The 72,089-nt window shown below is 38.5% G+C and overlaps 1 protein-coding gene across 1 annotated transcript; it reads left to right on the top strand.

Moving 5' to 3' along the window:
• The first annotated feature begins 46,425 nt into the window (after positions 1-46,425).
• LOC136218613 (ubiquitin carboxyl-terminal hydrolase 25) lies at positions 46,426-60,491 on the top strand. The gene is made up of 9 exons (XM_066005601.1): positions 46,426-47,061; positions 47,149-47,614; positions 47,699-47,774; positions 47,960-48,052; positions 54,156-54,242; positions 54,344-55,245; positions 55,892-56,008; positions 59,837-59,964; positions 60,064-60,491. The coding sequence occupies exons 1-8, from the start codon at positions 46,881-46,883 to the stop codon at positions 59,940-59,942; spliced, it is 2,028 nt and encodes a 675-aa protein (XP_065861673.1). The 5' UTR covers positions 46,426-46,880; the 3' UTR covers positions 59,943-59,964; positions 60,064-60,491.
• The last annotated feature ends 11,598 nt before the right edge of the window (positions 60,492-72,089 follow it).

Below are 72,089 nucleotides of genomic sequence, written 5' to 3'. Positions count from 1 at the left end.
TGTGCCTTTTGTAAAGCAAGTCGTTATGGATGACGAACTGACGAGCTAGCCTTCTAATCACAGCTTGATCCCTAGGTTCTGACTCTGCCGAATATGTTCCATCTTTCATGAAGTTCACGATATCGAAATACCACGGTTTTTCATCTGCCCCTAACAGCATTACGTCTTCGTAGCACGGTTTGTGAGATCTTCTCAATACCAATGGTTTCGAAGCAAGGTTTCGGGGGTTGTCCCAAACTGACACCAAAGTGGCCAAGGCATCCGCAACCTGATTCTGAGCTCGAGGAATGTGATAGAAGCGACATTCTTTGAATCTCAATGCCAACCCTTCTAGCTGATCTAGATACGGACGTAGCCTTTCTTCTCTCACTTCCCAGTTTCCTTGTGCCTGTTCGATGATCAACTTGGAGTCACCCCAAATTTCGACATATGATGCTCCCAGTGCCGCTAATGACTCTAGACCATAAATGCACGCTTCATATTCGGCCATATTATTGGTAAGAGGGAAGGATAACTTCTTCGCCATCGGGATTCTTTCTCCTTCTGGTGAGGTAAGCAGTACTCCTACTCCGGCTCCACTCGAATTAACCGCTCCGTCGAAGAACATTTTCCATGGTATAACTTCGATTGCATTCAAATGTTCATCGGGAAAATCATAGCTTATCTCTTCTTCTTCTGTATTCAGGGGTTGATTAGCCAAAAATTCTGCCACGGCTCTTCCTTTGATAACCTTCTTCGTCACATATTCAATGTCAAACTCGGACAAAAGCAACAACCATCTGGCTAACTTCCCCGTCAAGGATGGAGTTCGGTATAGATACTTCACGGGGTCCATCCGAGAAATAATGATCACTTTATACGATTGGAAATAGTGCCACAGTTTCTTCGTCAACCACACCACTGCCACACATGTCTTTTCGATCATGTTGTACTTGAGCTCATACTCTAGGAACTTCTTACTCAAATAATACACCGCGTGCTCCACACCGGTGTCTCCCTCTTGAGCCAACATTGCTCCAATAGATCGCTCCTCCATTGCTATATAGAGGAGAAGTGGCTTTCCCAGTTTAGGCGGTCTCAACACTGGCGGATTAGACAAGTAACTTCGGACACTCTCCAACGCTTGTTGACAATTATCATTCCAAACGACGGGTTGGTCTTTCCTTAACAACTTAAAGATTGGCTCGCAGATTGTGGTTAGTCTCGCTATGAACCGACTGATATACTGAACTTGCCCCAGAAACCCCCTCACTTCCTTCTCATTTCTCGGCGCTGGCATTTCCTTTATAGCCTTCACTTTATCGGGATCCACCTCAATTCCCTTATTTCCGATTACATAGCCTAATATTTTCCCCGACGAAACGCCGAAAAAGCACTTCTTCGGGTTTAACCTTAGCTTGAATTCTGCAATTCGGGCCAAAAACTTCTCGAGTGCGGCAAAATGCCCTTCTCTTGTCTCTGATTTGACCATCATGTCATCCATGTAGACTTCTACCTCCTTGTGTATCATGTCATGGAACAGGGCTGTGGCCATTCGCTGGTAGGTTGCCCCAGCATTTTTCAAACCAAATGGCATCACTCTGTAACAGTATATTCCCCACTCAGTTGTGAACGAGGTTTTCGCTTTGTGCTTTTCGGCCATCTGAACTTGCATGTAGCCCATGAAACCATCCACATTTGTGTGTAAGACGCTTGATGCTGCACTGTCGATCAATACATCGATATGAGGCAAGGCGAACTCATCCTTGGGGCATGCCTTGTTAAGATCTCTGTAATCCACGCACATCCTCACTTTGCCATCCTTTTTCGCAATGGGCACTACATTTGCGACCCAAGGGGGATAGTCGATCACTTCGATGAATCCTGCTTCTAACTGCTTCTTCACCTCCTCTCTGATCTTATCTGCCCATTCGGGTCTCATACGTCGGAGCTTCTGCTTTATGGGCCTCGCCTCGGGATATGTTGGAATACGGTGAGTTACGATTGATTGATCAATTCCAGGCATGTCTTCGTATGTCCAAGCGAATACAATTTCATATTTTTTAATTATTCTCTCAAATTCTTTTCTCTCTTCAATAGTTAATGCTTGAGCAATTTGTATAAGTTTAGGATTTTCATCCGTACCAAGATTGAAAGTTGACATTTCTATCGTATTGATTTCAAATGTAGGCATGTTATATGAATGAGAATGCATGGAATGATCATGATCAACATCAAGCAAGTAAGCAAAATCAGAATTCATTTCATTGATATCGTGGGTGATTACATCATCGGACTCAAACAAAGCAGTAATACAATTTTCATCTTCAATATCTTCGGACTTCTCATATACTCTCGAGGTACTAGGCTCAATTTCAGCTCCTGTAGTCGCTTCAATGGTAATGACCTGCTCCTCGGTATTTGAATCCAGCATCATGATCTCCTCGACAAAGCAGGTCGCCTTTCCTTTGCCCCAGTCGGCGACATCATTGAAGATTTCAAACCCTGGCAGAATCTTTCCTTCCGTGCTAGTCCACGACTCGGAGGTTCCTGAATATGGCTTTCCATGCCCCTCGTTTACAAAATGCTTCCTCAAGCCTATTTTTCCTTCTGCACTCATGTTGGATGGACTCCCCTGCTCATATCCCAAACCCCTCCGGGTTTTCTGACTTTTAAAATCCGGAAACTCCGACAACCCTTGATGGTGTGCTCCTAATCCCATTCCCGGGATGAAACCTCCTTTCATCATCTTCACCACATCGGTGGTCATGCTCGATTCGTAAATCCCGGAGACTTGGAATCCGGAGAAAAGTTGAGGCTCAATTCCCAATGCTGCCACCGAGCTCAGTTTCTCAGCTCTAATTGTTACTATCTCCTCCCCGAAAGGGAACTTGATCATTTGGTGGAGCGTGGAGGGTACACCTCCCAGCTTGTGGAACCAAGGGCGTCCCAACAACACAGCAAAAGTTACCGGGATGTCCAATACTGTGAACTCAGTCTCTTCTTCATGCGGCCCTACTTTCAATTTAGCCTTGAAAACTCCTTCACTATGCCTACGGCTGTCATCGTATGCTCTGATCACTGTTTCAAAAGCTGTCAAATCTCCTCTCTCCACTCCTAACTTGGACAAGAGCTTCAAAGGACAAACATTAATGGCCGATCCATCATCGACCATAACACAGCTAGTATTCTTCCCGTTAATTTCCGCTCGGATATACAATGGCTTGTTGTGAGCCTTCCCCTCTTCTGGGAGATCCTCGTCGGTAAATGTGATCTCAGTCCTCTTTCGGGCCATAATTGCCCCTACTAGCGCTGCCGGCTCAGTGTCAGTGGAAATAACCAAATTCTGCAACTCCTTCATCAGGTTCTCACGATGGTACTTAGAATGGCATAAAACTTCCCAAACCGTAGACTTAGCTTACGTCTTCTTCAACTGTTCAAGAACTTGGTCGTCGGGCTTAGGAGCCGAACCTTCTCCAATCTCAGTCTCTACCATTGGTGCCTTTCCCTCGGCCACACGACCTGATCTCGTCATGAGCACCTCGTTGTATGCACATGAGCTGCACCTTATCGCTCATTGTCTCATTACACTGCTCATAACGGTGCCTCCACCTTCTAGCATAATCCACAAAGTGTTCCTCGGGGAATTGCCTAATCCTGTCCAGATCATCCAGAGATCCCGTCCATGGAATGTACATTTCATATCTCGCCACAAAGGCATTTCAGAGCGGTATCCAATGACACATCTCTTCCTCTGACAGACCCTGATGCCACAATAAGGCTTCACCCATCAAGGTTTCCGGAAAATGTTCATGCAACTCACACTGTGGAAATCCAGCGTTATACATATGATCGCGGAATATCCTTGCGTGCTCCACAGGATCCCGGTATCCACCATACCTAGGCATCGCTAACACCGCATCGGGTGTTTGGTAAGACGGGGAATCAGGGGTTTGCTCTGCTAGCATCCATACTGTATACTCCTTGATAAATCTCTTTGTCATAGCTGCCCAATCGGTCTTAACATACATTGGCAGCGACATATACCACATCAGCGGTTCACCCGTCAATGAATTACAAAACAAGCTAGTGATCTCTTCCTCTTTGAAACTCAAGGCTGTCATAGCCGACAAATAGAAGTGAAGGTGCTCCATAGGGTCCTTATTGCCGTTATATTTGCTCACCCTCGGCAATGGACGCTTGATGGGTCCAATCTGCATCGCAAAGCGCTCCGCAGTTTTATCTTCAGCTCTCTGATACTTTTCTTGAAACAAATCCGACAACTGATCGCAATCGTGCTTGCAAGAGTCGGGTAATGAATGGAACCATTCCAAAGGCTCACCTACCAGCGAATGGTGGAACCACTAAGCAATCTCATCTACTCCGAAGGATTCAATGAACATGTCGTGCATATACTCATGCAAGTGCACTTCGGGATCCCTTCCTCCACTGAACAAACCCAAATTTGGCACGATAGTCCGAGACGACCCTTCACCGGTCTCTTCGGCACTATCCTCGTCATATGGTGCTCCACCATCTGATCCTTCCTCCATTGGTTCGTCCTCTTGTTCCTCACCCAAGAAGGACACATACAAACCATTTCCCACATTGCTTCTTTCGACGGAGTCCAACAACTCCTCTACATCTTCCTCAAAAGATTCCATCACTACAGTTTCCGTCAAACCAACTCCGATCACGCTCACCCTATGATTAGGCAATGGATTGCGCCTAACGGAAGGGTTTGCTGACGAAGGATCAGCTATCTTCTTCTCCTCAATCAAATCTTGGATTTCGTGTTTCAGCCTCTCGCAATTCTCAATCGTATGTCCATAACTGCTGTGGAATTCACAATACCCTCTAGCCTGAATCTACGGAGTAGGTTGAGCTTTGTTATACGGGGTAAGGGCTTTCAACAACCCCTTCTTCTGCAGACGTTCAAAAACTTTCGCATAGGTCTGATCGAACTTGGCGAACCGCCTCTTTTCGATAGCATTAAGATCAACCACTTTCACTGTCGCAGATTCCGTACTCGCGCTAGGCCCTCCGGCACTATATCCAGACTTCGTCCACTTGGTATAAGCTTTCTTCGGCTCCCCATCGCCTTCGACAGTCAAGGCACAACTATACATCTGATTGAAATCTGTGAACGGCATATATCTCAACTCATTCTTAATATACGACAACGTATTGCCAATCACCATTCGGATCTGATCTTGCTCAAGCGGCTTCTGTTTCATGACCGCGGCCTTAGCCCTCCATCTCTTCACGAAGTCTGAAAGGGATTCCCCAGTCTGCTGCTTAGTGCTCTCTAACTCTTTCAAAGTGACTTCCAACATGGTGTTAAAACTATACTGAGCGATGAATGACTTCGCTAACTCCTTCCAATCCTTCTTTGTCACCATTGGTAACGCATGGAACCATGTGAGGGCAGCCCCCTCCAGGTAAGTGTTAAACAGCCCCAAGACTTGATCCTCGGTCAGGATCGTGTGCTTCATTACCGCAACGTACTGATTCATGTGAGCGGTGGGATCTCCAGTTCCATCGAAATTTTTCATGTCAGGGAGCCGGAATTTCAGAGGCAAAGCTGTTGCTGTCAAGCAATTCTTCAAGTTATAGAAATCTTGACTCCCGGAGCTTCCTCCGCGCAAGTCCTGCACTTCCTATGTGATGTGTTGCCTCCACTCCTCTTCCTTAGCTTTCTCCTTCTCTAACTGTTTTCGGACATAATCCTGATAATCCCCCTCATTCCCAAAGTGAGGGCCATCGTTCACCTCATTCTCAGCACGCTTACTACCACTCTTGTTGTCCTTCAGTGCTAACTCAGCTAGCTGGGCCAAGATCGCGGCCAGCTGGTCATTGATATTATTCACAGAATTCTCTAATTCAGCCACCTTCTCGTCGGTTGCAGACATACTGACGGAAGACTGAGTATACTCGGATGAAGATGATTCAGAAGCCACAACTACTGATTCGGGACTGTCTACTCGCAACTGATCAAACTGTCTGACAAGACGATTACTCTCGCGAAACCACAACCGCTTAATGATGACGTCTGCGCGAACGGTATCCATTAGTATGTATGCATGGTTTTATATGCATGATTCGTGGTGTGTGCGTTTATTTATTTACGATTATAAGATAAGAAGAACAAACGTTAGTCCTATTTACATGTATCACAACATCTCTCTTCCACCCTTATTCCTCCACACACTCGTTGGTCCAGGTCTCTTTCCTAGGATTTTGGTTTGGGGCTCACATTGCGGTCCAGGGGACGCGTGATGCCGTCGATTGTTGCGGGAAAGTAAATCAACCATCAGACAATACAATTCGTTTTGACGTATCAACGTTTAGTGACTAAGAAATCGACCAAGTTGGATTGTTCTTTCAGAATAACTCGTCTTTTGTCCTTTCGTGAGACGCATTAGTTCGGGTTTTGATTCCCTTTGAGCGCATCTCAGTTTTTAGACGTGGTACGAGTTATTCTTCTAGTTCAATCGTTTGTTATTGTCAATAACTCATTCCCTTTTGTTCGCGTGGGTTCGTGTCTCGATTTTTGGATTACAACGGGATCTTTTGGATCTATCGAGAGACGTAACCACGTGTTTATTTAGTGATGGAATCACTTTTGGATTTTATTTTAGGGAACGGACTCATCGCGTAACGCGTTTGTTCTTAGCGTCGAGGATCCGTTTGCTCATTTTAGCTACGTGAAAAGACGGCGAGTCTTATTTTGAGCGCACGATAATCTTTCGGCTAGCAACAATTCATTGTTCTTCCCAATCCACGGGATATATCATCTTAGTGTGGTTATAGAAAATCAACGTTTCGTTGAATCGCGTGTTTGTTCGAAGCGAGGATATCACCGTTTTCTTTCCTTTAGGCACGAATTAAGCAAACACGTACATCGGGCCATATTTCTTACAGTTTTGGTAACGGTCGAAATGATCGAGTCGTTAGTCAAAACCCGCAGTCTCGTCCATATGGCGCAATTATGCGGTTTGGCTTAATTCGACTTCGAGATTTTAAACGGGGTATACACTCGTTCGAGGCACGTATTCAACGGTATTGGTTTATTTTCTTTAACTACTCTCGGGATTGACATATATCGTAGATTCGGAATGATTTTGGTCGATTAGTTCATTTTTCTTTTCTTAGTCACCTTTTGCGGACACGTCCATTTCTCTTAAGAATGACACAAGGCATAACGTAAAAGCTCGTCTTTCATTCGGAAGGGACGGGCTACTTGTGCGAAACTTTTCACGTTACAACAAGGTCGTTCGAAACAGAAATTTTCTTCATTTTCGTTTCGTCTTGATCTCGTTTTATCCTAATTTATTTAAAGAATGTGAATAACGACTATTGTTAATATAGTCTTTTGTATCGAAATGTAATTATCCTTAACATCGAATCGATTCATACTAATACGTGCTTACGTCATAACGTATTTCCTGAACACGTGCCTTCGTCGGGACACCGAAAGGGACAAGGCGGGTCTCACATGTTCATTCATATGAGATGACTAAGTCGTCTTTAGTTTAAATCGTTTCGATGTTTTAGGGTAATTAGTAGGTCGATTCATGAGTATATATTAACGCATCGTCTCATTTTCTTTACATAATTTAGGATTAGACACGTATCATGGCGGTTTGAAAACACGAACTGATTCATTTATCACATCAAAAATAGTAATGGGTAATCCTATGGAAACTTCTAAGGCTACTATATGCTGACACGGCTGACCGCGGGACCTCACAGGACCGCACAGATTCGCCCCTAACGAATGGATGGGGACCCTCTGGCGCCTTACTGTAAGGGGGAACTTACGCTAGCCTCTTTCGAGCGACGAATGGACTCTCGCTAGAGGTTTCGCGGAAATTACCCAAAGGGTTTGCAATAATGCTCGTGAATGCATACAAAAAGAAGTAAAACGATCTGTCCCCGTTAAGGGCTTAGTGCATGCCTTCCGGAATCAAATTTCTCGCTTCCCCAGCAGAGTCGCCACTTGTTAGACGAGGTGCCGCGGCCTAAGCTCCCGGGCGGACCGGGGGGTGGACAACCTCATGGCGACGTAAGCGGTGATTGGCGCCGAAAGCAACCAATCGCGAAATCAAGCTGCTCGGCAGGACCGGAGCTCGGAGATATGGAAGAGTCGCCACCCACGAATGGGAAAATGAACACCGATCCCTTGCGGGAGACCGGTGTGGGTTTGGGAAACTTAGGTACGAGCCGAGAAGGCTAGCTCCTTTCCGGAGAAAGGCTACTAGGCACCCCGACATCGCCCGGTTATGAACCACCGGCCTCCTACTCAGCATGTTAGGCGATAACGGACTAATCGTATACTTCTTTAAGTTTAAAATTCATTTGAAACCCTTTTCTTTCTCTTTTTGGAAACCGTTTTGAGCATATGATATTGAAAAGCCACATCAGTAAAGAATCACCCATTTATGTTTATACATACACAGAGAGGGGGAAGAAAGAAGTGATTTATTTACAACCGTATTTAAATGTTATGTTGTGTGTCTATTCTACGTTAACTTATTTTCCCCAAAACGATGTTTATTACATGGTTCGCGCCTTAATCGCCGTTGGAACGATTGAGGTGCGTTTTAAAGCCCTGTTGGATGAAGTTTACCCGAATCGCCGTTGGAACGACTCGAGTATTTGAAGACGTTTGAGATAAAAACCTTTTAACGAGAAAACGTGGTTAAACATACAAGTCAATTTTATTTTGTACAAATTCTTTAAGAAAGTGATTCGAAAATTCTATTATTCACAACAAAAACGATTTTAATTACAATAATCCTTTAATCCGCCTTTGGAACGGACTAAGGTTTTAAAACGTGGTGTTTTGAAGACGGTTTGAAATGCTAACAAAAACGACTCTATTTATTCACATTAGGAAACTCCAAAAATTCATTAGTTTAAATAATTCAATTGAAAATTCTTTTTTTTGTGATTTATTTTCCCCACTTATTTAATGGACTCTCTAATTGTTATACTTACAACAATAAACTTATTTAAACTAATATTCACACTCAAATAAAGCCTTCTTGGAACATGGACCCATGAATGGGCCAAAAGAATAAAGAAAATAGTTTAGACATATATATATATATACATTTAAATCAAAAAGGAGAAGATAAGAAAATAAGAGTTAATAAAAGGAAACTATATAATACATATATGAAAATGCTAGATAAAATACATTTATACTTTAAAAATGCTAAAACAATAAGTAAATCTTATGGATAAGAAAATAATATTTACCCAAAAATAACTTCATGTAATAATCAACAAAATAACCCAAATGTTCCTAAAACTATACATATATATACATAATTAATATAGTTTAAATACCAAAACTGACATATACTAATATCCATCCATTGTTTCTCAAAATATCAAATAACTAATATTTAAACATAGCCTAAGTTAATAAAAAGGAAATACTTATATATATATATATTTATACTTATATTGTAAAATAAAATAAAAATGATATACCAATATTCTAAAATAATACATACATATATACAAATAAAATGGAACACCACTCTTCTAAAATAATCATATGTGTTAAAATTCTAAAACAATTTGAAAATCATATATTACATAATTATATATATATATATATACTAAGGATTAAAAGTCTAAAAGTTAAGAAAAGGGGACCGAAATGGCATTTTTTATATTTTGGCAGATTTACCGACGGAAAATCCGTCGGTAAACAGCCTTTAGCGACAGAATTGGCAAATTACAGCAGCACTCCAACATTTTCCAGATTTGTTCAAAAGCATCAAATTAAATCTAATTCAATCATTTTGGACTTCCGAACTACAAAAGATGGATCATAGTCGAAAACGGAAGTTCCTAAAACGATGTTTTTATTTTAAAATGTTATTTGGAAACCTCTTTTAAATAAAAAACTTATAATTACAACATTTTCGATACCCGAACTACCTTTTCATCGGATCACGGTTCGTATTGGGATATCCAAAACGAGGTTTTTATTTTAAAACAAAACCGAATTTTATTTAACACGAAACGAAAATTAAATAAATACGCTAACTAAATAAAACGTGACAAAATAAATAAATGACTAAAGGAATAAAAACTATAGCATAAAAAAAATAAATAGAAGGAGAGAAATAAATTAAATAAAATAAAGAGTCTAGTCCTCGGATAATACCTTTGATTCGGTATCTGACAGTCGAAGCCGATTGATTCCACGAACCGCGAGCTCCCGATTTTAATAAAAATTTAGTAAAAATTGAACTTAGGAAATTTGGAATTTTTGAGAAAAAAAATATTTTTCTCAAAAAAAATCCACTCTCTCTCTCTCTAAAAATGTTTAGAGTGAGAAAGTTTTTTTCCTCCTAAAAAAAAGGCCCCCTCTTCACCTTGGGATCTGTGCCCTTATATAGGGAAACAGATCCCGTAACAATGGGCGACGCCCAAAAAAAATTGGGCGTCGCCCATTGTGGTTGGGCGGCCGCCCAACAATGTTGGGCGATCGCCCAACTTTCGTTGGGCGCCCGCGCCCAACCCTCGTCGGGCGTCCGTCCGACGCGTTGGGCGCCCGCCCGGCGACCCTCGGGGCGTGCCCCGTGCCGTCGGACGCGTGCACTCCGTGGCCGCCGAGCGCGCGTTCCGCGCAGCCAGACGCTCGCACGTCGCGGCTGCCGAACGCGCGCCTCGCGCTGCCAGGCACGTGTGCTCAACGGCCCACGAGGGCGCGCACCACCAGCGGTCCCAGGCATTGCTCGGACGTCGAGAGCGTGCCACTCGCGGTGCGTCCGACGGACGCCGCGCGCACGTCTCGAGCCGTCAAGCGGGCGTTCGACCATCGTCGTCCGCGTGCGGGATGCCGTTGCGTGCCCGCGCCGTGCCGTTAATTTTCCTCAGCTTATTATTCTTTATATATTTTTCAAAACTTCCGGAATCAATCGCTTCGACCGTCTTGTTTCAGGTTTTCGTCACAGGTCCTCCGACTCGGTGTCTACAGCCGCCTAGGCAGTCTCAGGCGGGTCTAGGCGGTCCCAAGCGGTCTTTTTGAAAAAATTGGTCCTTTAATTTTATGTCAACTTTTTTAATTTTAAAAAAATATTAAATAGCAAAAAAATTAAAAAAAAACCTTAAACTATTAAATTTATTTTTAAGAATATTAATTTTATTTTATTTTGATACATTTTGTTATAAATATTATTTTATTGATCTATTTATTTTTTTAAGGACATTAATATAAATAATATTAAAATATATATGTTTTTCTATCCTAAATATTGTATATTATTATTTTTTCATAGTATAATTTATATATTAATGGTATTTATATAATACTTTATTTAATAGAAAAATAAATAAATATAACAAATACAAATCCGATTAATCCCGATTAATCGCCGATTAATCGGTAAGGACCCTCTCCGTCCGACTAGCACCTAGCGTTTTTTACAACCTTATACCTACCACTTGGATTGTACAGTTCATGAAAAGTGAGCATTGTGACGAAGGGTATCGTTCTAACACCATAAGCTTAGTCATAAACTTGTGGTGTTAGAACCATATAACTACATCACCATATTGAATGCTTTTCCATAAGCATACCGAGCCAAGTGGCACGATATATAGTGATGGAGATTTAGTTGACCATATGACTATGCCAAGCACAATACTCAAGTGACACAAAACATGTTATATGTATATTCAAGTGACATAGAACATGTTATATGTATATTCAAGTGACACAAATAGCAACAGGTTCATACACATACTCATAATCAGTACTAGCTCCCTAAACAAAACATCAACCATAAGCTTCATAGCAATACACATACACAACCATTGTTTATCACATACTCATGTCTGACTATTGTATACAAACGAATTCAGTTCATGGCAATTCTTATACACAACCCTTTATCACATACTCATGTCTGACTAAGGTATACAATAACATCATACATGCAACCAACATAACAATACATGTACTCAACAAGTTAAAGAAATCTTCCCATACATTGTAGGCATGAAATCATCTCTTCCATCAGTCGTCCTATATACTTCAGCACTCATACTATCCCTGCAAATAAAAAGAGCAATATCTACCTATGTTAGCATCACCCACAATAACATCACGAAGTATATATTGCCCTAGGTTAAAAAAAATAAAGACCAGAGATCTAACCTTTTCAACGATATAATAGATATCATTTCCAGCTGCTGAAATCAACATACACAAGAGTAAATCAGATGAGGAAAAGGAATAGTAAGGAACAATGAAGCTCTAATACATCCAGGAACGAAGTAAATATGTCTTACCATTACCTTGTTTCGATTTAGTGAGAAAGCAACTGGCTGGAGATAGCTAAAGAGAGGGGTGAGAGAGATGAAGATGAGTTGCACGAAACCTAGTAAGGGCTTCCAACTCAACTCGATGGAGGAAGACACCGTGAAGCTGTTAAGGTTGGTCAGCCAAATTATTGGGCGTACGACCAAGCTCTTGATTTTATGAAGGCGGGCATGCCTTTAGTAGAGATCCGCAACGGAGAGATCCACCATTCCTCTACCAAGACCTCTGCGAAGGTATTTTTATCTGCAGTATGTCTGATATATTTTCCTTTTATCCCTTTGGCAAAGGGAAGACTAATGCAGCCAATGTGATTGCAGAATGGAGGAAGAGACAGAAGGCATTGGAGACTAAAGATAAGGCGAATGCTGCCTTGAGCAAGCAGAAAGGAAAACGTCTTGTTGTTGAGAGGGAGGCAGTCTCTGCCACTAAGAAGTCGAAGGCGGGTGGTGTCTTCATAGGGAATAAGGTCGCTATTTCCGCCCCTTTTGGTGGCTCCGAACTTCTTATGAATAGGACTAAGGTGAAGGTGTATTTGTTGTAACCTTCTACTTATACACCGGTCAGTTTTCCTTTCCTTTTGCTTTCCATTATTTTCCTTTTTCTTACAATTAACTTTTTCCTTCGTCTTCTTTACAGCTTGAGAAGCCAGATCTTAGTGGATACTGGGCTGCACCTATGACGAATCTTTGACTCTAGAGTCAGAGGTCATGGTCAACAATATAGAGGAAGCAATTGGTCGCATCCCTTCGGTGAGGATTAATAGGGTAAAATATTTGACCACCAGTCATGTGAAATACATCAAGTGAAAAACGTTGGGGGTAAGCAAGTCCTCTTTTTATTGTTTTTCTTCTTTTGTCATTTGACCTTACTTTAGCTTGATCTGAATTTTTCCGCTTTTCTTTTCAGATTTTGAATCATATCTGCTCTGTTGAGGCGGATATGGTTCAAAATGTTATCAACGAAGCTCGTATCAAGGAGTTGGAGGCTAGGGTATCAGTCCAGAAGTCCAGCGATATTGTTGGCTATGATTGAAAACTTCTATGCGAAGATCTGCCACTTGGAAGCCGCTCTCAAGAAGGAGAAGGATGATGTTAAAAATCTTGAGGATGAGTTGGCTTCTAAAAGGCGGATCGATAAAAGGATTGGGATCATCTTGATGAGGCGTGTGGCTTGAGGGTGTATTTTTATGGCGAGAGGATTATGGTCATTATAAAGAGGGATCATCTTGAGCTAGGTTTTGAAAATCCGGAGCTGGAGGTCCCAACCGTCGAATAGGATTTTCGTTATGACTCTTTAAAAAATGCTAAAAGGGTCATATACGAAGAAGCCTTGGTGGATCTAGTGAAGGATGCTTCACCACCAGAGGAAGGCAAAGCCACTTATAAAATGGTTGAAGACGTCATCATCATTGACACCGACGTCGATGCAACAAACACTCAAGATTTGTCTAAAGGTGCTTAAACTGCCCAAGATGGTGAACCATCCCAAGTGCAGAAAGATGGTGACTCTCTGCAAAACCCCTATCTTTAGGTACGGTTTTTAGGATGGTTTAGTTTAGTTTTCCTTCAATAAGCGAGCAATTCTCGCATTTTTATGCATGTGTGTGTATTAGTTAGGTTTTGTATATGTTTTATTTACTTTTGTAGTTTGAAGTCGTTTTCGGACATATGCCAAAATAGCACGTATGTGAACTATCATTTATCTATTGTGGCTAAATGATCCACCAAAGGTCACACCAAATGGAGTTTTTACTCAAATCTAGTGATCGGTGGGTCAATTTAGCCTTTGAACCGACGTCGTTTGGAGTTTATGTGCGTGTGCAGGTCACTTTCCTCTTGCTCCTTTATATTTTTTAGTGATTTTTTGTTTGGCTAAGGAATTGTTTTCCTTTTGTAAATTTTATACTTTATAAGTATTTTTGGTTTGAATCCTTCACTTGTATATTTTTCCAGATTTTTTTTTATGTTTTGCACATATCTTTACATGTTTTTGGAATCTGGTCTTTAGGATTTGATATTTAGGATAGCTGGCCAGCCATATCCGTCGACGTTTTCCTATCTTTAAGGAAAACTTGATAACCTTTTAAAAGGTTTCTAGAGGATGTATTTTCCTATCATTGAGGAAGATGACTCGCCCTGAATGGCGACCAGTTTTTCTATCTTTGAGGAAAGTTGATTCGCTGAGAGGACTTTTCATTTTCCTATCTTTGAGGACAAATTCGAAACTTTCAGGTTCTTAGAGGGTTAGTTTTCCTGTCTTTGAGAAAATTGATCCGCCCTAAGTGGTTATCAATTTTTCCATCTTTGAGGGAGATGATTCACCGTAGGGACTTTTGTTGTTTGCATGAAGTTTTTGCTTGTTTCCCCCCCCCCCCCCACTTTTTGTAAGAAGGAAATATTTATATTTCTAATAGACTTTAAAAAAGATCATCATAATAAAAATGACTTTATTGATATAACTTCATGACAATAACTTTGTCTTATTACAATGGGTAATTGACTCCTTGTAAGCCTCGTTAAAACCTCTAATAGGAAAAACCCAGTGGGAAAAACCATATTCAAGGAAAAAGAGTGCTCGAGACTTAGTTACATTAATTTTATGAAATATTTGCAGAGATTCTGGATGTTCCAGGTCAGCGGTACTTCTTGTCTGTCCATATCTTCTAATTTGAATGTGGCGGGTCTAATTTTGGAGATGATGCGATATGGTCCAGTCCAGGTTATTCCCAGTTTGCCTTTTCTGTCTGTGGATTGGATTTTATCCGCCTTGCGCATAGATCTCCTTCATTTAATTCCACCAGCTTGGCATTTTTATCATGGTAGGTTGCGATTCGCTGCTTATAAGCGGATATGCGGATGTATGCTCTGTCCCTTCTTTCTTCAAGGCTATCCAACCTCTCCTTGAGCTTCTTTTCATTTTGGTCCTCACAGTAATAAGAAACTTGATCGCTGAGGGTTTAAATCTCAATTGGAGTGACTACTTGTGTCCAAAGGAGTGGCATGACCACCAACATATCTGGAGTTAAGATGGGCAGTGTACTCCGTAAGCTTATTGGTGCTTGTGTTCAGTCCAACAAACAATAATGTGCCATTTTGAGTTTACGATGGAGGGGCACCACCAGAACTGCTCATGCAACTGATGATGAATTGAAAGGCTTTGGTATGCCAGACAACACAATCAGCAAGAGCAGATGTATACTTCTGATGAATGTTCAGAAGCGCATGATCTAGAATGTGATTTTGATTGGTCAGAGTTTGAACATATTGGAAGGTGTCATTGTTTTGTTAGTAGATGGCAGAAGCCTTCTGGTCCAATGTTTCCATAGTCATTTTGTTGATGTTCAGAAGGTGGATGGATTTAAAAATTTGGTTAATAGCAGAAAATGAAGATGTTTTAATAGTCTACTGGATATTGGTCAGCTCAGAGTTCATCTGCGTGAATTCAATGGATATGCGTTCAGATAGTTTTTCAGCAAAAGGCACATTGGTGGGAAGAGCCTGAATTTTGGCTTCAAGAAGATCTATGTGCTTGATCATCATGAGTTGGAGTGTCTCCATTCGTTCAGCAAAGGAATGGTTGTCTTGATGAGAGACTAAAGCAGCAACAGTGTTGAGAAGAGTTTTGATATTATTGAGCTTATTCAACAGATGCATTGTCTCGCTTAGAGCATTTGGCTCGGCAGAGGGCGCAAAGGTGGAGGCGGAGGCATGCGACTTAGCCTTATCCGAAATTAGGTAAAAAGCAACCTTTAGAAGCTTTTGTCCTTCAACAGTGGCATTAATGAATGAAGGAGATGACATTTGTTGTTGGATATTGGCAATAGATAGAGGTGTTTGGATTGGGTCAGTATGTGTCTCATAGATAGGTGCCTTGGTGTTTTTTGGTGGATTTGATGAGGAAGTTGGAGGAACAAGAGGAGTTGTATCCAGACCAGAATCATGAGCTTCAGTATGCTCAGAAGCTTGCTCTGATGTAGTTTGAGGATCTTGAGCAAATGCTTGGTTGTTAGAAGTTTGGCCCACATTGGCATCATTTGTGGCATGTTCCCCATAATTAGGAACAGAGGCTTGATTTTCCTTTTGTGACTTAGGAGCTAGAGGTTCTGTTGTGGTAAAGGTGGGAAAAGAAAGATCAAATACATCTGGGTCCATGTTAGAGTCGAGGTCTGAGGTATAGGGTTCAGCAATGCTGACTTGTAGCTTTGCACTCTTGACTTTATACCTCTTATAGGGCTCAAGCTTGAGGAGATTTAGATTTGGGAGAAGTAGCTAGCACAGTAGATGGAATGATAGGTGATGGTAGAGGAAAGGGATTTGGTTCAAAAGGGCTTACTTCAGCATGAATATATGGAGTTTCCCTACTGGATAAATGATATCTCCCTATATTTTATAGTGTTTTTAGTGTTAGTTTAGCTTGTTCTAGTTTAGTTTTTGGTTATTTTTTTATTTTAATTTAATAGTTTAGGGTTAATTTTGTTATTTTACCTTTCTCATGGCATGATTAGTGTTTTTAGGGACTTTGGGGGGCCATTTGGAGCACTTTTGGACGAAACTATGGACCATTGGAGCACTTTCGACCTAACTAGGGACCATTGGAGCACCAATGACGTGTTGTCTCGCCAATACGAGGCGGGGAAGGCACACCCAGCGCCTTCCTTCTCTCTAAAATGCGGATATTCGACTCCCGAGACCCACCAAAGATATAAAAAAATGCCATTTTTACCCTTGATACATTAGGGTTTTATCCTAAACACTATAAATAGGGATATATCTCTTTTGTAGGGGAGAATTCACTTTTAGATCAGATTAACATTTTAGAATTATTTTCTTTTAGCTTTTAGCTTCTCCATTTCAATTCTGTATTTTCCTTTTTCCGAAGAACAATTGACGGGTGGAGGCCGATCTTCCTTCTTGTAATCAATTTCGATAATCGGGTTTTAGATTTCTCTTCCCCCTTTTTATCTTTTGCTTTTACATTTAATGAAGATGTTTATTATCATTTACATTTACTCTATTTGCCTGATTAGTTTGTCTATGAACTATTCCCCATTCAATCTAGGATGGGGGTGAGATTGGTTCTATAAATATATGTGCATAGGGACTTTGGGTTTATATGATTGCTATTGATTGATCAGTTTATGTATGCTTAATGCCTTGAGACCGATAAGAGATAGGATTTTAGATAGATATGAGACCGACAGGAGATTATCTAGTCTGAACCTGCATAAATTGACATCGCTAGGACACTAGGAGTGCGGCTTTGTGTCTTGGCTACGGCTTTAGACTTAATCACTAAAGAACCTAATGCTTTGCATGACCTAGGTTATATTGCCTAACCAAGCTATTAATCAAATGCATGTAAATAGGTTATATGGGTCTTGATCACATTCATATTGCTTATTAGGGTGATTACCGCCAATAGATAGCAAGAATATAAGCCTGAATCCCCTAAATCACACATAGGAATTAATTAAGGGATCCCACATTGTACCTGTCATTATTTCACCAAACTTTACCCGGTTAATTATTTACTTTATAATTTTAATTCATTTAGTTAATTAACCCAATTTTATTCAACCCTCTAAATAATTAGTTTAACTTAATTAGATTTATCAATTTGTAACGAATAGTCCTTGTGTTTGATCTCGTGCTTAGCACAGTATTACTTGTTGCGATAGAATACACTTGTCCTGTTAACTGCTATATATTTTAGAAGCATCAATAAATCATCTTTCTTCTAATGTTTCAGAAAATGTGCATCTTGTGGAATCACAACCATCAGAGGAGAGGCAGAGATTCCCTGGACTTTGCTAGTCTTTTTCTTAGGAGGCTGTTCTTCAGCCGGAATCTCAGAACCAACTCTTTTAGAGGACTTACTGGGCTATGCAGTTGGAATTGCCTCAAAGCCATGTTGTCCAGTAGCAATCGTTTCCTTCTCAGAGTCAAACTTTGAGGTACTGACTCGTGCCTTTTTCGTTCCTTCCCTTCTGAGAGACTTTGAAGGTTTGGCTTTGGTTGACTTCCTTTTTCTCCTTTTTCCTTTCTTAGGAGTCACATCAGAAGCTTCTCCTTTAGCTCTTTTGGTTTTTCCAGCAGCCTTGGCAGCAGCTTTGGCAACAATCTTGGCAGTTGTTTCAGGGTCTTGAACCTTAATGTGGACCAGTTGGTTCAGAGTCTCAAGAGTTATTTCCTTTCCAGTGCAAACTTCCTCTTCATCGAAGTTGATCTTGTAGTGCTGGAAGATCTCAGTTATAAGTGAGCCAAGGCTCAATTGAATATTGCATCTCCGTAAAGCTCCAACTAGAAAAACTGGGAGGTTCAGAGGCTTATTTTCGAATGTGCCAGATAATGCATTGCTCGAAATTAGAGACCGAGTTCACAGAGCCAGCTTTCGAAAAGAGAAATTTGATGATGATGTAGTGAGCCTGTCGGAGGGGTCGAGTCATGAATATGGCAAAAAGTTCACCAACATATCCTTCATGCTTGTAGTATCGCTCCAAAAAGTCCTCTATATTTTTGTCATCACCAAGCTTGTGAAGCTTGGAGCCTTCATTCTTTAAGTTCAGAAGATCCGCCAGAATCTTCGGAGTTACAATTATCGCTTGGTTGTTGACTGTGCTGGAGAGATAGTCACAATATTCTTCTGTGGACTTTAGGTTGAGATAAAATTCTCTGACCAGTCATGGATATACGATGCTCGGAAGAGCAAAAAGTTTATCCCACTGTTGTTGGGATATCCACGTACAAAAGGGTTGTACAATGGTTAGAAGATCAGTAGAGAAATGTCTAGATTCGTTTACCACTGGGTTTTCGATTTGTTCTAGTCCTTGATAGACAGTGTAGAATGTTGGTCCTTTTTGCTTCCGATCTTTCTTCTTCTTCTTCTTTTGAGCTTGTTTATCAGCTTCTTGCTCAGAGACATTTTCCACTATGTTCTCATTAGGGTTTTCCAGGGTTTGAACTTCTTAGTTTTTCCCAGTTTGTTGTTCATGGTGTTCTTGATTTTTTTAGGTTTCTTCTTCTTTTTGGGTTTGATGTACATGTGAATTCTCATAATCTAATTGTTGTTCCTCTAGAGATGAGGGATTAATGTCGAAGGAATCATGCTCCATACTTTCAGAGCCACTAGAGGAAGTTCTATCATTGTCGGAAGTCATCTTTTTTTAGGAAGAAAAGCTTGAAGATGAACTTGATTTCCCGAAATTTGAGAGAGAAAGGGAAGAAGCTTTTAGCATAAAGATGGGAATGGAGTATTTTTCTTCCTTTTTTATAGGGAAAATGGTGTTAGGTGAGAGGTCAAAACTCAAGGGTCCGAGTTTGAGCCACTTATAGTCTAGATTCTGACATTTATTACAGTGATGGCGCATATGCGTTTTGTCTACTCTTAATGATGAAGGTGATGTCATCCTAGTTACTAGGTTAAATACGCGTGATAACCCTAGGAGACATGACATCAACTCGAAAGAGACACATAACATGCAAACAAATTTCATTCAGAAGCAAACAATTTTCATTTATAGCTCAGAGTTTATTGAAGAGGATTAAACATACCTATTGCTTCTCTTAAAGCGCAGAACTGTTCTCGTGGCAGAGGTTTGGTGAAGATATCAACAAGCTGCTTTTCGGAAGGTGCATAGATCAACTTAATTTCTCCTTTAAGTACGTGATCTATGATGAAGTGATGCCTTATGCTGACATGCTTCATCCTGTTGTGCTGGATAGGATTTTTGGATAGATCAATAGCGCTTTTGTTGTCACACATGACTTCAATAGTCTTTGTCTTTAATCCAAAATCTTCATGATGTTGCTTAATCCAGAGGACTTGAGTAACACAACTTCCAGCAACAATATACTCAATTTCTGTGGTTGATAGGGCTACAGAGGATTACTTCTTGCTGAACCAATACACTAAACTGCTTCCGAGAAAATGACATCCTCTAGAAGTGCTTTTTCGTTCAAGTTTGTCTAGTCCATAGTCAGCATCCGTATATCCCAAAAGAGTGAACTTAGAGGTATTGGGATACCATAGACCTGCATTCACAGAACCTTGCAAGTACCTAAGGATTCTTTTACAGCTATGTAATGGGATTCCTTACGGTTAGCTTGATATCTAGCACACTAGCATGCAAAAAATTGAATATCTGGCCTACTAGCAGTAAGATGGAGTAGAGAGTCAATCATACCTCGATACAACTTACTATCTATTGACTTATCAGCCCCATCTATTGAGAGCATAGTATCAATACTCATATGTGTTGAGATGGGCTTACAGTTCTCTATTTCATATTTCTTCAATATCTCCTTGGCAGACTTGGTTTGGCTAATGAAGATTCCGTTTTTACCTTGTTTGATTTGAAGTCTAAGAAAGAAGCTAAGTTCTCTCATCATGGACATTTCAAACTCAGTTTGCATCTGCTGACTAAATTCTCTACAGAGTGATTCGTCAGTAGCACCAAAAATTATGTCCTCTACATACACTTGTGACAGTAGGGTATATTTACCCTTCCTCTTAATGAATAAGATTGTATCAGATTTGCCTCTGACATAATTTCTTGCCAGAAGGAAGCTTGTTAAGCGTTCATACCAAGAACGAGGTGCTTGTTTCAAACCATACAGAGCCTTTTTTAGTTTATAAACATGGTTCAGAAGTTTGTGTTGAAACACCTTTCCACATGATTTTGATTTGAAAAAATTATTTAGATTAATGATAAAAATATTCTAACACATTAAATTTAAATGCTTTGATTTATTCACATTAATGTGTTTGTTCAATGTTGAGTTATTTGATTTATAAGACATTAAGTTAAGTGGCCCCAAGGCCCATGAAAGAGAGTCAAGCCCAAGTCAATGGATCAAAGCCTCACGGCCCAAGAAGACCAAAACGCAGTCGTACTGAGTAAAACGCAAGCCCAGCTTTGAGAATGATCGAGAAGCCTTCGTCTAAATAGCTTCAAGATGAAGCTGCTGAGTTGAGCGACAAGAAAATCATGTCAGCAGTTGACCTGAACAAACTTAGAGACAAAGTATTTCTACTTTGGGTAAAGCTCAGAAGACGCAGAAAGCTGTCTGGAAGACTTTACTATAAATGTGGAAACATTCTGTTTTGTCTGACGAAAAGCTGCTGAGCACTGCCGAAGACAGAAGATACAAGAATGTTATTGGCCGAGGACGCTGAGCACATACTGAGTGAAAAAGACAGGAAGCCGTTTCCCTCCAACGGTCATTTTGAAATTCGAAATCACAAGTGCATCAAGTGTCACTATAAATAGGCCACTCAAACGCTTCATTCGATGCAGATCTTCAATTAAGTCGAAACGCTGACCAATTTGATATTCGAAGTTCTGTGAGAAAAGCAAAGCAAATCTTACACCAATTCCAATTCTGTGTAAAATTCTAGAGTGATCTGAATCATCTAAAGTGTCTTAGCAATTGTTGTTTAGGACAAACAAACACTTATTATTTCTAGAAATATAGAAAGAAGAAGCTGAGTACTCGGTTATAGTACTCAGCGTTAGTAATAGGAGTGAGTAGAGGAATAGAGGAAGGTACTCTTGTATACTCAGCTTGCTATTGTAAAAGGTTTGTGCTCTACCTTTAAAGAACTCAGTAGAGAATTCAAAAAGCTCGGAAGGAACTCCGGGGACTGGACGTAGGCGGAGAGCCCGAACCAGGATACGTCTGCTGAGTAATATCCTTCTAACCCTTATCTCCTTAAATTATTGCTTGCTATAACACTGCCTAGTTGAACACCAAAAAGAACATAAGCTGAGTTGAGTGAACTAAGAAGCTGAGTTCAGGGATAGACTTAAAGTGCTATCTTTTGACTCAAGGTTAGATTCAGACTTAATCACCTGTTGACTAAGCTTGCATCTAAGACTTACTCAGTTTTGCTGTGCTAAAGGACTTTGGAAAGTCTAAGTTCCAGAATATTAGTCAGCCTTACGTGAAAAATTTTAAATAGTTCCTAACCCCCCCTTAGAACTAATATTATCACGTTACACAGGACCAACAAGTGGTATCAGAGCTACAATAGCTCGCTGAACAAGATATAACTATCTTGAGCTGATCCCCACAATGGTTAAGAACAGCACTCGTTTCCTCCCAGGAAATTAGACAGCTCAGATTCTTCCTGAGGGACTGTCTATTACTATGCCTCCTCTATTCTTCGGGTCTAACTATACCTTTTGAAAGAATAGAATGAAAAACTTCATTCAGGCAACAAACATGAGTGCATGGCTCTTAATAGTCCAAGGCCCGTTTGTTCCTGTTGAAACTATTGACGGACAAACGTCTGTCAAAGCTGAGGCTAAGTGGTCAGAGGATGACCTTAAGAAACTGCAAAATCATGCCGCTGCCATAAATATGCTTCACTGTGCGTTAGATGTTGTAGAGTACAATAAAATCTCAGGTTGCGAGTCAGCACATGAGATATGGAAGAAGCTGGAGGTCACCTATGAAGGAACCAGTAAGGTCAAATAATCCAAGGTGAACCAATATATGAGGTTGTACGAGCTGTTCGAGATGAATGATGGTGAAAGAATCTCTGACATGAACTCAAGGTTCACCAACATTATTAACGAACTCAAGAGACTCGGCAAGATCTTCACTGAGGAAGAGCAAGTGAAGAAAATACCAAGGAGCCTTCCACAAAGCTGGCAAGCAAAGAAGACAGCCGTTGAGGAAGCCCAAGATCTAACCACCTACAAGTATGATGAACTCATCGGATCCTTGCTGACCCATGAGATATCAAAGAAGAACTTTGAGGTGAAAGAAAAAGCTGAGGACAAGAAGCAAAAGTCTCTTGTCATGAAAGCTGACTCCACTGATGGTGACTCACCTGATGATGAAGAAATGGCCATGTTCACTAGAAAGATGAAGAGGCTGTTCCACAAGAATGACAAGTACAGCAGAAAGCCATTCAAGAAATATGACAACAACAAAGCTGAATCAAGCGACAGCAAATACAGAAAAGAAAGCTCAAAGCCTATCACATGCTTTGAATGTCATCAAACTGGCCATATCAATTCAAGCTGTCCTACTTTGAAGAAGGACAAGAAAAGTGGGAGAAAAGCAATGGTGGCTACGTGGAGCGATAGTGATGAATCATCTTCATCAGAAGCTGAAGCAACTGAGTCAGCAAACATCTGTTTCATGGCAGATGATGCTGCTGACTTCTGTCCGTCTGAGCAAGCTGACTCATTGTGTGCATCCGACAATGAGGAACAACCAACTGAGGTAACAACTCTGAAGGAAAATAGGCTAATGTATGGCAGTGGAAATATAAAAAAAATTTAACCTATTTCCATTAACCCAAGATCCGTTAATCGTTATTTCATATAAAGAGGGATAGAAAGAAATACCTTTTAGGAGTTCTATCTACCGTTGCAAACGAAGTGCCCACAACTCTTACTTCGAGTTCCCAAGCACAAAACAAAACAATTGAAGATCAAGTTAGAATCAACCGTATATAACAACCAAAATAGATTGTCTCTAATTAATCAACACAAGATCAAGAATAAAGAGAAAAGAGATGTTATCAATTGAACGGAAGGAAACGGTGGATAATCTCGTCCTTATGGTATGGGTCAAAAATTCTCTCTCCCGGTTTGCTCTGTGTATTTCGAAAATTCACATATAGGGGGTATTTATATTCTCTTGTATCTAAACCCTAGTTAGATAGAATTAGGTTACTGAATAAGAATTTAATTCGGAATATAATTCTTATTTATTATCTATAATTATATCTTAAATATAAAGATAATAATAGTAACCTTATAGGATAATAATAGGAGCAATTTAATCTAATTAAAATTCCTAACTTATTTATCCTTTAATTAATTTAATTCACAATCATAATCTAATTAGGATTGTTAATATCAAATTAAATTATTCATGTATTTTATACATGAAAATCGCCCCATCCTATGTACTGGGCCTTAGACCTGTCCACGGGCCCGGGTACCCGTCCGGCCCGCCCAGGCCCGTGTCCCTTGGACCGGGCTTGGACAATAAAAATTGTTCATCGGCCCAGCCCGGCCCAGGCCCGCCAAAGCCCGTCTATTTTTTGGGCGGGTTTGGGATTAATAAAAATAACACGGGCCGGCCCAGCCCGGTCCGCTTATTACTATTAATTAATAAATATATATTTATATATTAAATATTTATTTTTAAGTATAATATTTATTTTTTTATAATTAACAATTATATATATATATATTTAGGTGGGCTTATATGGGTTGGACTCGGGATTTGATTTTTAAGCCCGAGCCCAGCCCGAGCCCGAGCCCGCCTAAATTAATTGTGGGTTGGGCTTGGGCTGAGCATTTTTACTTAAAAACCCGACTGGCTCGGCCCAGCCCGACCCATGGACAGGTCTACTGGGCCTTAGTGGACTCAGTTGGGCCTCCATCAATTAATTAACATCTATTTCTCTTTTGGGTTCCAAGTCTTATGTGTGACCCATTAGGTTCTTATTGCTTCTAGCCGTATGCAACTATTAAATTCATTTTCACAAAATTATATTTAATCTTTGCATAACGGAATGAGTACGCAAAATGTGATTGGAAAATCCAAAACATTCCCCCAGAGCTATAAGAAGACAAGTTGATTATGTCGTTGACATTTCCGTATTAGTTACAATATAATTCGATCCTTTATCAACTACATCCTTGAACTGAATCTTATGACTATGGATAATGTCAAGTCATATATAGCGAGACGTTCGTTTTACTTGTACAGGCCGAGTCAACTCCAATTAGATAGGTTAAGTGAAATCTGTATTTCAAGTCTTAAGGTATCACCTTGCAAGGATTTAGAGTCAAGTCTTCCACAAGCGATCCATGGATGTATCTCCCATTTATCGGGAGTGATAAATGCTCAATCTAATGTATAACTATCCTGCAATTACTTCCTGTGATACCCAATGTCTGCCATTCACACCCCAGAGTCATCTCTGTTATGGATCGTGTTACAACAGGATCAAAGCGTCACATTCCGTAATCCAGAATTACTAATTAACATTCCTTTGAGTTTGAGGATTACTTATACCTATTAATACTAATGAGATGAACAGGTGACAAGGATGAATCTACCCATCCTGTTATCTCAAGTCGGGTCCCCAATCCTAATGAACTTCTTTTCATTGGATCCATGTAACTGTCCAGATATCTGTATATATGAAGCTTGTGAGATCAACTTTCGGTCTCGACAGAAGACATTGTTACATGCAAGTCTCAGCAGTGATATGTCAATCCTAAACATATTACTTGACTTGGGGTGGTTTTAAGTTTATTAGTTTATCATAAAGGTTCGTCTCACTTCATGCTTGTATGAACACTTTATAATCACTTTAAACAAACTTATGGATTTCCTTTTATTAGACTTTATTTGGTTCTTAAAATGGATTGCCTTTATACAGTTATGAAACCATATCTCATTAAAACAAAAGATATAAAGAACACTTCATTTACATTAAGTTTGTATCCTAGAACAACTGTCTATAGGACACTAAACCCCAACATACTCCCACTTGGACTAAAGCCAATTGTTTCTACAACTTATCCCAGTAGAAGTTAGATGACGATCATGTACTTTCTGGGTTAAGGGCTTTGTCAACGGATCTGCAACGTTGTCCTCAGTAGGTACTCTTTCTATTCTCACATCTCCTCTTGCCATAATTTCTCTTACAATGTGGTATCGCTTCAGGTAATGCTTGGATGCATTATGAGACCGTGGTTCCTTTGCTTGCGCAATGGCTCCATTGTTATCACAGCACATTGTAATGGGATTTACAATGTCAGGCACCATACCAAGTTCAGTAATGAACTTCCTAATCCAAACTGCTTACTTTGCTGCTTCCGCAGCAACGATATACTCTGACTCGGTCGTAGAGAAAGCTACGCTTCCTTGCTTGGAACTCTTCCAGCTGACCGCACCCCCATTCAAGATAAACAAGTATCCTGATTGGGATTTAAAATCGTTCTCATCTGTGAGATGACTGGCATCTGAAAATCCTTCTATTTTCAGATCCCCTTCTCCGTACACTAGGAACATGTCTTTAGTCCTTCTCAAGTACTTAAGAATGTTCTTGACAGCATTCCAGTGATCGTCTCCCAGATTACCTTGGTAACGACTCGTCATACTTAACACGAACGCTACGTCAGGCCTAGTGTAAAGCATATCATACATAATCGAACCGATTGCGCTGACGTACGGGATTAGAGCCATGCGCTTCTTATCATCTTCGGTTTTATGATATTAATGATTGTTTAACTTTACTCCATGTATCATGGGTAAGTTTCCTCGTTCCGGTTCAAGCATGCTAAACCGTTTAGCACCTTTTCGATGTATATAGCCTGTGAAAAACCAAGCAGTCTTTTTGATCTATCTCTGTAGATATTTATACTAAGTATATAAGCTGCTTCACCAAGGTCTTTCATGGAGAAGTTACCAGATAACCATACTTTTACCGACTGTAGTAGAGCTATGTCATTTCCCATTAATAATATATCATCCACATATAATATCAGAAATGCAACTGAGCTCCCACTTGCTTTCTTGTAAATTCAAGCTTCTTCGCAATTTTGTTCGAAACCAAATTGTTTTATAGTTTCGTCAAAACGCTTGTTCCAGCTTCTTGATGCTTGCTTGGGTCCATAAATGGATCTCTGAAGTTTGCAAACCTTGTTTGCATCATTTGATGTGAAACCTTCAGGTTGCATCATATATACATCCTCAAGCAGGTTTCCGTTTAGGAAAGCTGTTTTCACATCCATTTGCCAAATCTCGTAATCGTAGTGAGCGAAAATAGCGAGCATTATTCTGATTGATTTGGACATAGCCACAGGAGAGAAAGTTTCGTCATAATCAATTCCTTATTTCTGACGATATCCTTTCGCTACTAACCTAGCTTTGTAGGTGCTAACCTTTCTATCCATGTCAGTCTTCTTTTTGAAGATCCACCTGCACCCAATGGGTTTTATCCCTTCGGGTGGATCAACCAAAGTCCACACTTGGTTGGTGTACATGGAATCCATCTCAGAATCCATGGCTTCGAGCCATACTTTAGAATCTGGACTGTTAAGAGCCTCTTTGTAGTTTTCGGGTTCGTCGTCTAACACGGGAACCTCATCATCATCTCCCACTAGAAAACCATATCTAATTGGGAGTTCGTGAACTCTTTGTGATCTACGAATGGGTGGCACTTGAGTCTCATCTAATGGGACTGCTTCGGGTTCCTCAACCGCCTCTGTTGTTTCAATCGGTGTTTCTTGTTCTTGAACTTCATCAAGTTCAATTATGCTTCCCTTTTCTGTTTCTTCGAGAAACTCTTTCTCTAAGAAGGTTGCGTGCTTGGATACTATTACTTTCTGATCATCTGGATGATAAAAGTAATACCCCACAGTTTCCTTAGGCTATCCAATGAAGAAACACTTATCAGATTTAGAATCTAGTTTGCCTGACGCTATGCGTTTGACAAATGCTGAACAACCCCATACTCTCATGAATGAGAATGTGGGTTTCCTACCAACGAACAATTCATATGGTGTGAAAATAGCGGATTTAGTTGGTACCCGATTTAGGGTGAAGAGGGCATTTTCTAGGGCATAGCCCCAGAATGTCTTTGGAAGTAATGTTATGCTCATCATGGATCGTACCATATCTAGTAAGGTACGGTTCCTCCTCTCGGATACACCATTGTGTTGTGGTGTATAGGGAGGTATCCATTGTGAGCATATCCCACATTCAGTTAGATAATTCAGAAAATCATCTGAAAGATATTCGCCACCTCGATCGGATCGAAGTGTCTTTATTTTCTTACCTAATTGATTTTCCACTTCATTTTGAAGCATTTGAATTTCTTAAAAGCTTCGGACTTGTGATTCATCAAGTAGATATAACCATATCGGGTATGGTCATCTATGAAGCTTATGAAGTATCTGAATCCTCCTCTTGCTTGGACTGACATAGGACCACATACATCGGAATGTATTAATCCTAGAGTGTCTGATACACGCTCACCTTTATTGCTAAAGGGTGTCTTTCTCATTTTACCTTTTAAACATGCTTCGCATGTTTCCAATGATTCAGGATCAATTGAATTTATAAGCTAATCTTGATGTAGCTTAAGCATGCGTCTTCTGTTTATATGGCCTAAACGACAATGCCACAAGTAAGTTGAATTATCTAGCTTATGTCTTTTGGTATCAATTGCGAAAACATAAATTTTGTCATCTAGCACATAAATCCCATTTTGTGATATTCCTGAAAAATAGAAAATCTCATCTCTATAAAAATCGCAATGTTTGTTCTTTATCGAAATATAGAACATACCAGATGTTGGAGTCCCAGCTTTTCCCTTCATGAGGGTAGCTAGGTACACCAAAACGTTTCTTTTCCAATGCCCGTCTTCACCACAAAAGTGGCACTCTCCTTTGGGCTTCTTCACTTCCTTTCCATTAGCTCTGGTGGGCATGGCCCTCTTACCTTTCTTGGGATGTTTAGGATTGGGAAAGTTCCCCTTCCTCATCTTTGATCCCTCTATGACAAGAGCCGGTATTGCCTTGTCTTTCTTCATATTGGGCTCAACTGACTTGAGCATATTTGCAAGCTCTTCAAGAGAGGTTTGCAAGTCATTCATCTGATAGTTCATGATGAACTGTGAATAACTCTCTGGGAGGGATTGAAGAATTAAGTCTATGCTTAGTTCGTTATCCATCGCGAATCCAATACTAGAAAGCTTGGTAATATAGCCAATCATCTTGACACAATGTGTCATCACAGATGTGCCCTCTTGCATCCTGCAACGATATAGCAACTTGGATATCTCGTAGCGTTCGCACCTAGTCTGTTTCCCAAACAGTTCATTTAGGTGCATGATGATGGAATAGACATCCATTTCTACATGTTGCTTTTTCAATTCCGGTGTCATTGATGCAAGTATGATGTCTCCCGCATGATCGTCATCAGCCTTATGCTTCAAGTAAGCATAAAATTCTTGGTAGGGAGCACCATCCGCCGGGTAAGGGGGTATCGGTGTATCAAGTACATACCCTTTCTTCTCGAACTTCAAAACGATTTTGAGGTTGCGATACCAGTCGGTGAAGTTTGAACTGTTCAACTTGTTATCGGTAAGTATATTTTGCAGATTGGTGTTAGTCATGATTTTAAGAGTGTTTTAATATAACTTGAGAGTGAGAAAGAGTAAACGTACGTTATTCATTTGCTTTAAAATACATCAATCTAAAATTATAGGCCTTTTGTTCATTTTAGATTGCTCCCACTATTTTGCCAAATTAATTGCCCTCCATATTAATTCGAAGAATTTCACAAATCTTTTAGTGAGCTAGGATCCTAACTCATGAGATTTCACCTTGAGTTTGCTCAACAAGCTAGTCTCATTTGTTAGGTAGATTCATGTAATCAATCACATCTTTGATGTGATTCCTAGGTTATTGGATTACTAACCACATTAGTAACTAATATGCTATTCAAATTAATCCCAACCATATTGCCCATTAGTTTATGACAACATGAGTTTGCTCATCCAATTATCATAATCTAATTTAAGTATTACCCCATATTCATGAAAAATGATTTTCGATAATTCAGGTATTACCATAAGACCCCGAGCTTGAGTTTGCTCAACAACCCAAAGGCCCCCAGTACTGCCGGCTGAATTATAATATTAGGGAGGGGCAACCGATTTAATAACTTGCTTATTTACTTAACTTTTAATTAGTGAGAGATTTTTATTTTAAGTCTCATAATCTAACTTAGTCTTGATTTGCTTTAGCATACATCAGACACATACATTGGCGTTATGGATATATCATCTAAATTATTCCGTCGAGCCAGAGACGGAATAAAAGGCCAAACCTAGGGAAATACTAACTATTACATATTTCTCTTTAGGTCCTCCGTCTTCTCCATGGCGCCTTGAAATTACATATTAATTTCTATTCTACTAAAGAAAACTTCAATTAAATTGAAGGGAATTAGATGAGAGGAGAAATTATAATAGATAGTAGAAAGGCATGACTCGCAGGCCCTATTTCAAAAATACCAAAAGACTAAAAGAGGGTCCAAATATGTCCATAACTCCAAACATGCATAGACTCAATTAAATAAATTTAATTGGTTGATTACATAAATACTTTATGTAATATTTAGGTTAATCACATTAACACATCAAATTAACTTTCATCCAATTTTATTTCTAATAGTTTCGTATCTTCTATATTAACCTTTTAGATTAATACAACTATACAAAACTTTAATTTATGCATGTCCCAATTATTTGGATTTCAATTCATTTAATACTTTTGATTTACAGATAGGTAAAACAAACTTTTAAATAAACTTTTCATTCGATAATCAAAACATAAAACTATTAATTTCTGAAACATATATATATATATACAAATATTTTAAAACTGATTTTAAAACGCTTTTAAAATAAGTGGGTCTCGGACCGGGCCCGAGGACGTGGCTGCTGTCGTTTGGCAGCAGCCCTAACGCGTCTGGCCAGCCGCCGCGCGGTTGCTGCCGCGGGGCAGCAACCGTGCGACAGCAGCCGGGTTGCGCCGTGAGGCGCGACCCGAGCTGCTGTCCTTTTTTTAAATTATATATATATATATCAGTTTTAAAACGATTTTCAGAAAATAAGAAAACCTATTATAGATTTTCCGTTTTATCTTTAGAATCAATAAAATTAACTTTTATCAATCTAACTATAAAACTAATAGATTTTGTTATAATGATTATCAACCGAAATAATTAGGAACATATGCAAAAACTATTTTAATTAACAATTAATTAAAACTTATTTATCTTTAGAATTAATTAATCAAAACAGTTTTGTTAATTAACCTAACTATAAATATTTATTCAACCTGATTGAAAAACTTATAAATTTTCATATATGAAATAACGGATTTAACGCAGTCTCTGATACCACTGAAGGAAAATAGGCTAACGTATGGCAGCGGAAATATAAAAAAAATTTAACCTATTTCCATTAACCCAAGATCCGTTAATCGTTATTTCATATAAAGAGGGATAGAAAGAAATACCTTTTAGGAGTTCTATCTACCGATGCAAACGAAGTGCCCACAACTCTTACTTCGAGTTCCCAAGCACAAAACAAAACAATTGAAGATCAAGTTAGAATCAACCGTATATAACAACCAAAATAGATTGTCTCTAATTAATCAACACAAGATCAAGGATAAAGAGAAAAGAGATGTAATCAATTGAACGGAAGGAAACAGTGGATAATCTCGTCCTTATGGTGTGGGTCGAAAATTCTCTCTCCCGGTTTGCTCTGTGTATTTCGAAAATTCACATATAGGGGGTATTTATATTCTCTTGTATCTAAACCCTAGTTAGATAGAATTAGGTTACTGAATAATAATTTAATTCGGAATATAATTCTTATTTATTATCTATAATTATATCTTAAATATAAAGATAATAATAGTAACCTTATAGGATAATAATAGGAGCAATTTAATCTAATTAAAACTCCTAACTTATTTATCCTTTAATTAATTTAATTCACAATCATAATCTAATTAGGATTGTTAAAATCAAATTAAATTATTCATGTATTTTTATACATGAAAATCGCCCCACCCTATGTACTGGGCCTTAGTGGACTTAGTTGGGCTTTCATCAATTAATTAACATCCGTTTCTCTTTTGGGTTCCAAGTCTTATGTGTGACCCATTAGGTTCTTATTGCTTCTAGCCGTATGCAACTATTAAATTAATTTTCACAGAATTATATTTAATCTTTGCATAACGGAATGAGTACGCAAAATGTGATTGGCAAATCCGAAACATTCCCCCAGAGCTATAAGAAGACAAGTTGATTCTGTCGTTGACCTTTCCGTATTAGTTACAGTATAATTCGATCCTTTATCAACTACATCCTTGAACTGAATCTTATGACTATGGATAATGTCAAGTCATATATAGCGAGACGTTCGTTTTACTTGTACAGGCCGAGTCAACTCCAATTAGATAGGTTAAGTGAAATCTGTATTTCAAGTCTTAAGCTATCACCTTGCAAGGATTTAGAGTCAAGTCATCCACAAGCGATCCATGGATGTATCTCCCATTTATCGGGAGTGATAAATGCTCAATCCAATGTATAACTATCCTGCAATTACTTCCTGTGATACCCAACGTCTGCCGTTGACACCCCAAAGTCATCTTTGTCATGGATCGTGTTACAACAGGATCAAATCGTCACATTCCGTAATCCAGAATTACTAATTAACATTCCTTTGAGTCTGAGGATTACTTATACCTATTAATACCAATGAGATGAACATGTGACAAGGATGAATCTACCCATCCTGTTATCTCAAGTCGGGTCCCCAATCCCAATGAACTTCTTTTCATTGGATCCATGTAACTGTCCAGATATCTGTATATATGAAGCTTGTAAGATCAACTTTCCGTCTCGACAGAAGACATTGTTACATGCAAGTCTCAGCAGTGATATGTCAATCCTAAACATATTACTTAACTTGGGGTGGTTTTAAGTTTATTAGTTTATCATAAAGTTTTGTCTCACTTCATGCTTGTATGAACACTTTATAATCACTTTAAACAAACTTATGGATTTCCTTTTATTAGACTTTATTTAGTTCTTAAAAGGGATTGCCTTTATACAGTTATGAAACCATATCTCATTAAAACAAATGATATAAAGAACACTTCATTTACATTAAGTTTGTATCCTAGAACAATTGTCTATAGGACACTAAACCCCAACAAACTCTACCCTTGTTCAGAAATGAAATGATTAATGCCCTGAGTGACTTGTATACACTTATCAAAAAGTGTAACAAGAAAGTACGAGCACTCAATCGGCGATGTGATGAGATTGAAGAGATCAAACTCAGTGATCTCCATTATCTTCTCCATGACAATACTAGGCAAGATGAGAACTTACAAATCATGCATAAGTATGTCACTGAGGTCCAATCAGATTCTAAAAAACTGAAGAAGGACATCACATCCATTCAGAACCAACTAAAGGTTCCAACTAAGAAGAGTTTCCATCATTACGCTGAGTACTCAGGTACTAGTCAGCGAAAATGGACTCCCCAACGAAATGTCCAATGTGACTTTTGTGGGAAGAAATGCCACACTACTAAGGTATGTTGGCATGCTCATCACAATGGTGCTGACCCGCCAATAAGGCTTCCACAGAGAAAGGTCTATTGTGATTTTTGTGGCAAGACTGGCCACACCACTAATGTGTGCCGTCATAAAATGAAATATGATGTATCACCTGCTGTGCCTAACAAACGAGGACCCAAAAAGACTTGGGTACCTAAAGATAACTAGTTATATTGCAGGTTGGCCTGAGGTGTGCGAAAAAGTCAAAGTTGTGGTACGTTGACAGTGCATGCTCGAGGCATATCACAGGTGATGAAACTCAGTTCATCACACTTAAGCTTAAACGAGGAGGAAATGTAAGTTTTGGAGACAACAAAAAGGGTAAGATAGTAGGGTCAGTTACCATTGGTGGTAAACCTACTATTGAGTCAGTCTCCCTAGTCAGAGGGCTTGAATATAACCTACTGAGCATAGCTCAGCTCTGTGATAGCGGTAGGAAAGTTATATTCGATGCCACTGGATGTAAAATACTCGAAGGGAAAACAAATGAATTAATTTTAACCGCCCCTCGTGTTGACAATGTCTTTATGCTGAGTCTAGAAAATAAATTTTCAAAAAATATATGCTTAGTACCAAAGGAAGAAAATTCCTGGCTATGGCACAGGAGACTTGGTCATGTAAGCATGGACCTCCTGGCCAAATTAGCAAGAAAGCAATTAGTTGAGGGACTGCCCGAACTTAAGTTCGAAAAGGATCAATTATGCAATGCTTGTCAGTAGGGAAAACAAACCAAGAAATCTTTTCACAGTAAAAACATCGTCTCAACCAAGCATCCACTTGAATTACTACACTTGGATCTCTTCGAACCAGTCCAGCCGCTGAGCTTGGGTGGTAGGAGATTTTCCTTGGTCATTGTAGATGACTTCTCACGGTACACTTGGATTATCCTGCTGAGTAGTAAGGATGAGACCTTTGAGACATTTTCTACATTAGTAAGAAAACTTGAAAATGATAAAGACCTAAAACTAGCTCACATCCGAAGCGATAATGGTGGAGAATTCAAAAACCAACAGTTTGTTGAGTTCTGTGAATCCAGTGGCATTGACCATAATTTCTCTGCTCCTAGAATTCCCCAACAGAATGGGGTAGTTGAAAGGAAAAACAGAACCCTGGTTGAAATTGCAAGGACAATGCTGAGTGAGAATAGGCTTCCAAAGTATTTTTGGGGTGAAGCTGTCAACGCAGCGTGTTATATACTCAATAGGGCTCTAGTCAGACCCATATTGAAGAAAACTCCCTACGAACTCTGAAAAGGATGAAAACCCAACATTGGATACTTTCGTGCCTTTGGTTGTAAATGTTTTATTTTAAATACTAAAGACAACCTTGCTAAGTTCGATTCAAAAGCTGACGAAGCGATCTTTTTAGACTACTCAACAAACAGCAAAGCATATAGAGTCTTCAATAAACGAACTCAGGTCTTAGAAGAGTCAGTACACATTGAGTTCGATGAAACTAACCCTGCAGGAGAAGTCAGTCAACCGACTGAGGATGATCAATACTCAGCAGACGCTGACCAAGGTGGAGCCGCAGAGTTACCACTTCAAGGGCTGACTAAAGGTAAAAACGATACCCAAATTATTTTCACTGACCAATCTATACCTGTAAAGATTGTTGAAACACAACCAGCTCAAGACATCACACTACCGAAAGAAATCAGAATCCCAAGAGGATACTCTGAAAGCGCCATTCTCGATGCTGCTGAGAATACCCTGATGACAAGAAATCAACTCAGGAGATACCTCAGCAACGTTGCTTTTGTCTCAGTCCTAGAACCAAAGAACTTCTCAGAAGCTGAGAACGATGAATTCTGGATGGGAGAAATGAAAGAAGAACTTGATCAATTTAAAAGAAATGAAGTTTGGGACTTGGTACCAAACCCAAAAAGTCAAAAGACCATAGGAACGAGATGGGTCTTCCGAAACAAGCTAGACAAGCAAGGAAATGTAGTCAGAAACAAAGCAAGACTTATAGCTCAGGGCTACAGTCAGCAGGAAGGTATTGACCCCAGTGGCAAGGCTTGAAGCAATAAGAATATTGTGTGCATATGCAAGTTTCATGAATTTTAAATTGTTTCAAATGGATGTTAAGAGTGCATTTCTTAATGGAGTTATAAACGAGGAAGTCTTTGTTAATCAGCCTCCAGGGTTTGAGGATTCTAAATTCCCAAACCATGTTTATAAGCTCAAAAAGGCTCTGCACGGTCTCAAACAGGCACCACGTGCTTGGTATGAGAGGCTGATCAGTTTCCTGTTGACTAGAAATTATATGAGAGGAAAAGCTGATACAACCTTATTCATTAAGAGAAAGGGTAAAGACACCCTGCTGGCTCAAATATACGTTGATGACATCATTTTCAGTGCTACTAATGAGTCAATATGCAAGGAATTTAGTAAGCAGATGCAGACTGAGTTTGAAATGTCAATGATAGGAGAACTCAACTTCTTCCTTGGACTTCAAATCAAACAAGGAAAAAATGGCATCTTCATCACTCATTTCCTTGGAAGCTGTCTTGTGTCTTGGTTCAGTAAAAAGCAGTCATCGGTAGCCCTGTCAACAACTGAAGCTGAGTACATTGCTGCTGGAAGCTGTGTTGCTCAAGTCCTTTGGATTAAGCAACAGCTAGAAGATTATGGTGTTCAGAAAAAAATGATTGAAGTCAAATGTGACAACAAAAGTGCCATTGACCTATCAAAGAACCCAATTCAGCACAACAGGATGAAGCATGTCAGTATAAAGCATCACTTCATCAGAGACCATGTACTCAAAGGAGAGATCAAGCTGACCTATGTCCCAACGGATGAGCAGCTTGCAGATATCTTCACCAAGCTGCTGGCTCGTGAGCAATTTAACATTCTTAGAGAAGCTATCGGTATGTTTAATCCTCTTCAATAAAATCTAAGTATAATTCATACTGAGTGATTTATTACATGCTGGGTTGCTATACATGCTGAGTATCTTTTACCATACAATGAATTAAAACTGCTTTATACACTCAGAACTTGAACTACTGAGTAACTACGTTTCTGAGTAAAGCAACTTGCACAATAAGGGTTTGCACGCGTAGTTACGTAGCCTCTAGGATGATGTAAGCGTCATCATTAGTAAAAGCACGCACCGTTTCTCGCAATTAATGTCAGTAATAACTGACTTCCGATGGTTCAAATTCCCACCGTTCCTTCCGGCCTATCAAGTCACCATTTATCGTCTATAAATAGTGAACGAATTCTCACTATTTACCTTCTACGCTTGAAATTCGCACTCAAACCTTCTCTCTCTCTAAATTTCTAATCTCTAAGCCTTTGCAAAGACGTTCTCAAGAACACCATGTCTGATTTCCAGAATCTTTCTGGCGACCAGTATGAAGATAATCGCTCAGACATCAATCCTGGCTCTCCGCCTGAGCAAGAATATGATGAGACCTCAGAAGATGAGGCTCACACTGGTCATGGTCAACATGACAAACCTATGGATGAAGTCAGCATCCTCGGTATTGATCCCAACACTGAACACTCAACCCCTTCCAAGAAGGAGAAGAAGGACAAGGGCAAGAAATCAAAGGAGCCTAAGGAGAGAACCTTTCGATCCGTGTTCTCAGACGTTGAAGGACTTGATGTTGTGGCTTCACGATGGTTCTCAAAGAGCTTCATCGAAGTTGAAAAACCCTACAGTGACTGGATATCCAAAAACGGATGGACCAAACTTTTTTCTTTAAATGGGCTAACCTACCCAAGGCTTGTGACTGAGTTCTACTCAAATCTACTAGTTGCTACAGACGATGTTGATTTTATGGTGACATATGTAAAAAAAAAGCAAATCATCATCAACCGCTCATATCTAGCCATCCTTTTAGACTTAAAGGACGAAGGAGCTGAGCTGAGAAAAACCAATGACTATAAAAAGGTCAAATACACCGCCACATTCTGTAAGCCTGAAGGGCATGTCGGTGAAGTCTCGTGCACTTCACTTACTCAACATCAAAGACACGCTCACTACCTGCTGACCAACTACTTATACCCAAAGGTAAATGCCACATCTTCTGCATCCAATTTCGAGCAGTGTTTCCTATGGCATATGCTGAACTATAAACCTCTGAATATGCCTGTATTCTTGATCGGGGCTATGCAACGAAGCATTGGAGCACTTCGAATGGGATCTCTCATCACCGAGATTCTCAAAGATCACAAGATCAGCTTTAAGAATGAGGAAAGCATACTGGACTTGGACACAGCCTCCCCTTTAAATCAAAGAAAGGAAAGGATACGGTGATCGAAGCTGAAGAGGAAGCTGAGCCGACTTATAAAGGGAAAAAGAGAAAGGCAGACACATCAGCTACAGAAAAAGCTAAGCCTACACTCCAAACTTTCAAAAGACTAAAGGTACTAATGACAAATCCCTCTCCCACTGAGTCAATTAAAAAGGAAGCTGAGCCTACCAAAGCCGCCCAAAAATGACCTACCGCTGTCCAAGAAACTGTGGATGAACCAGAGAATACTGAGCCACCCCTAAAGAGGAAGAAGGTCTCCGGAGTTACTCCTTTGAATGCAACTCCTCTGGATTTCTCTATTCCAAAGGATTCCTTCTTTCTGCGAGCTCAGGAATCTAATAAAAGCACTCAACCTTCAAAAAATCAACAGAAACAGTCTGTCTCCGCTGAGTAGATAAAGAAAAGTGAGCCAAGTAAATCAACTTCCAGAAATCTGGCTACTGAGCCTAGTGCTAAGTCAACTGTTGACATCACTACTACCGAGGCTGAGCAAGTCCATCTCGTGTCATCCGACACCACTGACCAACTCCCTTCTTCAAACCTTTCTAAAGAAGGCAGTGACAAATGATACAAGAAGAAGTCACACAAACCACTCGTGTTTGACATTCTAGATGATTCTCCTCTTCCTGAACCAATTGTTGACCTGACTGATTTGGATTTCAACTTCTTCTCCAAACCAATTGCCAAATCCACGTCAGTCAAGGAAAATCAAGCCTCTGTTTCTCACAATCAGGAACATGCCAAAACTGACGCTCCTCAAGGTCAGAAGTCTACCGACACCGCTGCTCATGCCTTAACTAAGCATGTGATCCAAGAACCTACTGTTCAAGAAAATGAACAAGTACCTGAGAACTCTCCTGCTCAGGACAATCTCGAGCTGACTCCTCCACAAGTAAATACTCAGTTCCAGAATGCTACTGAGCAGGTAGATATTACTGCTGCACAAACCACTCCTCTTACTAAACAGTCAGCAAACCAGTCAGTGCCTGCTACTGGCCTCAACACTGAGTCTTCCACTCCAATTCCTCAACCTTCACATAATCAAGAAGGCAACTCCAATATTGGCGAGCATTCAAATGAACAACCACCTGCTGCCAACCAAGGTTCAGTTCCTGAGAATTCACAAGCTGACCCCCTGCACTTCCTGACCTCTTCCCAGTTAAGGAAAAGAATTTTACAAGCTGCTCAAGAACTGATTCAAGACATCCAACGCACTCATGCCACTGATACTGAGTGTCATTCTGCTGAGCCTACGCAACTGAGCACCATCACTCAGCTTCTAACTGAACTAAAAAGCCTCAAGGAGATCTTATGTGTGCTCACTGATATGGTCACTCAGCAACCAAAGCAGGAGTTCGCTACTAAAATGGCAAACCTTCATCTGTACATGGTGCATCACATGGACATAATTGAAGGGAAGCTGGATGATCTATCTGCCGCCAACTCTGATGTGGCTAAGTCAGTTCAAGTCACTCAAGTCTTCATAGAGCTGACCGCTACTCGCGAATTGGCTGCCTCTTCCTCCCAATACACAATAGAACAAATCGCTGAAGCCATTCGCATGCTCAGCTTATCAAGAGAAGAGATGCAAACTGACCAGACAAAGTCATCTGAGATCTTTCAACTTGCCAAGGCCACTTATGACCATGTCACACACCAATCTCATCAACGCCACCATTATGATGCTGGCTTGCTCAGGATGTACCATCAATCCTACGCAAAGATGACGGACTCCATCACCTGGATGGGCAAGTCACTTGAGTTTATCCTCGGCGTCATCAGCTCACATATGGAAATTTCGTCGACAGAAATGGCTGGTGGGATCAAAGTCTTTGACGCCCTTAAGAATAGTATGACTCAACTCAAACACTATTCGGCTGCCCTAACTCATGCTGTTAATCAAGGGAAGTTTTATGCTGCTGTCCCTCAGCCTATTGATGCTGGCAAAAAGGGGGAGAAAGACAAACACCCAGCTGGAACTCAACCAAAGAAACAACATCTTGGTTCCACTTTTACTGACCCTCCTAGCACTCAACCCCAGCAACAAGATACACTCAAGTCTAGTCAGCAAACTAAGACCAAACCTAACCAAGTGTCTGTCAACATTAGGCGATAGATATTTGCAAACTTGTGTACTTGCTGATGATATGTTTTGTGCTAAATATTATCGTATCTTCATTAAATCATTTGTGTTATCTGTTCATATCGCTCTATGATTGTCTGCTGTGCTGATCTAAATATATGACCTCTCTCATATGTATTCTTAACTAAACCTCATTGAACAATGACCTACTCAGCCTACTCTGATATCTGAACTCAACCTTTTGCGTAACTTAACTAAGTAAAGAGAAAATGTTCCAAGAACTGACCTAACTTTGAAAATTGACTTTAGACTTACTTGATTAAACCTTGAAATGTTTAAAGTAAAACTAAGTTAGTGGCTCAACCCTTACGGGAGAGTATCTTAAGAAATCAAGGTCAACTATCATGGGGGAGCTCAACGTTGAGTTCCTTACTGAATATTTTTGCCAACATCAAAATGGGGGAGTTTGTTGAAACACCTTTCCACATGATTTTGATTTGACAAAATTATTTAGATTAATGATAAAAATATTCTAACACATTAAATTTAAATGCTTTGATTTATTCACACTAATGTGTTTGTTCAATGTTGAGTTATTTGATTTATAAGACATTAAGTTAAGTGGCCCCAAGGCCCATGAAAGAGAGTCAAGCCCAAGTCAACGGATCAAAGCCTCACGGCCCAAGAAGACCAAAACGCAGTCGTACTGAGTAAAACGCAAGCCCAGCTTTGAGAAGGATCGAGAAGCCTTCATCTAAATAGCTTCAAGATAAAGCTGCTGAGTTGAGCGACAAGAAAGTCAGGTCAGTAGTTGACCTGAACAAACTTAAAGACAAAGTATTTCTACTTTGGGTAAAGCTCAGAAGACGCAGAAAGCTGTCTGGAAGACTTTACTATAAATGTGGAAACATTCTGTTTGTCTGACGAAAAGCTGCTGAGCACTGCCGAAGACAGAAGATACAAGAATGTTATTGGCCGAGGACGCTGAGCACGTACTGAGTGAAAGCGACAAGAAGTCGTTTCCCTCCAACGGTTATTTTGAAATTCGAAATCACCGGTGCATCAAGTGTCACTATAAATAGGCCACTCAAATGCTTCATTCGATGCAGATCTTCAATTAAGTCGAAACGCTGACCAATTTGATATTCGAAGTTCTGTGAGAAAAGCAAAGCAAATCTTACACCAATTCCAATTCTGTGTAAAAGTCTAGCGTGATCTGAATCATCTAAAGTGTCTTAGCAATTGTTGTTTAGGACAAACAAACACTTATCATTTCTAGAAGTATAAAAAGGAGAAGCTGAGTACTCGGTTATAGTACTCAACATTAGTAATATGAGTGAGTAGAGGAATAGAGGAAGGTACTCTTGTATACTCAGCTTGCTATTGTAAAAGGTTTGTGCTCTACCTTTAAAGAGCTCAGTAGAGAATTCAAAAAGCTCGGAAGGAACTCCGGGGACTGGACGTAGGCGGAGAGGCCGAACCAGGATACGTCTGCTAAGTAATATCCTTCTAACCCTTATCTTCTTAAATTATTGCTTGCTATAACACTGCCTAGTTGAACACCAAAAAGAACATAAGCTGAGTTGAGTGAACTGAGAAGTTGAGTTCAGTGATAGACTTAAAGTGCTATCTTCTGACTCAAGGTTAGATTCAGACTTAGTCACCTGTTGACTAAGCTTGCATCTAAGACTTACTCAGTTCTGCTGTGCTAAAGGACTTTGGAAAGTCTAAGTTCCAGAATATTAGTCAGCCTCACGTGAAATTTTTTAAATAGTTCCTAACCCCCATTGGAACTAATATTATCACGTTACACGAGACCAACAGTTTAGGATCTTCAAAACCCGGAGGCCGATTTACATATACCTCCTCATATAGCGTCCATTTGAAACAGTTTAAAATTCATATAGCTAGCATAAGCGCATAAAATTCAGATGGCTTCTAGCCCTGTTACTAGAGCAAAGGCTTCACCATAGTCAATACCTTCATGCTGGCTATATCCTTGTGCTACTAGTATGGCTTTATTTCTGATCATGTTCCCTTGCTCATCTAGCTTGTTTCGGAAGATCCATTTGGTTTCGATTGTCTTCTGATTCTTCGGATGTGGTACTAGATCCCACACATCATTTCTCTTGAAATGGTCCAGTTCTTCCTGCATGGCAATCATCCAAAATTCATCATTTTCAGCTTCTGGAAAGTTTTTGGGTTCTAGAACTGGTACGAACGCCGCGTTGCTCAGAAATCTTCTCAATTGATTTCTTGTCATCAGCTTGTTTCTAACAATGTCAAGGATATTGTCCTCAGAGTGTCCTCTGGGGATTCTAACTTCTCTTGGAAGAGTAATGCCTTCAACTATTAGTGTTTCAACAATATCTGCAGAAGGGATGTTGTCAGTGAAAACAATTTCAGATTCATTTTTACCTTTAGAGGTTCCAAGTGGGCTTGGCTCTTGGTTCTAACTAAGCTCAGTAGAGGCTGGGCCAGTTTCTTTTTCTGAAACATTACTCGTTCTATCTGCAAGGTTAGTCTCATCAAACTCAACATGGACTGACTCTTCAAGTATTTGAGTTTTTTTGTTGAAAATTCTATATGCTTTACTGTTAGTTGAATAGCCTAGAAAGATGGCTTCATCAGCCTTTGAATCAAACTTAGTAAGATTGTCTTTAGTATTTAAAATAAAACATTGACAACCAAAGGCTCGGAAGTAACCAATGTTTGCTTTCCGTCCTTTCTAGAGTTCATATGAGGTTTTCATCAGAATAGATCTGACTAAAGCCCTATTGAGAATGTAACAAGTTGTGTTGATAGCTTCTCCCCAAAAGTACTTCAGAAGCCTATTATCACTCAGCATTGTTCTGACCATTTCTACCAGAGTTCTGTTCTTCCTTTCTACAACCCCATTTTGTTGGGGAGTTCTAGGAGCAGAACAATTATGGTCAATGCCATTGGTTTCACAGAATTCATCAAATAATTGATTTTTGAATTCTCCACCATTATCACTTCTGATATGATCGATTTTTAATTCTTTCTCATTTTCAATTTTCTGACAGAGGGTTGAAAATGTCTCAAAAGTCTTATATTTGCTATTGAGTAGGATGATCCAAGTATAACGAGAGAAATCGTTTACAACAACTAAGGAAAACTTTCTTCCGCCCAAGCTCAGAGGCTGGACAAGACCAAAAAGATCCAAATGTAGCAATTCTAGAGGATGCTTGGTTGTTACAACATTTATGCTTTTAAAATATTTTCTTGTTTATTTCCCATACTGACAAGCATTGCATAAATGATCCTTTTCAAATTTTAATGTCGGTAGTCCTTCAACTAGTTGCTTTCTTGCTAATTTGGCCAGAAGGTCCATGCTTAATGACCAAGTCTTCTGTACCATAGCCAGAAATTTTCTTCTTTAGAGACCAAACATGTATCTTTTGAAAACTTGTTTTCCAGATTTAGCATAAAGACATTATATATCCTCAGAGTAGTAAGAATTAAAGAGTTAGTCTTACTGTCGAGTATTTGACATCCATAAGAGTCAAATATAACCTTTCTTCCGTTATCACATAACTGAGCTACGCTTAGAAGGTTATACTTAACTCCTCTGACTAGGGAGATATGTTCAATAGATGGGTTACCTCCGATGGATCCAGAACCCACTATTTTACCTTTCTTGTTGTCTCTGAAACTTACGTTACCTTCTCGTTTATGCACAAATATGATGAATTGAGTTTCATCACCAGTCATATGCCTTGAGTATGCACTGCCAATATACCACAACTTTGACTTCTGAGCACATTTAAGGCCTACCTCAGTGATTTGATTGTCATCTTCAAAGGCATATGAAGGTTTTGGCACTTCAGAAGCACATGGTTCTTCCACCTCAGTAACTATAAAGCATGTGTTTGCTGTCTCAACAACTTCAGCTTCGGAGGATGATGATTCATCACTATCTATCACTCCAGGTTGCAACCATTGCTTTCTTCCCATTCCTCTTATCTTTCTTCAGAGTAGGATAGCTGGACTTAATGTGACTAGGTTGATGACATTCAAAGCAAGTAATGGGCTTTGAAGTCTCTTTTCTGAGCTTACTGTCACTGTATTCATTCCTAGCTTTGTCATATTTTCGAAAGGGCTTCTTTCCATACTTTTCGTTCTTCCGGAACATCTTCTTCATCTTCCGGGTAAACATAGCCATTTCCTCATCATCAGAGGAGCTATCATCGATAGAGTCAACCTTCATGACTAGAGACTTCTGTTTCTTGTCCTCTAACTTCTCATTATTCTCAAAGCTCTTCATTAAGATCTCATGTGTCAGAAGAGATCCAATAAGCTCATCATATTTGTAAGTTGTTAAATACGAAGCTTCTTCCACAACAGTCTTTTTTGCTTGCCAACTCTTTGGAAGGCTTCTGAGTATCTTCTTCACTTGCTCTTCTTCTGTGAAGGCGTTTTCGAGTATTTTGAGCTCGTTGATAATATTGTTGAATCTTGCATTCATCTCTGAGATGCCTTTGCCATCATTCATCTCAAACATCTCATACAACCTCATGTGATGGTTCACCTTTGACTCATTCACTTTGGTCGTGCCTTCATAGGTCATTTCTAGCTTCTTCCAGATTTCCTGTGATGACTCGCATCCTGAAATCTTGTTAAATTCTGCAGCATCTAACGCACAGTGAAACATATTTATGGCAAAGGCATTATTTTGCAATTTCTTAAGGTCATCTTCTAACCATTTAGCCTCTTCCTTGATGACTTGTTTACCATCCACCATTTCATATGAAATGAACATGCCTTTGACTATTGCTAACCAGACACTCATATTCGTGGCTTGGATGAAATTTTTCATTCTGTTCTTCCAAAAGGTATAATTTGATCCAAAGAATAGAGGTGGTCTGGTGATAGACAAATCCTCAGGCAAGATCCAAGTTGTTTCATTTTCAGGTAGGAAACGAGTGCTATTGGTAGCCATTATAGGATCAACTCAAGATAGTGTTATCTTGTGTGTTGAGCTTTTAAGCTCTGATACCACTTGTTGGTCCCTTGTTATGTGAGAATTAGTTCCTACGGGGGGGGGGGGGGGGGGGGGAGGGTGTAATGACACTATTTAGGATTTAAAAATTTAGCCAAGTTAAAATGTTTCTCACAACTCAATAGCACAGTTCAGAGGATAAATATTTAAGGTTCAAAAGCAACTTTAGTTGATCAACAACTAAGATTGATTTTGTCCTTAGTTCGAAAGATAACGCCTCAGAAGCGCTTTCGAACTTATCACAATTTAAATGCAACTCTGACTAATTTATGTTTCCGAAATAAAAGCAAGCAATAAGGAGTAAGAGTTAGATAGAGTGATACTCAACAATTTTATCCTGGTTTGGCCTCCTGCCTACATCTAGTCCCCGGAATTCCTTTTCCGATCTTTAATCCACTATTGAGCTCTTTCTGGTAGAGCACAAACCCTTACAATAGCTGTTGAGTTATTACAGAGTACCTTCCTATATAATCCTACACTAAAAACTATCTAACTCTGTTTGCTAAATACCGAACAAACAGAGGTTCCGAACTAAACTTAAGGAATGATAATTTTGTTCTAATCTAATAACACTTTAAAAGATCTAAAGAATTGATTACACAGAAGAATAAGAAAGTTTGTGTAAATGTTCTTGCTTTGCTTTGCTTGGAACTTCAAGAAGTGATTCACTCAGAATTTGTGCGTTGAAGATCAAGTTCCAAAGTTGCAAATGAGATGCCTTTTATAGTTGACACCTGAAGGCTGGGGTCATTTTGAATTTCAAAATAACCGTTGGAAGGAAAACGCTCTTCTGTCGCTTTCACTCCTCAGTAGCCAGTGTCAACAACCAATGATCTTCTATCTTTTACCGTTGATTTGTTTGTTGCGATGTGCTTCACACTTGGTCGGAAGCAGTCTGATGGTCTAACCAAATCAGGCAAAGTTCTTAGGTTGGCCAGGAGACAAGCCGTCTGTTGGTTCTGAATCTTTCCTTATTTGGTGAGGCTTTGTCAGTTGCGCAGAGTCAACTCTTGATCTTGTCCAACGTGGCTTGTTCCGTCTTCCGAGTTTTGTCTCATCTTTGAGATGGCTTATTTGCTTCTATATCCTTCCTATTGTTGGGCTTGAGGCTTGATCCAACAACATTTGTCTTATGGGCTTTGACTTAAAGGCTTAAGGTCTTTTACGTATTTCTTTGAATTTACTTATAATTTATCAACACATTTCAACAAACATATTAATATAAATAAATCAATATTTAAATTTTATGTGTTATTAATTATGGAGATATTAATTCTTACCAAAAAAAAATTATGGAGATATTAATTTTATTTAATACCGCAAACATGGATGAGAATCCAATCCATGATTTAAGTTCATTTTGAAAAAATTTATTTGATAATATATTTGCATTGAACCCTTCTAAAATAGGGGTTAACGAGAATAATATAAACTAAAATTTTAACTCTTGTTTACATTCCATTCCATGAACTGCAAATAAGAGGTTAAGTTTTAACCTTCCTCCATCATTTCCACCCCATTCCATTACCTCCTCCTGCTTTTAACTTCCAAACTCCCAACCAAACTAAGAGTTACTGAAACAATAACAAACCCCCACACAGGTGGAAATCCAAAGAGTGAGGAAGAGAAAAAACGGAGTGAGGCAAAGAAAGCAAGCACATATATAAACTCCTCGGCTGCGGTTCGTTCATCTGGTAGGGCTGCTTCTATACTGTCTGCCCTTCCCTCCCACATAATAATTCCAATTTTTCTTTTTCTTTTCTTTTCTCACAAAAATTAATAAAAATAATAATTAAGAAATGCCCAAATTCTCCATCCTCATTTTTACTTTCTAAACCATCGCCCGCGATGCGATTGGGGTTGACGCAGCGGCAGTGGTGGTCGGCGATAAACGACTTCGTCCAGGTTGTGGTTTCTAATGAAGAGGCAAGACTATCATCATCGTCATCTTCATCATCGAATTATTGATGGTGCTATTGATGAATGGGATTGCAATTGCAGATGAGTTGGCAGCCGAATTTACTGAGTCAGAAAAGGAAAAACGGGCCTCCTTTAGGGTTGAAGAATCTCGGTAACTCTTGCTATCTCAATAGCGTCCTTCAGTGCCTCACTTACACTCCTCCCCTCGCCAATTTCTGTCTCCGCTTGCAACACTCTTCTCTCTGTATGTTCTCTTCCTCAATTTCCTTGCTTTAAAGTTTTTTTTTTTTTGTTTCTTCAAATTTCTTGAATTGCAATGATATCTTTGCAGGTGATTCGCTTTCCAATGGGGAGCGGAAGCGCGAGTGTCCATTTTGTATATTGGAGAAACGGATAGTCCGGTCCCTAAGCATGGACCTTACGCTTGATACTCCGGCTAAGATCCAAAGTTGTCTCAGAATTTTTGCTGAGCACTTTCGGTGCGGTCGCCAAGAGGATGCTCATGAATTTTTGCGCTATGTTATTGATTCTTGCCACAACACTTGCTTGCGGCTCATGAAGCTGAAGCGCAAGGGAAATGACTCAATTAACGGCAGTGATACTGTCGTCAAAGAGATATTCGGGGGTGCTTTGCAGAGCCAGGTGAAGTGCTTGTCATGCCATTCCGAATCCAATAAGGTTGATGAGATTATGGACATAAGTCTCGATGTTTTGCATACTAATTCTCTTAAAGAAGCAATGCAAAAGTTTTTTCAGCCTGAGACTTTGGATGGCAGCAATAAGTACAGATGTGAGAAGTGAGTAATTACTGTACCATTTATTCTCTTTAATGATGATTATATGTTTTTGTTCATACAAGACAGAGACTCATACTTGTTTAGTTGTAAGAAATTGGTGGCAGCAAAGAAGCAAATGTCAATTCTTCAAGCACCTAATGTATTGGTAATCCAACTCAAGGTGGGTCATCCTGATTCTTTAACCTTTGATATCGTTGATCATTTGCTTATTCTACTCATGCTTGTGCTTTTATTACAAGTGGTCTCTCAGTTACTAGGCTGGTTACCTCTATTCCTGTAAATTAGAAAAGTAGTTATTCATGCTCTCGGTATTCTAGTAGTTATTGTTATATTTGGTGTTTTCAGAGATTTGAGGGCATATTTGGTGGAAAGATTGACAAGGCCATTGCATTTGAAGAAGTTCTGGTTCTTTCAAGCTTCATGTGTAAAGGAAGCCAGGTATTTGCAGTTAAATAAATTGAGTCATTGAACCATGTAGAATTTCTTGTTTGATTTTCATTTCTTTGAATTATGCCCCTGTGCACCAAAACATGGTTATAGATATAAAAATGCTCAATGTCTTTGCATGTGCATATCAACAAACATAGAATAGTTTCAAAATAAAGAAGGAAATATATATAGATATAAAATCATCAAAACAAACATTTGATAAGAAGCAGAAATCTGCAAATTAGATCTTGCAATCTACTATGTGTGTTGGAGAGTTGATCAAGGTGTAATATGTGGCTGTGTTGCCTCCATGTTGTAGGCTAGGATAGCTTCCAAAGATGAAGTCTTAGGTCTGCAAGGCTCATTTTAGCTACTGTCTTGTTAATCATGGGATAATTTTTCACATGGCCAACAACATGCTTGAAGTGGAATAACCAGAAAAACTATGGCAAATAGAGCTTGTTGTTGATATAAATGTATGTCTATAGAAACTATAGGCAAAAAGTATCCTGAGGTCCCAGATCATTCCGACTGTGGATTGAACCCTTGATCTCTCATTTCAACACATTAGACTGCTGATTATTTATTTTTGGTTACATTAAGCCCCTCACTCACACTTTTTTTTTAACTATGTAATTCACTCCTGTCAAAACGGCGGCGTTAGGTCATCTAAATCATGTGATAATGATAAACATGCGTGAGAAATCCCTAAATGTTTAATGTGATGAAATGGAAAATCAAAACATTTTTCTATTTTGTAAGAGTAATAGATGGATCGAAGAAGAAAAAAAAAGCTATGAACCCGTCGTATAACCCTAAAATGCAACCAACAAAATTTTACGAAGTTTTCATCACTTACAAAGTTCCATCAGATGTATGGCACAAAGGGAGCTTTATCACATGATATAGGTGATCGAACACCGTTTTGAGTTACACACTTAACAGAAGTGTGAGGGGCTTAATGTGACAAAAAATAAATTATCAGGGGTCTGATTCGTTGAAATGAAAGATCAGAGGCTCAATGCACCAAAATTGGAACAATCAGGGCCTTAGGATGCTTTTTCCAAAACGATAATGGTGAAATCTCCATACCTTAGTAATATGTTTGGAAAGCTTGCCAAATGATGTGGAATTCAAATTCCTCGTCATATTTTTTATTAGATTTGTAATGCCTAGGGTTTTGAAGAGATAATGAATAACTGCAGTTGAGTATACTATGTTCTCTGGATTACTAGACTTTGAATTACAACTTGCAATAGTAAATTTCATTCATTTGACTAGTTTGGGTTTGAGGCAATCATAAAATTTTCTGTCTGGACTATATAAGCTGTTGGTATTATGGTGATAATGCATCTTGCACCAGTCGTTGCCGCTAGTCCCTCTACTAGGGTGATCCTATGAGATGGATGAAACACCCCTCTCCTTTGCTTTCTTATTCTTAATTATCTCCCATTTAAGTATGTTTGCTTGTTTTAGGATTTTTTTCTTTTTCTTTTGATTGGAGCTAGACGGGTAAAGGGCGGCCCGGTGCATTGCGCGTCCTCGCTAAGCGAGGGTCCGGGGAGGGGTCCCACCACAAGGGTGTATAAGGGGCAAGCCTTCCCCTGCCAACTTTTTTTTGGCAAGAGGCCGCTCCTACGACTCGAACCCGTGACCTCTCGATCACACGACAACAACATTTACCGTTGCGCCAAGGCTCACCCTCTTTTGATTGGAGCTAGACGGATAGTAGATAAGAATATTAAATGGTACAAATCATTGGAAGCATAGTTGTGAAAGGCGATGGGCAAGCCGGCGATAAGGGCAAAATATCACCTTGAGGCGAGGCGACCGGACAAAAAAATTAGAAAAACACAAAAAATAAAATCATAACTCAAATTGACTGGTTTAACTTCTAAAGTTGTAAAACACAAAAACTAAATCATTCATGCGTGTCTGAGATCATTTGAGCTCCTTGCCTTGACCTCTTGCACATACTTCCAACAAGGATCAGTTCTTTTTGTAGCTTTCGATGTATTCGAATTACTAATACTAATGATGAAAACCTGCAAAATTTGGGCAGCATAACACTTAGAACTAATAACTAATAATAAACTTAACAAAACTAATAATAAACTTGCACAACACAACAAACAACTACTGATAAACTTGTAAAAACTTCACAAAATTTCATAAAAATTTGAGCAGCATAACATTTAGAACAAGTCATAAAAAGTTGGCAGCATAACACTTAGAACCAAGCCAAGAAAATTAAGAGAGGAAGAAAAGAAACTAAGAAAATGAAGTAAGAAATAGAAGTTAGAACAGAACAGAGAAGAGAGGGAAGTAAAGTTGTCGAAATGAAGATGAAGTAAAGTTGTCTAAGTATGTACCTGTTAGATCGGCGGTGCTGTTGCAGGGGATGAAGTGAAGTTGTCGAAGTGGATGAAGCCTGGAGCAGATGAAGTCTTCGAACTGGACACATAGAGCCCTTTCTATCGCAATCGCACAAACTTTCTGATTACACTTGCTCCAATTTTTAACCTAAATTTCACCTGAGACTCAAAGGCGACCGCCTCTCGCCTGCGGCAGAAAGGCGGTTGTCTTTCGAATTTCGCCCGCCATTCATTACAGAAGGTGGTGGCTTGATTGCCTGGACCGCCTCTCGTCTCAGGCGATCGCCTGGGTCGCCTTTCACAACTATGGTTGGAAGAGTAACAAATGTCACAATCATTGATTAAGCATATGGATTGTTGTAATGTAATTCTAGATCTTGACGAGTCATGTTCATCTTATTGTGAATAAGCAGGGAAAAGGAAAAATGCTCAAGCCTTGAGAGCTTTATGTGCTTTTGGGCAGTGTATTGACAGTTTTCAACTTTTTCTTGTGGCCCAGTCATTAAAAATCTTGTAGTTATTAATTTCTTATGTTATGTATTCCAGATAACATGCAGACATGGCAACAAAGTGACATGTAATTGGCCTTCTGATTGGGTTGCTGTTAGAGGGCCTAGACTGTCTATTGGTTATGGGACCCTATTGAATGATTTCAGGTTGATATGTTATGACCTATTTTTGTTGGTTATTATGCAATGGTTCATTAGAGAGAACCTAGGATTCGTTGATAAAGGAAACTTATAGACTGGTCAATACAACTCCTAGGAAACTTATGGACTGGTCAATACAACCCTAACAAACTTCTAATTATTTCCTGGGGTAAAGCTATAAATCAAATCCTCAAACCAGATCAGCTAGCTAGTCCAAAATTCAAAAGAAAAAGTACTTACTTTAATCTCTAGCTTTCTTCAAAAATCAGATCAGCTATCTAATTCAGTTTTAAAAAATAAAAAATAAAAAATAAAACTACTTCATCTAGTTCTGTAACTTCCTCTTTTTTCTATGTGGAAATCTCTTGTGGAATTGGTCAAAAGGAACTACCTGAATTGATTACTCTCCCATCAAGAATGCACTTAACCTCTAGCACAAAAGAGGAATGTTGTTACACGACTGTGGAAGAAGGTGTTCCTCCATATCCCGTGTTTTAAATGCCTCATCATCGATCCTTGCAACCAAAATAACCACTTCTATTGATGTTTTTGATTATAAGGGAGGTGCTTCACAGTCGAAGCAGAGCCCTTTGGTCCTCCTTTCTTAATCAAGCACCTCACATATAGTGTTTTTGTGAAGTTTGTCTGAATTTTAAATTGGTCAACAATCCCTCTTTTTGACCTTTGTTTGTTCCTTTATTCATATAACCTTGCTAAGCATGCCTTAATTTGATTCATTGGTTGTTGTAGCTGCATGGTACTAGCTTCTTTCAAACTGCAGATGAAAATCTTTACTTCTTGTTCTTGGTACAAAATACTACCTCAGGATGCCAATTGCTCAAACTGCCTTTAGCATTCATCACCAATTTCTGGTTTGTTGAAGTTTAGAAATTTCTAGTTTATTGCTGCAAATGGAAGGGTCAAATCATAGGTAAATGGTTTTGAAATTCTCCCATGTCTTGAGAGGTTGATTCCTCTCCAGCTTAATAAACCATAGTCAGCCATCACTTCAAAGTTCAAGGTAGAAGGAAGCCAGTCCCAATTTTTCTTCTTTTGGAGTATGTTCATGATGGAGGAAGTTCTCGCAGTGGCTCTGATATCCCAAGGGATTAGCTGTGCAATCGAAACGGGGAAAATCAAGTTTGGAGAACATAGGAACCTAATTTCCTCCCTCTTCGTTTGCAATTCCAGGTAGTGGTCTATGGTGATTGCTGATTTCCGTTCCCTGTGATGTGCAGTTAAGTTGTGAGAAAGTTCTCCCAGTTTAGCAGTCGCAGCATCTTGCTTGGCCTCACTTGCTCGTGTTCTCTTGCTACATAGCATAAAGGGTTTCAACTGCTACTGAGTGGTATATATTTCTCCATATAGTGTCTCCAATACCAAATTATCACAGTCCCTATATTGGCTTCTGGTTATGGGACCCGGTAAAGTGATATCAGTTTGTTGTGTTTACCTATTCTGTTAGGTCAAGAAGCAAGAGCTCATTACGGAGAACCCTACTGTGATCTTTCGAGAAAGGAAGTCTGGAGATAAAAATTCTGCTTGCCATAGTGTCTAGCTCTTAAGAAGCTTAAATAGACTGCTCAATATAGCCCTTACAGAGAACCTACTATAATCTTTTGAGAAAGGAATTCTGGAGATAAAAGTTCTGCTTGCCTTGGTGTCTAGCTCTTAAGAAGCCTAAATAGACTGCTCAATATAGCCCTTACAACTTCTAATTATTTACTGGGAACAGCTATAAATCAAAATTCAAAACAAGATGAGCTAGCTAAATCAAAATTGAGAAAGGAAACTACTTTATCTAATTCTCTGACTTCCTTGAAAAGAAAAAACCAGACCAGCTAGTTAACTCAGTCTTGAAAGCAAACTACTTTAGCTAATTCTGTAACTTTTTAAAAGAAACTACTCTAACTGACTGAGCTGGTGGCGGACTTGATCTAGATTTTGATGCTCATCACCAGCTATGAACTCGTAATCCTCCCTGGGCTTGAAGTTTGAACTCATGAAGAAAGCAAGAAGGAAAAATATATACTGAAATGAAATCAACCCCTATAAATATCTGGACTGCTGTTTCAGCGAAGTAAAATTATAGAAAATACTTGATATTATGACTAACAACAGTAATGAATTTATTAAAATAAATAGGTTATAGAACTCAATAAAGACTATAACATGCTTAATTATTTCCCAGATGAGCCCCATAATAAGTTTATACCATAACTCTAAGCCTCTGTTGCATTTTCTTATTATTTTTTGCGTGTTTTTTACATTAGAAACTAGAAAGAAACCAATGTAGGTAGTAAGTAAATATGTAGCAAATTGCTTCTTCAGCAACTTGCGTTTACATTTACATTTACAAACTAATAATCATTAAGTTCAAATAAGAATTTTGTTTGTTTATTTATTTATTATTATCATAAGTGTGTGTGTGTGTGTGGCTATGTATATGTATTTCGCTATGGGTTTCCTTTTGGTTTTATTATTGGGAAGATATGATGAATTAAATTTGATTGAGTTATTAATTTACAAAGTACGAGGGCGAGACTTCGCAATGGTAAATGTTGTTGTCGTGTGACCGAGAGGTCACGGGTTTGAGTCTTAGGAGTGGCCTCTTGCCAAAAAAATTTGGCAGGGGAAGGCTTGCCTCCAATACACCCTTGTGGTGGGACCCCTTCCCGGACCCTCGCTTAGCAGGGACGCGTAGTGCACCGGGCTGCCCTTCATTAATTTACGAAGTACAATCAAATATAAATATGAATAATACCTGTGATATGTGTAACTAGTGTTTGATAGGAGCTTACTGAAGGTTCTATCTTAGTGGAACAAATTAACGAGAACAACACTTTTCAGCAGGGGTAATATAAGCTTTCCGTTCTAGTATGACCAATAGCAAAAATAACATATTAAAATTATGTGGGCATTGGGAAAAACTGCTCTGGTTACTCCCAATGTACATCTACCGATGCTTGGATGTTTGGGCATGTGTTTACATTTGCAGTAATCTTTATGGACTCTGTATATTTTGTGTTTCTATTTGTGATACATAGGATTTTCCTGCCTATTTATGTTCATTTTTTCTCCAAGTAGGATCTAGGACCAGAATATAATCTTTTTGGTACCATTGTGCACTCGGGGTACTCTCCAGAATCCGGGCATTACTATGCATATATCAAGGTCTGACTTCTCTATACTTTCCATTTTATCTCTCAACTTTTCTTTAATAGTAGTTTCAAAAAGCAACTATGTTGGTAATTGTATTATTGTTACATTTGCAGGATGCAATGGGCCGGTGGTATTGCTGCAATGATTCATATGTCACACTTTCAACGCTGCAGGATGTCTTGTCTGAGAAGGTTTATATTCTGTTCTTTTCTCGTACTAATCAAAGGCCAGTATCTGCAACTGCCACTTTTCATGCCAATGGTGTACAGTCACGACATTCCAATGGAAATGACACATCTAAAGTTGTAAAAAATGCTGTTGAACTGAAAGCAGTGCCAGCAAAGTTATCTGCTGAACCATTGTTCCGGAAAGATACATCATCCACTTTTCATGCCAATGGTGTACAGTCATGTCATTCCAATGGAAATGGCGCATCTAAAGTTGTAAAAAATGCTGTTCAACCTAAAGCAGTGCCAGCAAAGTTATCTGTTGAACCAGTGTTCCAGAAAGATATGCCATCCATGTCAAAGGTTGATAAAATGCCTTGTGGGCAACGTCTGAAGTTCAATATTCCTGGTAACTTTGGTTTGAAAAAGAATCCTCCAACTATTGATAGGAAGGCCGACACTCATAAGCTTCAAAACTCGAAAGTGAATGGGGATGTGAAAGAGCCAGCTTGTTTGGAGAAAGTTGACAAAGAAGTATCATCGGTAATGAATGGAAATGGTTGTAACAAACATAATAAGGTTGATGATAGTCTCACCTTCCGAACAAGTGTTGTGGCAAATGAAAATGGCCGTGCCCAAAATGGTACTTCTGATTCAGTGAGGACAAATGCTTATGAGGCTAGTGGTACTATAGGTGGGAAAGTAACAGAAAGAGAGTTAAATCCCTATAAATTACAAAATGAAGTGAAACACCATGCAGAGTTGAAGAGAAAATTAAAGGATGAATCTTTCATATTATTTGCTCAGGATGCTCAATCAAGAGCCAAAGTGGAAGAGTTGAAGGAAGTGTATGTTAACTAATACCTCAACTCCTTCAATAGTCTTCCATATCTATATTATTGTAATAGACATTATGATCTTGAAACTAAATTAGTAAATTATTTCATTGCTTGATTTATTTTTCCTAAGGACCTGCTTGGATGGAGGGTTAATAAGGGAAGAGTTAAAAATAACCCTCATTTAGGAGGAAGGTTATTAGAGGGGGGAAGGTTCACAAGGATCAATAACACTCCAATTTCCTTCCAATTTTTAACTTTCAAAATTGGAGTGCTTAAAACCTTCCTACTCACTTTAATGACCCCTTTTACACTCCATAAGAGCAGGCCTGAAGTTCTGATATTTCTAGAATATGATATTGCATACTTTTTAAGTTCCATCCATATAGTTTGGTTAGTGCGCTTGATTAAAATGAGAAATGGATTTTGAATATTCTTAGGCAAGATTCATTTAAAGCAGCATATATTCTTCTATATGTTTCGTAACCCCCATTATAGATATTGAAAGTGTTCTGGTTGTTAGATTATTCAGACGTTTTGCTTATTTGGTTTGCCATTTCCATCTTTATTTATTTGTTTGATCTGTTCTTCTCTCTGTCTCTCTCTATTTATGTTGGAATATTAATTTCTGTACTTATTTGTTCATTTGATGTCTCAGTTTGGAACAAGAAGCTTCGTCAGTTTTGCGATCTTGCGGCTGGTCTGATAATGTGTACAGTTTTATGCATTCGAGGAAGAGGTCATGTGCAAGACTAGCTGGAAATATCGACTTAAAGTAAGTCTTAGAAGTTTTATTTAATTAATCTGGATCCGCTAAATATTATATATAAGTTGATTTATAGTTTTCAGCATTTTACTTTTACGTCTTAAAAAGCCTGCATGTGAGGAACTTTGGTTTTGAGAGGAATATAATTTGGTGTGAATTATTACCACTGGGACGAAACAATATGCGAATATACCACATGAAATTATTGATTCCCCTGTGACAACAAATCATTTATGCTTTCGAAGCAAGTTCTATTTTATCAGCTTTATTTATTTCTTTCTTTCTTGTTTTTTTTTTTTTTTTTCTTTTTCTTTTTTCTTTTTTCTTTTTACTGATTTACCAACAACTTTATATCTCATGTAACAAATAGGCATCTTTTGAATATAAATCCATCAATTTTTTGAATATGTTGTTGTTCTTGTCAGTTTGTTACTGTGTCATAGGTAATTTCAGATAGCTTCTACATTAGATGTTGGGTTATAATGTTAAGCTGGTTTTTTAATTCACTTCCTAAATGAAGTGAGATGAAAGAAATATAAGGGCTGCGTTCAAAATAATGGGTCATTTAATTTTGCTGTTGTTCCATACAATCATCATTGCCTTCAATTATCATCTACATCATTGGGATTTTCATTTTCTTTCATCATTGCTTGTCAAATTCTGTGAAGCATTGAAACATAATTCCCCTGAGTTTCCACATAACTTACACGTATCTGAAATGTAAATGAGGGTGTCAGGTATTAAGCTGACGGAGAGAATTTTTAGAATAGAATTTGGAAGAGAGAGAGAATAGAAGATAGGCACAGAAAGAGAGAAGGAAAAGGGGAGGAAATTTCCTATTACTTGATTGATACCCTTTCCTTACAAATGCATGAGCTAAATATAGGCAAATAGTACTGCTGAGGTCACAGCAGGTACCCAATCTTACAGCTGTACATGCCACAGCTGTAACATCACTAACAGTTTCTGGGTACTAAATAACCACCAGCACTAACAAACAAAAGACAATAATAATGACAAATAGCAAATAAAACAGAATAACTAATTAAAGGAAAATATCTAATTAGGTCCTTAAGCTTTTCTGCGTTGATACGGGACAGAGGGGAAGCTGATAGAGGACGTTCATGGGACATTTCTGTAAATACTAGGGAGTTTCCTGACACGCTTTTAGCATCAATTTCCATATAACAATTCAACTCCTATTTTTCCCTAGGAAAACAGAGAACTTTGTGTTTACTTTGAATTGTTGCTCTTTTTCTTTTGGTTCTTTGCAATTGTTGCTCTATCCTTTGCTGCTAATTGTTTCTTGTTCTGGTTTTGGATTTTTTTTGGTCTTATGATCTTCAAAGTCATTGCTGTTTGTTTGCGTGACGGAGACTTTGTTGTACTCTGTTGCATTCCGTTAGAACTCATCATCTTCATAATAAATTGCTAAACCGCCAACTTGCTCTTTGTTTGTGGAATTAAGGGTCAAAATATCCCCTAAAATTGGCAGTCAAGATCAATTTAGGTGTCAACTCAGTCCTCAAGTTGCCAAATTGGTCCAAATACATCAGTTTTTAATACCTAAAATTTGTAAAATTTGTGCTACTTTGTCAAATTTGCCAACTTGAGGGCTGAGTTGATACTTAAATTTTGATTTGGACTAAATTGATCCGTACTGTTAACTTTAGGGGCCACCCTTAATCCTGTTTGCGTGACCAGTTCTTGCTCGTTGTTTCTGTGGTACATAGAGAAATTCAACTTCCCTATGTGCTATGTCTACAATACAAGAAAACAATAAACTTAATTATCAGTGTCTGATAAGTTTATTAGCTGTTGTCCTGCTGATGACATTGTTCCTAGGCATTTTTTTTATCACATATTACTGTTTAGGTAATTTACTTTGTTAGGTTTTAATTTCAAACAGATTGGAACTAAATTATTTTTGATAAAATATAATTAACTGAAGAAATGGTAGTGCATAAGTAACAATCTAGGAAGCCCCAACATGGGTACTCGTATAGGTGCAGGTGCGGCCAACGGCATTTAAAAAAAAATATGAGATACAGATAAGGCGGGGACACGCCAAATTTGTATATATAACATTCACAAGTCATTATAAACCATAAATAACATCCATAATAAGTCATTAATTTATGAAAAAAAACACTTCAGAACTATTTAAATTACCAAAAATGGCGCGGCTGCTATATTCTTTTCTTTAGATTTTGATTTTTTTATAGTGTTCTTTTTTATTTTTTTTTTATGTATCAACCCCTCTTTTTTGTAAAATTATTAAAAAAACCCCTACATTCTACTTAATTAACTCAGAAGCCGTGTCCCTGAAGTGTTCTAGAAGTGTCCCCATATTTAAAAGAAAAGAAAAGAAAAGAAAAGAGGGGGCACTTATTTTGGAGTGTCCGACACTCGTACGTTAACTTCCTAGAAGTGTGGTGCTTCCTAGGTAATAATTGATGTATACTTACTGAATGAATGTTTTTATTCTCATTCAAAAGGAAATTTTGCAATACGTCCTCGTAACTGAAATATTTGTAAGGACACCAATAATCTTGTTATTTACACATTTCCATTTGTAGTACATTTTACAAATAGCATTTAGTTAGGCAAAATTAAATACTGAAATCATGAAATATGTTTGTTTGGTGTTCCATAGTTTTTAGATTATACATACACGCCAGGGACGGATCGTGCCCCCACTGAGTTCTAAAATATTTTTGACCCCATGTTAGTATTGCTTTAGAATCTTCTATCCAATGGATATGGATACTAAGTTGCTCTGATGCCAAATTGCCAATATGTACTCTCATCTATTAACCCTTAAAATCAAACTTTGTATAAGCATTAACCTATGAAGCACGGACATTTCCAGGGGGTCGCCGTGGCCGAGTCGGACTCGCCGGACTCGGGGACACGGCGGGACACGGCAGTGACACGGCCGGAGCATCGGACACGGATGGGACACGGGGGGACACGGCTAGGACACGACGAATTGTAAAAATAGGTAAAGTTTAGGTTTTTTTTTTAACTTACTGCGATTGCGATTTAGGTCTTCTCTCCTGCGATTGCGATTTGCTTGGTCTGCATCATCTGCAATTTCGATTTCTTCTCCTCCTCTTTCTTTTGAAATCGATTCCTTCTCCTCCAGTTTCTTTTGAATTCGACTTCTTCTCTTCCTGTTTCTTTGATTCCGATTTCTTCTCCAAATGTTTCTTTTGCTTCTTTCTTTTTTAGGGATTGCGATTTCTTTTTTGGGGTTTTTTGGGGATTCTGATTTCTGTTTCAATTTCTTTTTTGGGGATTCAGTAATTTGGTTTGATTATGATGTTTTTTTTTTATGGATTAATCACTTATTTATTTCTGATTTAGTAAGTTTTTTATATATTTTTATATCTAATATATATAATTAATTATATAAAATTTGCCGTGTCCCAACCGTGTCCGTGTCTCATATTTTCTAAAAATGCCGTTTGCCGTGTCCGCACCCGTGTCCGTGTCCGTGTCCGCACGTGTCCGTTCTTCATAGGCATTAACTAAATTATCAAGATATAAAATTTAGGTCATTTGTCTTTTATCAAGTTGCAAATTGATATGTATAATCTGTACTTCTTTTTTTTGAGGTTAATATGTATAATATGTACTGCTGATACTTATAATCTTTTCTTTTTTTGCTAATAGTATAAGCTTTTTATATTGTTATTGTTGATATTTTATAAATTTTTTATTTATATATATATACTTTGCCCCCACTAATTGAAAATCCTGGATCCGTCCTTGCGCCTGAGTTTTGTGGTGTTTATGGAAATAATGATGTGATGTTGTGAGAATGTAATGCAGGGAGATATTGATGACAGAGGCGAAAGCAAGCTTTATTCCAGAGATACCGGAATCATTGAAAGAGGATCTAGTGAAGCGTCTCCAATCATTTGGCGAAGAAAAGTAACATCGAGCGTATCCTGTTAACGGTAATTAAGAACGCAGTTTGAATACCTTGACAACTTATGGTTATTTATACCGGATTCGTAATATAATGAATGAAAGATGGTATTAATAATAATTTGCAGTGAGTTGATCATGGTTGGAGTTGGAGGAAGACAGTTTGAGCAACAAGAGTGATTATTATTAAGAGAAAAGAGTTGAAAGAGATTGTATTGGTAGAGTGGTAAAATCCCAATCCCAATCGGTAATTGGTGATGTTGAGATGAAAGAGTTGTGTAACTGGTGCGGCGGAGAATTGAGGAGTGTTATAGATATATTGTATGATATCCTTTTTGGGTTAGTGTAGCTGTAGCAGTAGCAGTAGCAGTATCATGATCATCCATTATTATTAATATCAAATTTTCAACATTCCAAGTTCCAACCATTCTTTTGGTTGTGCATCTGTCAATTTCACTTATGTCTATCGAATTATTGCTATAAACTTGGATGATTATATCTTTTTTTGAGGAAGTCGCCTGAATGACTGAGTTGCAGTCGTACCTTATATGTTGAACTCCCAGTTTATTACCTAAAAAACAATACAAGCCATCAAAGAGGCTTTTGATATGCTCAATCTGTGCATAATAGTATTTTCATCAACTTTAGACTAGACTAGCATAAGTGCACTATTAAATGCTACTTATTAGAATTTATATGTCATGTTGCGTAAAGTAAAAATAATAATAAAAAAATTATGCGGTTTGGTTTATTTTAGAATATAGTTTTGGGTAATTTACATAATAGTCATAATTAGATAAATTATTTACAACTATCTAATACTGCAAAAGAATTTATCAAAATGTCAAATACTTCAAAAAATACCAGTTTTTATCATTAAAGGATGTAACTGCTGTACTTTTTTTCAAAAAAAAAAAAAAAATAGAAATTATTAAAAGTAGCGAATGAAACTACAGTTTTGAAAGAAAATTAGATGAAAAAAACTTCTACCATTCCTAAATTCATAAATTAAAATATGAAATCTGCAAACAAAAAAAAAACTTCATGAATAAGGGCTGGCTTTCTAAGAAAAGGAAAGGATGAAGGAAAAGTGGAAAGATGAATTTTCAAAAACTTTAATTATTTAATATTTTTTTTTATTGTCATAACCGTTTGACAAAAGCAATATATTCTATGGATTATTGATAATATGATTATAAAAAATTGTTTTATTGATTAAAAAAAGAAAACTAACTTCTTTAATTGTAAAATAAAAATCAAACCTAACATTCTGTGTAATTTCCTCTATAGTTTTTGTGGTTTAAAAACTAGTGAATGATGGGGGCAAAAAAAGGTAATATCATATGATGAAGTAGTTGTAGTTGGGGCGCTTTTCTGATAACCATACATATGGATGTAGAGAGAGAAGTAGAGAACTTCACCTTTAAGACAGTTCTGTTCACATGGTAAGTCACCTCAAATCAATCTTTATAAATTAAAAAAAATGATAAAATGTAATTATCATTACAATACTTATATTTGTTTTTTTTAATCAATACTTATATTTATTTAGTTAAATGTAATCATAAAATTTTATTTACACAATTAAAATCAATAAAAAATGTGAAAAAATATGATAAATATGAATTGCAAGCTCTATTTTTTTCTTGTTATTCGTGTTTTTTACGTTTTTCGAATTTTTATTTTTTCGTGTTTATTTTTTCTCATTTTTCATGTTTTTTTTCTAGTTTTTCGTTTTATCATTTAATAAGAATAATACATAATAGGAGAGGATAAAACTCAATTAAAAGATTAAGCTCAATTAAAAGATATAGGAGAGGATCAAGCTCAATTAAAAGATTAAGCTTTTGCTGCTTCAAATTTAAGCTCAAGAAGAAACAGTAATTGCCTACTAAAATAATGTTGGGTATAGTTTACAGGTGTTAAATTTCGAGTGGATGGTGATGGAGAAGATGAGTCTTTAAGTGTTGCACCATTAGTGTCATATAGTAGTCTCTTAGATTAGAATATTTTTGGTGCTATTTGAAAAATATAAGGATATATTTATGAGTTTATTTGATATAGGGGTATGTGTTAAAACAGACAAATACAAGGATAACTATGTGTGTTAACCCCAAATATTAATATTACAAATACAAAAGTTAGTCGTAATGGGGATTCATGCCTATTCTTTATGTAATGGTCATTATGTCAATTTGTAAAGAAAAATTGAATGATGTATTTGTGATTTCATTACAACAAAAATAATATGATAATCCAAACATAGTAATGAGCCTCCATTGTAATGATCATTCCATTATGATATTCATTAGGATGTACCAAACGAGGCTTAGTTGTGAATTATATTTTCTCCTTTTCGGAAGTTGCTAGTTGGGAAGGAAGTAAATTGATTTTTTTTTTAAAATTTTTATTTATCGTTATTATTTGAGGTATTTTAGCCATGGCAATGTGATATGGTAAAAGGAAGTTTAGAATCAAATTTACACAACTAGTTTGGGTGAGTACTGTATGTGTAATAATGTTAGGATTAATTGGGTATGGATCTAACTAATCCGACTCGCTCGAAATGGAACGGACCAAGTCTATCTTAAGAGATGGAAGATTAGGGTTTTAGCTTTCTATAAATAGGCTTAACCCTAATCACAACATAAGGTTGAAAGAGAAAGGTTGCCTCCTCCTCTCCTGCGCCTCTCTCTCTCTCTCTCTCTCTCTCTCTCATTCTTCTTCTTCTTCTTCTTCTTCACTTTAGTCTGTGAATTATCCAGTCTTTCCTGACTAACGCTGTGTGATTGTCTGTTACCGGTGGTACAAGATTGTGGTGTTAAGATTCGCTTCCGCTACTCTGAGAGATCTACAGGTTCTGGTATTCAATAAGGTACGCCCGAATCCGTATATCTCAAATGGATTAATTGCCGTTAATCCCTTCAAATAATTTCAAAATTTATCATAAACAACAATATTCATATGAAAATGATAAGGTGTTATTTAACTCTAAATTGAATTTGTATTTGTATTTGTATTGTGTTATGAAATATGGACAATAATAGTAGCATTTTGTTCAGACACTTATGATGATCAGTTTTGATCCCATAGACCTTAATAACCATGTAGAATTTGGTCATTCACCGTTAGATCCAGACTTATTAAAATCCTAGGATGGAGATTCAAAACATCATAGGGCTTAGATTTAATAAGCTTAGATTTAACGGTAAATGAGCAAATTCATTTGGTCATTAAAGTCAATGTGAACATTCATGTATTATGATACTCTTGTATCCTGAAACAAGGCGATAAAATTTAAAGTTTAACAACGTTTTTTGGTGTCCTTAAATATTTACCCATACTTTTCAAAGCATCGTCACAAGTATCATTAAATCATCTATTGTTAATTTTAACAACGCATAAAACCTTGTGTGGGTAAATTCAGTTCGATGACATATAGCATACAAGCATCGTCATGTTTCCAACACTTACATTTTTGGCATCGTGATTTTTCTTATATTATTTATTTTCAATTTCTGAAATTTCCACTACGTTTTAATAAAGCGTCGCAAAGTGAACGACACAACGTTTGTTATGTTGTTATTTTGCTTCAGAAAATATTAACAACGTCTTGAATACTGTAACACTTCAATTTCAAAGCGTCTCCAAATTGGCGGCATATTTAATTATAAAAAGGGTCTATATTTGAGTACATAAAAAATCCATTAAGTCTGAAATATAACGACAGTTTTTTGTTAAAGTGTCTCTAAATCACGATGTTTAAATATATTATGTCCTCAGTATAACAACACTCCAATTAACGATTATTTTTTTTTGGTAGGAAAAGGAAAGAAAAAAACAAACAAAAACCAAAAAGAAGCCTAACTCGGGATTAGCCTAGGGAAGCTAACCCTCACCATATCATCTAAAAGGAGAGAAGACAGGAAGGAAGGAGGAGAAGAAAAGGTTGTGACTCCGAACATCTTCTCATGGCCCTTGGCTGCTAAGCGATCCGCCACCCTGTTTTGTTCTCTGAAAACATGGTTGAACTTGATTGAATCAAAGAAAGAACACATCCTTCTAATATCTTTGATCAAAATTCGGCTATTCAAACAAATAGCATTATATGATAGCTTCAAGGTTATCAGATTCCACAAGTAACTTCTTCAAACCCAGACTCTTAGCAAGTTTAAGGCCAGAAAAGATCCCCCAAAGCTCAGCAAAGAATGAGGAACCCCTTCCTAAATTCTAAGCAAACCCAGACACCCAAACACCACCATCATCTCTCAGGACACCCCCAGCAGCAATATTCCCGTCCTTCAGACAAGAACCATCAGTGTTTAGCTTTACAGTCCCTTCACAAGGCCTATACCATCCAAAGAGATGAACTGCCTTCTTCTGGAAAGACCTAGCTAGAGAGTCCTCCTTAACCATCAGTGTTTAGCTTTACAGTCCCTTCACAAGGCCTATACCATCCAAAGAGATGAACTGCCTTCTTCTGGAAAGACCTAGCTAGAGAGTCCTCCTTAAAGCTATCAATAATATTACATAATTTATTGGAGAAGAAATCAACCAAGTTAGGAATAATAACCGTTTCTCCTCCAAAGATCTCCATATTCCTCCATTTCCAAATCTGGTGACAGACAACTGCAAAAATGATATCACCATGCTCCAGATCGGCCAATAATTTCCCACTAACACCATCTGCAAACCAGTCAAGGTCAGTGTTGGACAAGAAGGCTGGCAGCAACTGGTTAGGAAGAACTTTCCTCCACACTTCTCTGCTCCTAGTACAGTCTCTAAGAGCATGGCAAATGGTTTCCTCATGCCCTCTACACCTACTACAAACACCAAACTCCACCAAATGCCGTCTTTTCCTATCAGTATTAGTAAGCAACCTATTCTTGATACCAAGCCACAAGAAGCTCCTAATACGGTACGGGACTTTCAAAGCCCAAACCTTCTTCCAAACATCAGGTCGCGGAGCCTCCAAATTCTGATTGAAAGCCTCAAAGGCAGATTTACAAGTATAAGCCCCATTATTAGTCAATGCCCAGCAGTAACTGTCCCTATCTTCCTCATTACTACTAATCTTAACTCCTCTAATTCTTAAGAGAGTATCCAGACTCAAAAAAGATTCAAATTTAGACCATATCCAGTCACCCTCAGAATCAACCACATCAGCAATCCTCCAATCACGGATATCCATCGGTGGCGGGGAGATACAAACCTCTAATAAAGAATTTTTGCCAATCCAGATGTCATTCTAGAAGCTGATAGATTTCCCATTGCCCACATCCCAACCTATCCCAGTGCAAAACTCTGAAAACACAGTACTTAGGCCTTTCCATAGAAAAGAACAATTAATAACTCTCTCCTTAGGACCCCCAAAAATCCTATCTTTCCTGTATTTCCCGCATAATAAGCGAACCCAAAGAGAAGAAGGGAGTTGCCACATTCTCCACAGAACTTTCATAAGTAAAACTTTATTATTGTCACTGGCTTGCCTAATCCCTAGCCCCCCCATATCTTTAGGTTGACAAACCTCTTTCCAAGGAACCAGGTGAATTTTTTCCCCTCCGCAGAATCCCCCCCAAAGGAACCACCGATTGCTTTTATCAAGATCCTTAAGTACAGGCTCAGGCAATCTACAAGCTTGCATAATATGATTAGGGACCGCTGTAGACACCGGGGTCGGAGAACCGATGAAGAAAAATTATAAAAAGGGATCCAAATCAGTCGATTAAAATAAATGATGAGTCAATAAAAATAATAAATAAAAAACGTTGTTCAAAGGGACCGTGGAGACCGGTTTGATCAAATTCGGAAATCGAATCGAGATGACGGGCGAATCGGTTCCGCAAATGAAATCTTAAATCATTTCGCCAAATTCGGAGTATTTCATTATTAATAAAATCTCGGGTCGATAGGGGTTTTGTTTTAGAATTCGAACAATAAAAACTTAGTTTTGTAAAAAGATCGATGTGGTAAAAGCTAATTTTATAAAATCGGTGTTGACGAAAATCATTTTTGATAAAAATCATTTTTGGATTTTAATTAAGTTTAAGTGTATTTTTATTTAAATATTTTTATTTTTTATATATACGACTCGGGCTGCCATTTTCGTCACGGGCCGTTGGACGGCCCGTGACGGGGGCTGGGCCGCCCAAGGCCCAGCCCCATGGCACTTGGCTTCGGCCAAATGCATTTTGCTGCACTTGGCCGAATGCCAAGTGCACTACTATTTTAAAAAAAAAAAAATAACAATAAAAAATAATAATGATAACATTAATAATAATAATAATTATAATGATATATATTAAGCCAAATTAGCTTACCCTTGGCTCCAAGTCAAGAGTAAGCTAATTTAGCTTTGCTTGGAGCCTACCCTTAGGCTCCAAGCCAAAGCAATCTTAATTGTTAAGGCTCCATGCCTATAAATAGGATGGAGCCTAATGCATTTAGGAGGGGAAAAAAAAAACCCGAACCCCTGGAAAATTTTTCCGAGACCCGAACAAAGCAAAAACACAAAAAATCCGACTTAAAACACTATCAATCGACTTGATTTGGCATTCCTATTACCGATTGAGAGGTAATAATCCGAGGAACTAGACCCGTTTATTTATTCATCTCTTTTTATTGTTTGAATCTATTTATTTATTTGTTTTTTACACTTTTATTGTTTAGATTTGTTAAGTTAATTTTTTGTTTTGCATTTGAACAAGTATTTGGTTTTAGTTTTGAAATAAAAACTTCGTTTTGGATCCCAATACGAACCGTGACCCGATTCAAGGGTAGTTCGGGATCCAAACGTCGTAGATCCGTTGTTTTATAAATGTTTTGAACCGTTATTTTCAATAAAACGTCGTTTTATAATCCTCCGTTACAAACCATGACCCGATTTGGGGTAGTTTGGAGGCTAAAATGACAAAATAGAGTGGATCTAATGTTTTTGATAAAATCTGGAAACTGTTGGACTATTTCTGTAAATTGCCGTTTTCTGTCACTAAAAGCGGGTTACCGACGGATTTTCCGTCGGTAAAGCTGCTGGAACTTAAAAAATCCATTTTCTAACCTTTTTCTCATCTTTTTTACATTTATTCTTGTATAGGTATATGTATAAATATGTAATAGGATTATTAAAATTATTTTCAAAGTATATGACTAGTAATAACTTACTATTGAATACCTATTTTGTATATTTGGGTATGATTTTCATTAATTTGGTTTTATAAAGGCTATATGTATATATGTATATTTTCCTTTTTATTGTTTTGGGTGGGTTATCCTCCATATATTTATTATGTATAAAAACTATTTTAGTTTAAATATGGTTTTCTTATTTATAAACTTTATTCATTACTTTTTACATATTCTCAAGTTAAAATAAAATGTGTATCATATCTAGTATTATACTTACTACCATTTTTACTTATTAATTCATATATACATTATTATTTTACCTTTTTTATATAAGTATTATTATTATTTTGCCATAGTGTATATTCATATAAATAAGTATATTTATTTCATCTTTTTTGAATTTCCTATATATATATATGTTTTAAAAAGTATTTGGGTTGGGTGAATTTGGGTTTAATTTGTAAGTGTTGTAATTATGTTCAAATAAAGGATAATTGAGTGAAAAAGGGAAAATAAACCACAAGAAAAGAAAGTTTAATTTGTTCATTCAAACTAAAGTTTTTCTAGGTATTTCTAAAGTGTAAATAAAAGGTTTTTTTTTTTTTTTATCATTTTAAACCACGTCCTAAACATCACGTTTTAAAACCTTAATTCGTTCCAACGACGGATTAAGCGAACATTGTAATTAAAATCGGTTTCTTGTAAATAATAGAGTTCTGGATCGTTTTTCTATCCAAACGGTTTTGTACAAAAATAAACGAACTTGTATGTTTAATCACGTTTTTGGTTAAAACTTTTTGGTTCAACGTTTTCAAACGCTCGAGTCGTTCCAACGGCGATTCGAGTAAACATCATGTAAATTAACGGGGTTTTGAAACGTGCCTAAATCGTTCCAACAGGCGATTAAGGTACGAACCATGTAAATAAACTCGTTTTTTGGGAGTGAGATTAGTTTAGAGTTAATATATAAATTGAAGTATAAAACCACATTGTAAATAAATCAATTCTTTCTTCTATCCCCCTCTCTCTCCCATATATTTTAAATTATGCAAAATGGGTGATTCTTTACTAAAATGGTTTTCAATGACATGCTCAAAACGGTTTTCAAAGCGAGAAAGAAAAGGTTTCAAATGAATTTTAAACTTAAAGAAATATGCGATTAGTCCGTTATCGCCTAACACGCTGAGTAGGAGGCCGGTGGTTCATAACCGGTCGATGTCGGGGTGCCTAGTAGCCTTTCTCCGGAAAGGAGCTAGCCTTCTCGGCTCGTACCTAAGTTTTCCGAAACCTCACCGGTCTCCCGCAAGGAATCGGTGTTCATTTTCCCATTCGTGGGTGGCGACTCTTGCATACTCCAGGCTCCAGTCCCGTCGAGCAGCTTGATTCCACGATTGGTTGCTTTCGGCGCCAATCACCGCTTATGTTGCCATGAGGTGTCCACCCCCCGGTCCGCCCAGGCGAGGCCGTTCGGCACCTTGTCTAACAAGTGGCGACTCTGCTGGGGAAGCGAGAAATTTGATTCCGGAAGGCGTGTATTAAGCCCTTAACGGGGACGAATCGTATTATTTCTTTTCGTATGCATTCATAAGCATTATTGCAAACCTTTTGGGTAATTTCCGCGAAACCTCTAGCGAGAGTCCATTCGTCGCTCGAAAGAGGCTAGTGTAAGTTCCCCCTTACAGTAAGGCGCCAAAGGGTCCCCATCCATTCGTTAGGGGCGAATTTGTGCGGTCCTGTGAGGTCCCGCGATCAGCCGTGTCAGCATATAGTAGCCTTAGAAGTTGCCATAGGATTACCCGTTACTATTTTTGATGTGATAAATGAATCAGTTCGTGTTTTCAAATTGCCATGATACGTGTCTAAATCCTAAAATATGTAAAGGAAATGAAACGATACATTAATATATACTCTTAAACCGATATACAAACTACCCCAAAACATCGAAGCGATTCGAACTAAAGACGATTTAGTCATCTCGTATGAATGAACTTGTGCGACCCGCCTGGTCCCTTTTCGTGTCCCGAAGAAGGCACATGTTCAGGAAATATGTTGTGATGTAAGCACGTATTAGTACGAATTGGTTTGGTATTAAGGATAGTTATGTCTCGATTCAAAAGACTATATTAACAGTAGCCGTTATTCACATTCTTTAAATACGTTGGGATAAAGCGAGATTATGACAAAACGAAAACGAAGAACATTTCTGTTTTGAACGACCCCGTTGTAACGTAAAGAGTTTCATAAACTTGGCCCGTCCCTTCTAAATGAAAAACGAACTCTTACGCTACGCCTTATGTTGTTCTTAAAAGAAATGGACGTATCCGCAAAAGTGACTAAGAAAATAAAAGAAAAGCAAAAATAAACAAAAGACCAAAATCATTCCGTATCTACGATATATGTCAATCTCGAGAGTAGTTAAAGAAAATGAACCAATGCCGTTAAATACATGCCTCAAACTGGTATATACGCCGTTTAAAATCACGAAGCCGAATTAAGATAAGAAATCGCATGATTGCACCATATGGACGAGACTGTGGGTTTGACTAATGGCTCGATCATTTCGACCATTACCAAAACTACAAGAAATATGGGCCGACATGCGCGTTTGCTTAACTCGTGCCTAAATAAAAAAGAACAGTAATATCCCTGCTTCGAATAAGCATGCGATTCAACGAAACGTTGATTTTCTATAACCACGCTAGGATGGTATATCCCGTAAATTGGAAGAAATAAAAATTTGTGGCTGGCCGAAAGATTACTGCGCGCTCAAATAAGACTCATCGTCTTTTCACATAGCCAAAACAAGCAAGCAGGTTCTTGACGCTAAAAACAAACGCGTTACGCGATGAGTCCGTTCCCTAATCCAAAAAGTGATTTCATCACTAAACAAACACGTGGTTACGTCTCTCAATAGATCCAAAAGATCCCGTCGTAATCCAAAAATCGAGACACGAACCCACGCGAATAAAAGGGAACGAGTCATTGTCAAATAACGAACGATTGAACTGAAAGAATAACTTGTACCACGTCTAAAATCCGAGATGCGCTCAAAGGGAGTCAAAACCCGAACTAATGCGTCTCGCGAAATAACAAAGGACGAGTTATTCAAAAGGACAATCTGATTTGGTCGATATCTTAGTCACTGAACGCTGATGCATTAAAACGAATTGTATTGTTTGGTGAATGATTATTTTTTCGCAATAATCGACAGCATCACGCGTCCTCTGGACCACGATGTGAGCCCATACCAAAATCCTAGGAAAGAGACTTGGACCAACGAGTGTGTGGAGGAATAAGGATGGAAGAGAGATAATATGATGATTGTGATTGTTATCTAACGTTTTCTTATTGAAATCTAATTACGCGTTATGTACGATTTTCGCTAACTAATTTGTTCGTATGGATTTCTATCTGTTTGTACATCAGTCGAGTCAGATTTAAGTCATAATGCATCCTATGCTTAACAAATCATTGCAGTCATACCATATAAAGTGTCGCATGCTAACCGAGCTGCGTGCAGCCATTCTAGGTTTTGTAGACTTAGGACGTGTTTGTTAGGAATGTGAGAAAGAATCGACCCCAACGTCGCGTGTTCATTGGGAGGCATACCAGTTATGTCGTGACGTATCCCATACGTCTTTGCCTTATCGTGCTTGTGTGTTGGGACGCATCTTATGCGTCCTTGGCACATCTCGTGCGTCTTCACAGTGTTGTCTGTATGCTAGCGAGGAGGCATGTCCATTATGTCGTGACGTATCCTATGCGTCTTCGCCTTAGCATACTGTATGTATGGTAGCGTACCTCGTAATTTCCCTAGTATCATAGGCACTAGTCAGAAGGTACAACCCTTATGTCCTGGCGTATCCCCTACGCCTTTGTTTTGGCATACCCTGTATGTTGCGACACCTCCAATATGTCCTTACCCTGTTAAGAGGCGTACCGTTCTCAGGTGACGTATCCGCTATATCCTTGCTGCGTCGTGTCATCACGTGTCCACCCGTCATGAGTCCCACTTGTCATGTGGTGATGTATTCCTTGCATCTTTACTTTGTCGTACCCTGTAGGACGTAACGCACCCCATACATCTTCCATTAATCCTTCAGACACCGATCAAGGAGCGTACTTGTTATGTCGTGACGTATCCCATACATCTTTTCGCTGTTATGCCTCGTATATGGTGACCCATTCCTAGTGTTGCTACCATGTCATTACACACCGGTCAGAAGGTGTACTGTGTGTGTCATAACGCATCCTGTACATTTTCGCCTCATTCCTTGCGCCAAGCGAGGGGCATGAGTTGCATGCCCCATATGTCATGGCGTATCAGGTGCTTGTTCACCATGTTATATACGTTAGACAAAAGGCATACCATTTGGGCCGTGACGTATCCCATACATCCTTACCTCGTCCCACCTTCCATATTGTGAAGTGTCCCATGCGTCTCCATCACATCAGCTATATGCTAGTCAAGATGTGTACTCGATGCGCCGCCGTACACCGCGTACGTCCGGATATTGTCAAAGTCGTACATCACGATAGGTCGCATATGCGTTTTCCATGTCGGATACGCTAGTCTAGAGCCATGCCCCGTATATCATGACTTGAGTTCTCGCCTTGCTAGGTGCCTAACGGAAGACATACCCCATATGTCTCAAGGTATCTCGTGCGTCTTTACCATGTCTCGCATGCCCGTCAAAAGGTCTACCCCGCATGTTATGATGTGTCTCATATATTAGTCCGGAGGAGCCCCTTTAGACCTTGAGGTATTCCCTATGTCTTCATCGTGTCATACTTTGTGTGGGATACACCGCGCACATCTTTATCGTCCTGTTTATACCGTTAGAGGGTATACCCGGTGCATCGTAACATATCACATGCGTCTTTGCCACCGTGCTTAAGTTATCCGGAGACGTGTCCCATGTGTCACAACGTGCTCCGCCTCCCTCTACCATGGTTAGGAATACTGTTCGTTAGATATACATCCTTGTCGGATCCAAGCTGCTTGGTGGTCATACCTCGTTTGTCATAA

The sequence above is a fragment of the Euphorbia lathyris genome, chromosome 2, assembly GCF_963576675.1.
Source record: "Euphorbia lathyris chromosome 2, ddEupLath1.1, whole genome shotgun sequence".
Lineage (NCBI taxonomy): Eukaryota > Viridiplantae > Streptophyta > Magnoliopsida > Malpighiales > Euphorbiaceae > Euphorbia > Euphorbia lathyris.
The sequence above is the reverse complement of the archived record's forward strand: the minus strand, read 5'-3'. Positions and strand labels throughout refer to the sequence as shown.

Bases quoted from the DNA above. Each gene is read 5' to 3' on its own strand.
- LOC136218613 (XM_066005601.1), top strand. From the start codon at position 46,881: ATGGGATTGCAATTGCAGATGAGTTGGCAGCCGAATTTACTGAGTCAG. The intron at 54,243-54,343 runs GTCTGACTTCTC...TTACATTTGCAG, and splicing joins ATTACTATGCATATATCAAG to GATGCAATGGGCCGGTGGTA. The intron at 55,246-55,891 runs GTATGTTAACTA...TTGATGTCTCAG, and splicing joins GTGGAAGAGTTGAAGGAAGT to TTTGGAACAAGAAGCTTCGT.